Here is a 72,089-nt window from a genome sequence, read left to right on the forward strand (position 1 = left end):
ATTACCATCTCCGCCCTTTCATTCTGGGTGAATGGCTGTGGGTTCCGGGTTCCCAGCTACGCAATAGTGTCAAAATCACCCCATTATTGGAACGATATGGGCAATATGGAAGCCAGGCAAGAAAATTGTGAGAGTTACAACATGGCTCTCTCCGTTGGGACACCTCTGGTCACCAGGGATCCGGGATGCAATCCCGGACCCAGGGAGCTATGACACCTGGTATGACGCGGGACTGGAAAGGGCTGGTCAACTCTGGAGGAATGGCATCTTCATTACTATTCAGGAGCTTCAGGAGGCTCTTGGCATAGGCTTGCTTTCAGTTTTCCTCTACCTTAGACTCAAGGGGGTGATGACAAGGGCGATATGGAAAGATCAGCTACAAAGGGACCTCACCCCGTTTGAGAGAATTCTCGACAACTGTACGACCTCTAGAGGTTTAATTAGTGCAATGTACTCGGCGCTGATTGAGGTCGATATTAGGCCATCCCTCACACTCAAGAACAGATGGGAATCAGATATGGGCAGGCAGATTTCACAAAACTTATGGTTACAAATTTGTAGACGAACGGCAAAATCATCTATATCCTGCCAATACAAATTGCATGCCATCAAGTTGACGTATAGATGGCAATATGATCCGACACGGCTGGCCAAATTGTTGCAGCCCCTGGAAACAACTCTATAGCAGCTTTACTACGGGAAGATAACACAAGGGGTTTTAGTTCATCGGTAATGGGCAAATCAACAGCTGTTCCTGGAGTGGGGAGGATTAAAGGAACATCTGCCTCTTTGGCATCAATGAAATAGAAAGGGTAAATCAGGAGAAACAGAAAGGCACAATGCATAATTGTACATATTTATATCACAAACCAACATATCAATCCCCACCATTTGTGTCATTCTAGTATTGGTTGGGCTTTGTTATTCCGTAAATTCATGCCAGCAGGAAAAACACTTTTACTCTGGCAGCCGCAATAAATCTGGCAACTTTACTATTGCTGCAAGCAGTCGTCTGATTACAGGACCATTCTTAGGATCCTGTAAAAAAGTGTGAATATCAACATCTCTTCTGACAAGAGCAGGATAAGCTTGAAGGATAAACACAAAAACAGCAAGAACACGTCTGTGAGCATCTCCGTTTGTTCACAGCATATATTCATATATAAAACCAAATAGAAAGTCAGTGAGAAACAAGTCTGGAAATTGTTATCATTTCCAATTGTCAAATTCAAATTCTAGATTAGGCATATTTGTGATACATCAACAGCTTTATAAAGTTCAATTTTCAAAAGACTCCTGTGACTCTCGGCACAGGATGCATGCCTGCTATGATATCTATAAGGAGTGTCAAAGGTGAGTCACAGTCCAAGTGCAAATGTGCATTTATCAGTTAATAGCTTTATTGTTCTTCTTCCTCGTCATTGATCGAGTCTGCACATGCAGAAATTCTTCTTCTTGTCCTGCTTCTGGATCGGCAATGGTGGGAGGTACGGTCTCGCCTCTGTACAGTTTAATGTCATTTAAATGAAGCCAAGCTTGCCTGCCTTGAACTTTTACTGCTGATGGTTTTATGTTTTCACGATAAAGGGGTCGTGAAATTGTGGCTCATGCCGCTTACAGGTAACATTTCTGATTAATATTATGTCACCAATAAACAGTTTAGGTGCCGATAATAATTCAGTTGATCCAGTTGCTGAATGGTTTTCGTCTGTGTTCTGAGACCGACCCCCTTGGCGCTTGAGTTGATCTGAAATGAGAGAGATACTAGACGTCATACATGTCAAATATTCATTTAATTGATTTCCTAACATTTTTGCTGTGCTCTGGGCATCATTTCTACTCCTCGATGGAGGTGTAAGAGGTGTTCTCATCCGCCTCCCTGTTACTAGTTTGTGGGAGGGTGAGGAGATGGTCGGAACCAGGCTGATTCCTTAGGGCATACAAAGCTAAGGGCAGGCAAGATAGCCATCCCTTTTTCAGTGACAGTTTTATCTTGGCTTTCCTTTCTTTAAAGAGGCTGTTGAGTCTCTCACATATCCCATTTGCTTGCGTTTGATAAGCAGAAGAAAACGTATGCTTAATGTTCAATAAAAGCCCTATCTGTTCAGCACTTCATACACACCGCATCTTGCAAAGACTTTGCGCACTAAAAACTTAGCTGCGCACATGATGTCATGGTGTATACACGGACCTGCCTTGCTCCACTTAGAGGAGGGACACACCACCACTATCAGATACCTGTATCCACTACACACCTGCAGCATATCAACATAATCGATATGTAAATGCTGAAAAGGACCATTCGGTCAAGGAATTACTCCTCTAATCGTTCTCAGTTTATGCCCAGCGATAAACTTGTGACATACAATGCAGTTTACTACATAAAATGCAACGTGTTCTAACCAATTTGAATAAACCAGTCTCCTGCAATCATTGCTGCAAGACGTTACCTCATTACATGTGTGGGGTAATGCAGCTGTTCAAGCATGATCTTTTATAATGCTACTGGCAACACTGGCTTTCCAGTGCTGTGCTGTCGCCATACTGCTTCTGTGTGGGATAAGGAGCAGCAGCTTCCATTCCATATTCCAAGTGGTGCTCTTCCTTGAATCTCCATTCATTCGGTCATCAGTAGTTTATTAAACGCTTCTTGCACTTTCTCTTTGCCATTTGGTGTATCAAAATTTTGAAATATGTGGCGAATATGCAACCCATTTGGCTTCTACTTCAGATTAATTCTAGCAAGAAATAAAGTATGTTTGCTTAGTGTGATTGTTGCATTTAACAACTGCTATGGCTACTGGGAGTTGCTGAGCTTTAATAAGCATGTCCAATAAAGATGCATGCTGCCCTGGCGTGCCGTCCACACCGAGGTAGCCGACATGCTAGCCCTGCGTGTACGGTTAACATCACATAGACGGAGTCACTTCCTGCCCTTTGTGATTCTCGAGCGCGACAATGAGTGCTACCAATTCTGCTGCATGCACCGGAAAGTGAGACACTAGTCTTGCACTTGCTACAATTTCAAACTCGCCATTTGCTCTATGCCTCACTACAGCTGTGCCAGAATGCCTTTCTCAACTAGTTTGATCAATTTTCAAAGAACCATCAATAAAGAGAATTTCCCCTCCTGGCAATGTGTTCTCTTTTATACATGATATATCATCATAAAATTCAACATAATTCACACACTCATGCACATGGTCACCCTCTGTCACTGGCTCAGCTGTAAACATAGCAGGATTCATTATTTTACACCTGACAATTTCGATCATTGGGTTGGAAATTATAAATTCCTATGCAGAAGCTTTCTGAGATGTCAATGTACCTTTGGGTTTCTCTAAAATGGCAAACAGAGCATGCTCCACAAAAAGGGTCATAGAACAACCCATTACAATACTTGTTGATTTCTCAATTGTGAATGTGGCGGGTGCCAATGACTGTTTGCAAGGGAACTTTCCTTGCATAACAGGATCTAAAATCCCACTGTAATACGCTAGAGGCTTGTACCCCAATGTGGTCCTCTGTGTAAGTACTGCAGTCATGACTGTCCCATTTATACGTGAAAATAAATACAATTCCTCAGCATAATTGGTAATAGCCAAAACAGGAGCTGTACAAATTACTTTTTTGAACTCCACAGATCCCCATTTCCTCAGTCCATTCTATTGTAACCTTGTCCACTTCTGCCTTTCTTTAAAGCCTGTAAAAGGGGTCTTGTTTATGAACTGTAATCAAACACCCAGGCTCTAACATAATTACATAGTCACAAAAACTGGTGCATCTGTTTTACCATGTGCAGTTTTGCGGATTTCATAATGGCCTCAGCCCTTTCATGTGTCACCTTCTTTCCCTCGTGTGAAATCAACAGCCATATGTATAACACCTCTTCTTGGCAATACTGTTATTTTTCCTTAGCCAAATCAAGTCTTGTTTGCACTCATCTTCTGTAGTCTCATCTATGTATTGTATCACCACACTTTTCAAATCAATATTGCCTAGGTTCATTTGTAGAACTCTGTTAAAGATAGATGGAGACTCACAGTACCCTTGGGGCAGCCTTGTGTGTTTCAGGCGATTCCGGCAGAGCATAAATGAAGTAAGTCCTTGTGCAATGGGATTGAGAAAAACAAATTTCTCAAATCAATCACTGTGAAATATCGTGCTTCGACTGGGATACTGCAGAGTATCGTCAGCAGATTAGCAACTAAAGGAAACTCTGCCTCTACAATCTGGTTAGTCGGTCTCATGTCCTATATATATCTCCACGGCCCTCCCTTTGGTTTCTTCATAGGATACACTGCGGTATTGCACGATGATTCTGATGGTACCAGAATACCTTGTTCCATCAGTGCTGAGATGGTCTTGAATATACCCTCATCAGCCTCTCGAGACATGGGGTACTGTCTTGCTTGAGGTAAAATTGCCCATGGCTTCAGCTTTATTTTAACCTCCTCTATACCCTTGAATAAACCTATGTCATAGGGCCCTGTGGTCCAAAGGATGCTTGGCACTTTGTCCACGTTTTCTTCAAAAAATGCTAGACGCTGCCACATTATTGCCATTCTCTGTGGGACTTCCCTTTTCTCTATCCTTATCCAGCATGGAATGCTCATAAAGAACACCACTTTATTTTCTGTTGGGACATCTCTAAACATGTCATCGTCAGTTATGTCAGTTAGTCTGTACCCTTCTTCTATAGCTATCACTGTCCTCCATGGCCTACCCTCATCATCCGTTCCTTCGAGCATTGCCATTTTCATTTGTACTGTGGCTGCTTCTAGCTCTAAAGGGATAGTCTGTCCCCCTCTTCGTTATAGATATCTGTGGTCTAAACAAGAATAGTTCATGTATTCTCACAGACTTCCCCACTAAGCCAGGTAACCATGTTAATAGAATGTTCACGCCATAAAGGAAAACCTCTGGCTCCACTGGAACGCCTCGCCGAGCCACCTGCCCTGCGAACACCACTATAAATTTTCCCACGTTTAAATAGTGTATTCTAAGAGTGGAACACACTCTCCCTTCATCAGTAAAAGAAATAGTCATGTTAAGTTTTGTCATCAAATCTCTTCCCACAATATTAATTGGTGTCTGTCATAAATACAACAATGGAACAGACATGTCAAACTCTACTACAGAGACTGGTACTTCATCAGTAAAAGGAACTCAGCTCGTAGTGCCAGAGAACCCTTGAGCATTCATGGCAATTCCCGACATTGGATATTTTCCCTCTTGTATACATGAACGAGTAGCCCCAGTGTCTGCTAAAAAAGAAAAAAGTTTAGCCTCCTATCGTCACATCGACCATTGGTTCCTCTTGGGGCTCTGGTGTCACAATAGTACTAAATAAAACAAGTCACCCTGTGAGCTATCCTATTGTGGGTGTATGCACACCCCTGTACCTGTGAGAGGATTCCCTTCCACTACAGTGGCACTGTCTCAATAGTTATCCCGTGTTTGCATACTACTGTGTCTGCATGGGGGTGTGTTGTGACTGCCCTTGTGGAGGTTTCATTTGTACCTGCTCTGGTTGTGGTGTCTGTTGCATTTGCGGTGCTTGTGTCTGATACACTGTCTGATCTTGGGCAAACCCTTCCCTAGTTTGTGTGCTGTATGGTGGAGGATAAGCTGTCACCCCTCTTGTGAATTATCCATTCTGTATTTTCCTTTGACTCCCACATAAGCGCGCAATGTGCCCTGTCATCTCACAGGTCCAACATAGAGGGGGACACCGTCTGACTAGTCCCCCTTGGTTAAATCCTCCTTGCACAATTTGATTCTCATTTTGCACATTTTGAACCCCACCTTGATTGCTTTGGAATCCACCCCTATCTCTATATCCCATACCTCTGCTTCATTGCATGAACCCATTACCTCCTTGGTCGATTGGGCACTGATTATTTGCATGCAATGTACACACTGATTTCTGTATCCCCAGCACTTTTCTGCTTGTCAATAGCACCCCTTGTATGGCATATTTTGATAATTTCTTCTGAACTAAGTTAGCTTCCTCAGTTTTCCTAGCCTCATCTTTCTTCTTGTTTTTCTCCTGCAATAGCCAACAGTGATGCACTATCATCAACTGTATCTCAGCCCACGGTTTGGCTTCCATTCCCACCAGTTTCTTCATTTGTCTCTGGCTCAGGCAAACCTTGACAGGCTCTTTCGTTTCAAGAGTCCAATGCTCTTGAATGTCCTGAATGTAAGCTATAGGGTCTTCATCTTCTTTCATTTTACGTGTCATAATTGCACCCATAGCTGATGTGTCAGGATACTGCACCCTGAGAGCCCTCCTCATGTCTGCCCTACAATTAATAAACAGCATTCCATTGTGCGCTGTTTTCTGTGCTGTCACCCTTGAATAGCCTGCTCTCCTCCATATGTCCTCAGCTCTTTCCCCAAGAATATTTGCCAAGAGAACCTTAATGTCTCCAATGGTTAACATAGTTCCTCCTGTCATTTTTTCTAATTTGTGAATCCATTTTCCCGCACCTGATGTGAAACTCAGGAGTTTGCTTCTTAAATTATCCCTGTCCATCTGCAGCCATGGAATATACTGCAGTCTTGCTCCCCGTTTTTTCCAATAAGGGGAATCAGCGTGAACCCTAACCCATAAATGGCTCCCATTGTCTGTCTATCTATGGCAGGCACAGTGGTCCTTGACCATCTCCTCTCTGGTAGTGATCTTAACCTGTTCACATATGGCGGTGATTCTCCCTTCTCACTATATATTTGTCCTCTGGGACGCTCTGAATATGGTATGGGATCGGCCATCCTGTCCTTAGGTAGTTCCAGATACAACCATCTTACTTCCTTGTCCGTCTGCAGGCTGCCCTCGGGGGACACATGCGCCTCTTCCCTTTTCCCCAAGAAAGGGTTCTCTCTCCTTATTTAACATGTCTAGGATAAGGCACTATGTTCGAGGCTGAATGGATTTTCTCCTTCATTTTATAATTGAAATACTAGGGATTTATTTCCCTTCCCTTGGCTTCCCAATTTTCTACTTTCCTTTAATTATTAATATGCCTTATTGTTCCTGTCTCTGATACTTCCTATTTCAAAGTTCTCTTTGTCTAGTGCTACTCTAGATACCCCTGACGTGGTTCCCTTTAATGAAAGGAACTCTTCCATTCTGACCCATCGTATTGATAGACTCGGTTCCATTAGCTCCTTTTGATAGAGGTTAATATAAAGCTCCCGTTGTCTCCTCTAATGTTCTAACTCTTCATCTAATTCCTTTTGTTTTCTTGCCTCCCTTCTGATTCTCTCCTCCTCTTGTCTATTCTCTTCTCTCCCGCTCTCCTTTCTTCCTCTTCTCTTCATCTCTGTATTTTTTTGTCCCTTAATTACTGCACTTTCTACTCTTCTCTCTTCCTTTCTCGTCTGTCCCTGTCTTCTATTGTTCTTTGCCTGTTGTCATGCTTCCTTTGTTCCTCTGCCCATTCTTGCTTTTTCTCTAGCTCCTTCTGATTGACCGGTTCTTGTCACTCCATTCTCTTTCTCTTGTGCTTATCTTCCTTAAATCTCTTTTCTCGTTTCCTGTCTTTTCTATCCTGTTTATCTTGATCTTCTCTTTGCCTTACTTCCTCAATGCTTTTCCCAACTAGCTTGAGTAATATCTGTCCTCCCATTCATTCATTCTGCACAAACGTTATCTTGTCAGCTTTATCTTTCTCTCCTTTCCATATCTTGATCTCTCATTCTATTTCCATTGATACATTAGATTGTTCACTTTTCTCTTCTTTATCTTGTATGATCATAAAGATCTGCTCTTTTCTCTAACTGTCCTCTGGACTATCGTCAATGCTATAAGCGGGCAGTTCGTAAAATAGATTACTATATCCTGCCACGGCCTTCAGGTCGTTTAAAGGCTACAACCCTACATCTTCCATATCAATGCCTTTCACTTCAGGTGACGCAAGGGGAGCCGAAGGCTTGACACCTTCCTCCTTACAATGGCTAAGTATCCACTCCTCAGGTGGCAGATCTTCCCTCTCTTCCTGATACATCTTCCAAAGCTCTAGTATAGCTAACCTTTTCTCCAATGTCTTCCCCATGTATGCAGTGTGCAAGTATGTGGTCATTTTTGCAATACTGCTTTTGACAATGATTCCCCATGCGGCCATGGCATGAACATCTTATCTGACATGCCTTTCACCCATTCTGCACTATACTGTTTGAGCTTGGGCATGTGCTTTGGCAATGTATTACATACATGCATCATAGGAGTTATATCTCCCATTGTGACAAGTCTCAATTGACTGCCAATACTTACTAGACTTCATAAAAATACCTTTACCAAAAAACAACAAATATGAGCGTGCTCCATCAATGCTGCTCAAACCTCTTTCTATACTGGTTTGGTACCAACCACTTCCCTAGATTAACAATATAACTCCTTGACCTTTGTCTCAATTCTTTGACAACTATTAGTATCTCTCTTTGACACTTCAATTCAACACAAATACACAAACAGACTAGTTGACTTTTCACATTAAAAACCTTGGGAATCACCCGTTTTCCTTTTTGCCTCTAATCAATTACTCTATAACAGAGTTTAACTCATCTTCTTATATGAACCTGTTCATACGTAGCCTAGAGATTCCAACTTGATTGTAAGACAAGTTCTTCTGGAACTCCCTTGAGTGAGAACTCGTTAGGCTCCATCTCTATCTTTTCACACAATATTTCCCGTTACTTCCATTACGCTCCTCTCGTTACTTTTAAAATGACCACAACCATGTTCCCTTAGTTTGCCATTCCCCTCAATCTACTCACCATTCGCTCATTTGGCTCGAAGCCTTCGATATCGTCTCCTCCTCCAACCAACCACTTTCACCTTCTGTCTGCAAAGCGCCTGTGGAAACCAGGTAGAGATTTTGTCAAAGAGGGACCCTGTCCACCGTCTCGAATCGTCTTGCAACATTTCTATTAAGCCGCTCTCCACAGGAAACCCTGCATTCTTCCGGCTAAATGGCAGAGGATGTCCAATCGTCCAAAACTCTGGAACTTAACAGGTCGATGGATCATTCGACAGTGCTACCACATGAATATATAGGGGTCATGACGAGTTTGGAGGTAGCCATGGTGCTATTAGCACTATGGCTGCCTCCAAACCTGGGTCTGGTCTGGCTGAATGGGGACTTACCGGGACATTCCGACCTATGCGGACCCGGTAAATCCCCATTCAGTTAACCATTCCCAATTCCCATTGCCCTCATAGGGCTCAATGGGAATGGGGAAGGCGCTAATAACGTGCCCGCGAATTGCGGGCCCATTATTAGCTCCAAGTTCCCTTAACGAGACCCACAGAGAACGTCTGGTCATACAGCCTTAACGCCCAACTCGTAATGACCCCCAAAGTCTGTAATCAGTAACCTGTCATGCATGGATGGGATGCAGAGTAACTCTTACACCAAATAATAGGACCAACTCAGGAAGTTGGCAAAACGTCTCATCCAACTGTTTTAATATCAATTGTCTAAAACAGGGAGTTACAACTGACATCAACCGATGTTCGAACGTGCTCTCAGATTAAATCACATAAAAATACACTTAAGTACTAAGGATTCAACATAATTGACGTGATACTACATGGCGAATAAGAAAAACCTACAGGGGATTGTGGTTGGCTCACAGCGGATATCTAAGTATACTTTCTGTAAGGGAACGGGTTGTGATAGGACATCTGCTATAAGGTGGAAACTTAAGCCTGCCTCTAGTGCAAGTTATCCTCAACACTTATTAGGTACACAGAATACTATTGGCTCTTAAACTATAAGGCCCTTCATTATACGGCCCTCTTAAACTGGTTGGTACTCTCGTGCCATGTCTGGAACATTCAGATCCTTAGAAGCATGTTAGCTCATACACAGGTGTCGGGTCGGGGACATGACTTTTGCTTCCCACCCAATTAGCCCCTCATCTCTCATCTCCCATGCCTTTTGCCATGCAGACTGTCTTTGAACTTGGCCTTGCAGTAGATTCTCTTCTCTTGGGAATAAAAGGAGTATGGCCCCGCACTTATCAAAGTTCTGGTCTGCATGCCCAACTCTTATTTCCATCCTTGCCTCAAGTGACAGGAGACTACAAATCGGGCTCATTTTCTAGCATTTAATTGTCTTGAATTAATAAACTTGACACTCATGGTATTCCTTTTTTGCACCTTAATGAGAGATAATTCAGCTTCTCACATTCACTGTTCTACATGGATAGATAGCCAGTTCTTGGCTGCTTCAGCTTTGATACCAGGCCAAACAGCTTCACCATTGTCTGCGATCTCCAGCTACTTCTTTGCTGCAACACACACAACTCTCCATCCTTCTTTCTCTGTGGGTTTGAACTTACTAAGATTATGACACCGATGTCCAGACACTATATAATGGCGGCACCACCTGCAGTCTATTCACCACATATAGCTAGCTTCTAAGATTACTTAATCTACTTGCATTGCTGCATCCGTTCTGTTATTAAATGACTTGCATTTTCTGCAGTGCTCTTCACACATGCAATCTTCATTTCTGCATAAGGATGTACACTTGATTCCTCATTTCGTCATTAGTTTCTATAAGGTCCATGCATCCTTTTCTTCAGCCACTCTTCTCAGTGCGTCACACTCATCTATTGTGACGTCACCAGCTTCTCTTTCTTTTGTCTTCATATTCCTTTGGGGATCTCTTCCAAGAGATTGTCATCTCTGTGGGGATACATCAGGTAGGGTTTTCTTAGTGAATACCTTTTCTCGAAGGTTCTCTGTGGAATAGTCATAACTTCTGGTGTTAAGCATGGTGCAGTTTCAGGCTTCCAATATACACTCAGTATGGGGGCGTGACTTCCTGCAGAGGCAAATATGGCTGCTCATCTACAAAGGTCTTCAAAGAGGTGATAGATGTCAGAGGAGTGTTTGATATCAGAGCAAGAATTGATGGTAGCTAATTGAAGCCCTCTTTAAAAGATTTCTGAGGGTTGCAGAGGGGTGGGCACCATTGGCGGACTGAGGTGCACTCCTCAGGAAGAGGAGAGAGGGGAATGAGAGAAGGCGGTGTGGAAGGAGAGGCAGGGTTGAAGAGTGAAGGAATACACATGTCAAGAAGGAGAAGGCTAGGCTGACAGTCATGGGCTATGATAGTGTCATTACGATAGACATTAATGTTGCATTTAGAAGATGTGAATTGAGCCACGAGCACTTGACATCTGATGCTGCCAGTAATGGGTCGGAGGAAAAATGGGAGAGGACAGAGAGTATATGGGGGTTCCATAGGTTAGAAGGAACAGCAAAGAGAACGTCAGTGATACTATGTCTGGAGGAAGCATTGATATAGGTGTCTCGATGGGCAGACCAGTGTTGGAACTCAGGAGTGCCTTATTTAGTTTTTTCCTTTAAGACTTTGTGAGAGAGGGATGAAAGGAGATGGAGAAGCAATGAAAAAGATAGGGGAGACAAAGCACACCATGGGGGCAGAGACAAGAGGAGGGGCAGAGGATAGCAGGGGATTGGGTCAGAAGCACTATGCAACAGTAGAATCACACCAGCCGGCCAAGCACACAGAAATCAGTGATCACACTGGAAATACCCAGATTTACAGATCATCAACAAATTGGTAGCCCACCTACATTCGATTTTAGCCAGAAAGCACTCAAAAGCAGTTCACAATGGTGGATGCACATCTAAATTCGATTTTAGCGAGAAAATACTCAAAAGCAGTACACAATGATGGATGCACAGTTGGAAGCACAGCTAAATTTGATTTTAGCCAGAAAGCATTCAAAAGCAGTACAAAAAGTGGATGCACAGTTGGAAGCACACCTACATTCGATTTTATCCAGACAGTACTCAAAAGCAGTACACAATGGTGGATGCACAGATGGAAGCACATCCGAGAATAGAAAAGAGTAATACATAAATTGTTTTCTTTTTTCTTTAGAAGCAGGGCATTAAGCGGGCAGTAAAGAAGCAATCAGAATGATGCACATCACAATGCATAGTACTGTTGGTGCAGAGATGAGAGGTTACAGATTAGGCATGCAGGAAAAGGAGCAGGGAGCAATTTAAGCAGATTTTGGGCCTCATCATGAATTTGACCTCCAGTTGGGTGGAAAGTTTGGAGTTTTACCTTCAGCTTTTTGCTGGAGATAAAATACTCCACTTTCTGACTGCTTTTATGCGCTATCAGTGTGGCGATATTTACACCAGCTCTAATAGCACCTCCCACCCCATTGGGTCCAATGAACCCAATGGGGAATGGAAACTTACCGCTGCATGCTACTTGTGACTAAGTAGTGAAAATGCTATTTGCGCTGGCATTATCCCAGCGCTATTACAATCTGGATACCGCCAAGGCTCTGATAGAGCCCATAGTGTCCAAGGAAGGTGGGTGGACTATTGAGACCCATAATTGCTTACCAGTGCAATTGAAATTAAGATTTTGCCAATGTGAGAGCAAGTCCCGGGAGGATAGCTCAGCGGCAACGTGCGCGCCTTGGAAACAAGACGACACGAAGCAACGCAGGTTCGATCCCCGGCTCCGCGCTTAGAAACCTCTGGGTGTTTAAGCGCATTATAAATACACAACTAAGAGAAAAACAATTACGCAAATACAAACAAACAATTCCTCTAACAGCGCCTCGATGCCCAATTCCTGTAACAGCGCCTCGATGCCTGCGGGCTGTGTGAGCGCTTTAAAAAATGTAAATACAAATAAATACAAGTGGGGCACCAAGGCAGTATGAAACCTTTTGGAGTGTTGCTGAGTAGATGCAGGGAGAGTTTCTTGCTCCAGCTCCAAACAGTGCCAGACAGGGGCCTTAGGTGAGGGTCTTGGATGGTGGGCTGTCTCTCACACCTGCCAGCTTTCCAATTGGCTCATGGAGAGATAATTGAGCCAATCAAGGCAGCCACAGTGGACAATGTTGGTGAGGCACTCGGGTGCCAAGAGAAACTGCAGTGGCAGCGGCCATGACGGAAAACTCAATGACCACAGTAACTGAATACGCCCACAGGGCATCATGCACACTTGGGCTGCAGCAGCGACTGAAATTCAATGGTTGAAGCACACAACTGTGGGCAAGAAGTCAGATCCAGCAAATTAAGCACACAAAAGCGATCTGACTCGGAGCGCTTCAATATTTTTGTTAATTGTAAAGACTAGCCCTTCTGGGCTTACCTCAAGGTGCTGCTGTGTTGTTACAATCATGCTGCCTCTTGGAGTCCAAGAAGGAGGTGTGGGTGGTAGGAGTGAGATAGGTAAAGAATGAGGAATCAGGGCCAGACGGGGGGCCTTAGGTGAGGGCTTTGGATGGTGGGCCAGCTCTTATGCCTGCCAGCTCTCCAATTGGCTCATGGAGAGATAAGTGAGCCAATCATGGCAGCCACAGTGGACAATGTTGGTGAGGCACTCGGGTGCCAAGAGAAACTGCAGTGGCACCGGCCATGACGGAAAACTCAATGACCACAGTAACTGAATGCCCCACAGGGCAACTCGCGCTGTTGGGCTGCAGCAGAAAATGAAATTCAATGGTTGAAGCACACAACTGTGGGCAAGAAGTCAGATCCAGCAAATTAAGCACACTAAAGCGATCCGACTCGGAGCGCTTCAATATTTGTGTAAAATTGTAAAGACTAGCCCTTCTGGGCTTACCTCAAGGTGCTGATGTGTTGTTGCAATAATGCTGCCTCGTGGAGTCCAAGGGAGGAGGTGTAGGTGGTAGGAGTGAGATAGGTAAAGAATGAAGAATCAGGGCTAGACGGGGGCCTTAGGTGAGGGCTTTGGATGGTGGGCCAGCTCTTATGCCTGCCAGCTCTCCAATTGGCTCTTGGAGAGAGCAGTGAGTCAATCACGGCAGCTGCAGTGAAAGATGCCATTGAGGCACTCAGGTGCCTAGAGAAACTGTGGTAGCGGCAGCCATGATGGAAAACTAAATGGCAACAGTAGTTGAAAGCCCCACTTGGCAACACGCGCTGTTGGGCTGCAGCAGAAAATGAAATACTATGGTTGAAGAATACAACGGTGTGTAAGACGTCAGATCCAGCAAATTATACACACAAATAGCAATCCGATTCGGAGCGCTTGAATATTTTTGTTAATTGAAAAAATAGCCCTGGTACGCTTACCTAGCGGATCTGTTGCATCATTGCGATCATGAGTCCAAGTGAGGAGGTGAGCGCCTGCAGGTGTACATAGTAGGAGTGAGATAGGGAAAGAATGAAAAAACAGGGACAGACAGGGGCTTAAGGTGAGGGCCTTGGATGGTCAGCTGAAGTTGTGGATGTCCAGCTTCCTGCTGCAACTTTCCTACCTCAAAAAAATCTCTACCCCACCTCATCATTCCATTCCCATTCTACTATGGAATGATGAACACAGCCTGACACAGCCCTGACACAGCCCTCTCCACTCTCCACTCTGCTATATCTGATACCGTTGATATCCTTGCAGTTGTCATGAGAATCCGCCTGAAGCCCAAAGCCAAATGTAACTCCTGGTATGACTCGGATCTCGTCACCCTTAAACGCAAGTGCAGGGTGGCAGAGAGGAAATGACGTGCTTCATGTTCATCCTCTGACAATCTGGCCTGCCACCTGCTCCAAAGGCAATACCGGCTCTCCGTTCTCACTAAGAAGAGAGCCCTTATCCAAGACCGCATCTCTATGGCATCTAACAATTCGGCCGAACTCTTTAAAATCTGCATGGAGCTGGCCAACCCTGCTGCAGTCTCCACCTCTCCTGTCCCCTCCTAGGCCCTCTGCATGGCACTGGCCTCTCACTTCATTTCAAAAACTCAAGACATCCTGTCCTCACTCTCCTCCTATCACCTCCCCTCCTCTATTCCCTGCTCTCCCTCTGGCCCTTCTGCAGCCACCCTTCCTCCCTCCTTCTCTGTCTTTCCCCTTTTTTCTGCTGACGAGGTTTCGAGACAAGTCCAATCTATGAAAGTCTTGTCAAAACAGGTCCACCCCTGTTCTTCCAAAACTATCAAGGACCACATCGACTCCCTGGCGCCTGCCCTGCTGACTTCTGCAATCACTCCTTCACCTCTGGAGTCTTCCCATCCCCCCTCAAGCACTCCCTTGTGCACCCCCTTCTTAAGAAACCGTCTTCCGACCCCTCCTGCCCAGCTAACTATCTCCCAATCGCTATCACTCCCTTCTTGGGCAAGCTACTGGAGAAACTGGCCATCTCCCAGCTTAATCTCCATGCTGAATCTGTTGGTAGTCTTCATGACCATCAGTCTGGCTTCCGAGCTGCCAGAAGCACGGAAACTGCTCTCCTGAAAATCCGTGAGGACCTGCTCTCAAACCTTGACTCTAACACCCCTTGTGTTCTCATTTTGCTTGACCTCTCTTCTGCCTTTGACACTGTCAATCACACCATCCTGCTCAACCGTCTCCCTGATAACCTGGGTATCACTGGTCAAGCTCTGGCGTGGCTGACCTCCTTCCTCTCCAATCGACCCTCCCAGGTCCAACTGGGTTCCTTCCTCTCTGACATCTTTTTCTCTACCTGTAGTGCCCCCCAGGGATCTAACCTCTCCCCCTGGCTGTTCCACCAGTATCTGGCACTTCTTGCTCACCACATTGCCGCTCTCTGTCCCAACTTTCAGTGCTATGCGGATGATACCCAGCTCACTTTCAGGCTACCCTCGGCCTCCTCTTCCCCTTCCCTCATCTCTGACTGTCTTTCTGCTATCCAGGAATGGTGTGCCGCCAACGACCTCTGCCTTAATGCCAGTAAGACTGAGATTCTACTTATCGGCACACCCACTCCCTCTTTCCCTGCAGCTCTCTGGCCGGCCTCCCTTGGCCCTCTTCCTGCTTCTACCTGCAAGGCAAAAAACCTCTGGGTCATCTTCGACTCCACACTCTCTTTCTCTCCTCACATATCTGATGTCTCTAAGAAGTCACACTACCAGCTACACCTCCTCAGAGGTATCCTTCCTTTCCTCTCCTTCCCCCAGAAGCTCACTGTCTCCAGAGCCCTGGTTCTCTCGAAGCTGGACTACTGTAACAGCCTCTATCTAAATCCTTCTGCCTCTACTCTCCGCCCTTTGCAAATCATCCAGTACAGGACTGCGAGACTTGTCCTTGGCCTCAAGCCCAGGGACCGTATCTCTCCAGGACTGAAATCTATACACTGGCTCCCAGTGGCTGCAAGGATTAAGTTCAAAACCCTCTGCATTGTCCACAAGGCCTTCTGGGGCCTCGGGCCAAAATACCTATAACTCTCTCTTCCTAAATATCTTCCTTCTCGAGCTCTTCGCTCATCCACCTCCAACTACCTCAGGGTCAGCCACTTCTCCAAGCAACGAGCTGGGGATAGATCTCTCTCTGCAGCAGGGGCCTCCCTCTGGACAGCCTTCCTACCTCCCTGAAACTTGAGGAGAACCATCTCTGGTTCCGGAAGCACCTCAAAACCTTCCTCTTTGCCTCTGCTTTCTCTCCCTCTCTCCCCTGCTAAAATCACTGAACCTACACTGAATCTGCAACTGGGCCACTCACCGATCTCGGTCCTTGGCCCAGCCACTCTTCCCTGCACTTCCTACCTGCACTACGGGACTGTCTCTGTATCCTACAGCCCCTTCTCCCGGCACTTAACTTGCACTTGCCACCAGCTGGCCCTATTATGTATCTTGTATTCTACTAACCATGTACTGCACTTTCCCCTCTCCACTTCCCCTTGCACTTTTCCCAGTCCCCCTACCCTTGCACTTGCGCGATCTGAATGACACTGGGCCTAGTACGATCGTTGTCTGTCTCCCCTTGTTCCCCCCCGCCTCGTCGCGCTTTGAAACACTTGTGTATAGGCGCGTTACAAATGCCATATCATATCATATCATAACACACAATTGCAACAAAGTTAGGTGACTCACCAGGGCAACCAAATGGACTCAAGCAGGGTTCACAGACCAACATAGGAAGGTGAACAACAAAACAATGGATTCTATCATTCACCAACAATGGGAATGTTTTTAAATGTTCACACTACATGAATACAAAAAGGGAACTATGTTTCTCATTGTTATCTGTTTGAAGGCAAGCAAATCTAATGGAAGGCAGCCTCTTAGGTCAAAAACACAGCAACATGTGATTAGGAATATAACTGTGAATCGAGAATTTTAAACTTTGTTTGTGCGTTTAAGGTGATACAAAGGGAAAAAGAACATGTGAAAGGACATGGAAATTGTTTTGGAAGGAGGTAATGTAATCGTAAAAACGAAATGCAGCAAAGGCGGCCTAATAAACATTCAACCAGACAACGGTTCAACAAGAGACCAAAATACACACAGATAAAGCACACTTTGAAGAAAAATATAAAAGCTCTCCCACAATCTCTAAAACCCAATTTCGGGGGCTTCCCAATAAAGGAATTCTTCTCCAGCCTAGCAAAGCCCACAAAGAGAAAATTAAAGTGATTTGGATCATTGTTAAGGTCTCCCATATCGGCCCACTGAACACAACCCCATATACCTAAACCCAGAGATCATTCCCACTGAACCTCACAGGAACTGTTCTTTTCCCTGTGCATTTCAGTTTTAGCTGCAGTCAGGGCCATTGTCTTGGGGGAAAGGTGAGGAGGGCATGTTTACCAGCTATATGCCTACACATATATGTAAACCCAATCAGCAAGTTAAAAATAAGGATTAAAGTGGGTGGAGGACAAGATCACCTGGTGAAGGTGTCTAATTTTGTTGCAACCTAAACAAATAGGCAACATTTTACTTTGCATCTTGGCTGCTTAAAGAGAACAGCAGACATAATTGCTCTCCTCTGATGTCAGTTTCTCTGTCAGAGATTAACAGTAGTTTATACATTGAGGACAATTCACTAAACAAAAGTTGAAAACATAAAAGATTGAAAAGGATTTTTGATAAAGAATAACATTTGAAAAGGCACGTAAATTGAGGAAGCCATTCATTGTGTTTGCAGTCGAAAGAATGCATTTCATATTCTCTGCTGAACACAGAGTTCCTTCATTCAGTCTTTCTAAAAGTGTTTTACCCCACATTCAACGCATTGTTTGGTAGAAACTATGGATATGCAGGTTTACGATAGGGAACATTCACTTTATAGGTCACATGAATGACAGCAAATGCCAAGAACAGTTTTGTCACTGCTTGATGGTCATTTAGATTCCCTTAGGCCCACCCCTCCATTATTCAGGACCCTAAGGATCCCACAAAGTGCACTTTCATTTCATGCAAACAGCCTCTATCTTGGAATGCCAGAACAGCTCTTCCAAAAACTTCAACACATCCAAAACACTGCAGCAAGCCTTCTCCTGAGGCTGAACAGAAGAGACCACATCAAACTAGCTCTGAAAAGTCTACATTGGCTTCCAGTAAAAAAAGTAATTACAGTCAAAGTCCTCTGCATTGCACACAGATCATTACATGGACAAGGATCCTAATTCCTCCAGGATAGGTTCAACCGCTACCAACCAGGGAGAGACCTAAGATCAAGCGATACCTCCAAATCGAAGCAAACCAATACAAAAAAAGGAAATTTGGAGGAACCGCATTCTCACATCTAATTGCTAATCTTTGGAACACAATACCAAAGGAAATCAGGATGACAAAAGACCACCCCACCACCAATAAAATGACTGAAAACATGGCTTTTCAGCTCCCAATGACCAGCAAAAAATTGACACTGCCAGCAGTACCAATGGGGACTGAAGGAAAGCCACCAACTACTAACCTCACCACATTTCCAAACCCCTCTGCAGCATACCCACACTTACCTCACATGATCCTCGGATCAGTATAATTCATACTGAAGCACACAACCCACAGATCAACCACAAAACTAAGTGCCACAAATGAACACCCAATCATTGGACGCTACCCATCCAGACACAATAGGCCCAGTGTGCACAATCCAAACACACCTACAAAACAGAAACCTGCTAGACACGGTGTCCAGTCAAAGGGTCGAATTCAAAAGGGACGAATACAATATATTCGACTCAAAAGGACCGAAAAGAAAAATGATCAAATGCCTTTTTTTAAATGTATTAGGTTAAATTTGTGGGTTTTGCCCAAAAAACAGAGGTTTGGGGGGGGGGAGGAAGGGGATTCGATTTATTTATTTTTTTGGTCCTTTTGATTCGAAACAATTGCATTTCGAAACTTTGTATTCGATCCTTTCACCCTAAACCATAAACACCAGTTCCTCCTGGTTCTACATGCCCAACAGAAAAGCACAACCTCTTTCCTACTCCCTCTTCACTCACTAACCTAACCAACCCACTCCCTTACAGAACCATGTAAGTGTCTGTAGGCTATGCCAATGGTAACGTGTGATGCATAAGACAACTTAACATAACATAACATAGTTTGGTTGAAGGGAGCAGTGACTTAAAATGTTTTACACTTTCAATACTGGTGCAATTTGCAAACAGAGAGCATGCCAATGTTTTCCAATTGCAATGTTGTCATATTTATGGCAAAAGGGAATCATTTGTTAAAATGTTTTTGAGTGGCAATAATGGTCTTTTTAGGAACAGTGAACATTATGTTTTATTTATAAATTGGCAATACTGGCATATTTTATGCAGAAAATCTGTTCATGGACATATTTTACAGTCACATGCTGACATAGTTAAAGCAAAGAGAGCATAAACATGTTCCACAATGGCAATGTTGGCAAATGTTTGTATAGACAGTTCTCATAAGTGCTTGTTAGTGGCAGTGCTGGCATATATTTTGGGCATCATGAATCATAACATGTATTTTACATTGGGAATGCTGGCATATATTGTGGGCATGCCAATATGAAAGTGTTTATATGTGTGTTTAGAATTTGTTCTTAATGCGGCACTTCATCTGCAGAACCTATATTCTAACTTGCCTGAGGGGAAGCTCTCACAGTCTGTAGCCGTCACCTGTTAAACAATTTCTGTCAACTAACAGTTAAATTAACATTAGCAAAACAAACTGTTTCTGGAACTAGAAGGCTGGTTGTGTGAATATATACTAATGTGAGAGTGTGCGTGCCTGAGCCACGTGATATACAGAGGGCTTTCTTTGTTTTTCATGATACTCTGCAGAGTTGAGAGGGGTTTCAGTGGGGCTGTCTCTTCACGGTAGGTATTGATGGCATCAGGCTTGGACTGCATTGCCTCCCTTATCAGGTTCACAAATCAGGAACCAACGGTTTCGCCCTGTTTGTCATTTTGTCATGGTTTAAATTTTAGTGGCCTATTAGAAAGCCACATCATAGCGTTGGGGGGGCCTTTCATGCAGCTGGAAAAAAACAATCCAAGGCACCTGTGAGGTGCTCATTATAATGTAGTGAAAATAAAGCAGCAAGGTTGTTTCATAGCTGCAGATCATAAGTGACAGACAGTGAGCTCGTAGCTGAAATACTAAGGGGCCGATTCATGGAACAAACGTGCGCCGAATATCCCAGTGCAACAGGCGCAAGGAGGCGCAAGCGGGAGAAAGCAAGCGCACGCGCACGCGTGCAATTCAAGGAAGGCACTGCGCTACTTTCCCACTGGTTGTGCGCCAAATCCGTGCATGACGCACGCTGGCGCACACGTCTCCAAACAGCGTGCGCTAAGCGCACAGCAAAAGCACACATAGCGCAGCGCACACAACAAAAGTGGGCGGAACAGTGGGCGTAACACGCGGAATGGGGAATAACGCGTGAAAAAGAAGGCGTAACTGGGGAAGTACTGCAGGGAACTACACGGAACGCCCACACGCATGCAAACAACCTGTATTCATGGATTTGAATATGGGAAACCCGCGCACGGCAAAAGACGCGCACAAGCGTCAACGCATCCGCCACACGAAGGCAGGCAGAAGCGTCCCCGCGCACAGCATAAAAGTGCGCGCAAACAACAATCACGTATATACAGCTACGTTGAATGCCCCATTTGTCGCAGCACAGATCGTGGGACACCGCAGGAAGAGGAGAATAGCCAGGGCACGCATTTTTTCACCACGGACAAGCCTTTTTGTGATGCCTGACGATCAGGTCTATGGCAGGTATAGGTTTCCACCCCATATCATCCTAGACCTGGTCAGGGAGTGGGAAGATGACCTAACATCCCCCACCCTCTGCTCCCAAGCATTGAGCCCTTTGGAGAAGGTGCTCAATGTCCTGCATTTTTTGGCCACTGGGTCTTTTCAGAGGACTACTGCCATAGTGGGGGGGTCTCACAGGCCACGGAGTCACGCTGCTTACACCAGGTATTGGCAATCATGACAGCGCGCCCCTCAGTCCGCAGGCACATATACATGCCCAGAACATCCGCAGAAAGGCAGGCCGTTGTCCAGGACTTTTACAGGGTGGCACACTTCCCCAAAGTGCTCGGTGCCATAGATTGCACCCATGTGGCCCTACGTCCACCTAGGGCCACTGAGCACATCTACCGAAACCGCAAGCACTGGCATTCCATCAATGTACAGGTGGTATGCGATGCAAAGGGAATCATCACCTCTGTCTATGCAAACTACCCTGACTCCACCCATGACAGTTTCATATACAGAATGTCCTCCCTGAGCCGGGCCCTGGAAGCTGGGCAGCATAGCGACACATGGCTCCTAGGTGAGTACAAATGCCCGTGCACATGCATGCATGTCACACACACAAATACACAAACCCCAATAATCACAACCATTATCACCTCTCCAGGGGACAGTGCCTACCCTCTGAGCAACCACATCATGATGCCAATCCGGAAACCCCAACACACCACCCCAGGTAAGATACAACCCAGCCCATATTGTAACCAGGGCCATAGTGGAGTGCACATTCGGAGTGCTCAAGTCACGCTTCCGCTCCCTTGACCGCTCTGGCGGGCAGCTACTTTATGCATCCCCAGTAGTGTGCAGGATCATTGTGGCAGCATGTGTCCTGCACAATGTTGCAACACGGCAGGGCATACCGGTGGACATGGTGTTGCCCCCACACCCCCAACCACAGGCACAGGCACTGCCCATGGGAGGGGATAGGGCACGTGGCGAGGAAGCCCGGACCCAGCTTGTGGCCAGATTTTTCACCTAAACTCCCAACCCTGCGGAGTGCACACAGGCCTGGCACATACCAGGTGACAATCAATGATGACAAAGAGACAGTCAACTGTCACAACCTTACCACCCTGAGATTGTTGCCATGGAATTGCCACATTGTGTTCATCCCTAGCTACCTAAACACAAGCAAGCCTGTGTGACCAAAAGGCACACATGCAAGGTGTGAATCACACAGACCTGCAAAACAGGACATGGCTATCACTGGTATGTCACTCAAACCCTCCAAAACCACAACATGACATGGCAAGCAATAGCCATACACCAACACAGTACCAAAATGTACACATTGCCATGTGAAAAATTTAAATGGGCATCAGACAATGATGCCTGACATGGAATCAGATGAAATGACTGACCAACAACCTCCCACCCAAAATAAGTCATACCTAAATGCATTCCAAAAGTTGTATTTTAAACATAACAATGAATGCCTGTCCACATGCACAATGTGCATTGCAAAATCAACACTGAAGCTACTGTTTGCCGTGTCCACCTCCTGCAACACACTGCTCAGCGCACAGCACAGTGAACAGCCATTGTGTGTGATGCACACCCTGAGCATCACATCTAAGCGACAAACTACATAAAAAAAAACAAAATAGGCATGTACAGGATCCACAAATGATCATAGAACATGTACTGCAGGGACACAGTGGGCACCAGAAGGCAAACAGAGTGTACACGTGGACATGGAAGGGTGGTGGTACATGTAGTGGATCATAGTGCGAGTGTGTGGGTCAGTAGGGATATGCACTCAACATATGCATGTGAAATCAAGTGACCATCGGTGTCCTCTACACATCATATGTGAACATTCACCATGCGTATACCCCAGCATGTCAAACCACTACTATGCCCTCACGCCTGAAAGGTAAACACAACACATGCACAGGCATTGATCAGCAGAATACATCATGTAAATAGGAAAGCACAATTACAATTTCAGGGTGCCCATCACACTGCAGGGCAAGGCAACTATCAACAACAAAACACCCCCCTACCTCACAAATCACCACGACCCACAGAACAACTGCATCTGGGTTATTCATCCGACATCCTTGAATTCCACCTGGCCACAGGATCACCCTTCCCCTTTGTCACCATCTCCCACCTTGTGTGTAAAAAGTTGCCAGCACACTCAGAGTCCACCTAGATTTGCAAAAGCACAAAATCCAACAGAACTCAAAGCAGGACAACACAGAAGCCAAGCAAATAGCCTGCACGCAGTAAAACAAACCAGAACAGCCTCCAGTAGATGACTTGAAGTAGCAGTATGCCACAAAGGCCAAGTACTACCACAATGATGTTAACAACCAAGGTAGCACAGTAAAACAATGTCACAACAGGATCTGAACCATGTGTGGCACATAACTTAGAATGATGCACCACAAACGGATGTCTACTGTCACAGCTCCTGTGTACAGGTGCAGGAGTGGCACCAAACAACCACCCCCACCGTGGTCTGGGTGCCTGCAAGGTCTAACTCACACAGGCCTCTGAGACCCTGGTGGGGAAGGAGGGTCAGGATATGCAGTCGGGACAGGCATTGGCATACTGGATAACCGGAATGAGGGTCAGGAGAGGGGAGTAGGATTGACACGGGAAAGTAGGGAATGCACAAACATGTAGTACACACATTAACACATACACAATTAAATCAAACTTGTTCACATGCACATAGCACCAAATTACTCAAATGTAAGTCAAAGTGAAACTTTTCTCTGGGGTGAGTGCTGGCCTCCTGCCTGCGCACTCTCAGGTCCGGTAAGAGGAGCATTTCAATGCTGCAAAGAGAGCCACAGTTAATAATCTGTGCGTGCCCAAAACACACAAACACACTACCAAATATGCCCCAAAAGTAACAAAATACACTACAAACAGACAAACTTGTGTGGATGCTTCATACCCATACGTAACATTACTCCTCTGATGGTTCATACACAGTCAATGCAGTAAGTCAGGCACTGGTGGGTGCATGGCAAATGGAACACCAATGTGTCACGATTCACACAACATGCAATGTTCCCTTTGTAAGCAGACAGACGCATATCGCAAGGTCTGACTTCAGAACAAGTCCTGTACCACCATGACCACAATAAAGTAGCCAGTGCATGTATCAATTTCTACTTGGAAATAAAATGCACTGCACCCGAGGCTGTCCCTTGCTGTCTATCCCTGTGAGCTGCTTCATTCCATGTCTCGGAATGCTACATGGCTAATACAAGTGCCTCAATGGACCATGGTGGACCGGAGGGTATGTGCCACTGCCCGTGCAGGTGCCCCAGACACTTTCACATCAACTAGCCATCAGTCCACTAACACATCTGAGCTGTATTGTGCGCTTCTACACCAATATTTGTCCAAGTTCACCTTCAGTGCTGCTACTAAGCATGCATGTTCAACTGGCCAGGTGGAAGGTTTGCTGTGCATGTATCAATTTCTACTTGGAAATTAAATGCACTGCACCTGAGTCTGTCCCTTGCTGTCTGTCCCTGTGAGCTGCTTCATTCCATGTCTCGGAATGCTACATGGCTAATACAAGTGCCTCAATGGACCATGGTGGACCGGAGGGTATGTGCCACTGCCCCTGCAGGTGCCCCAGACAACTGAGCTGTATTGTGCGCTTCTACATCAATATTTGTCCAAGTTCACCGTCAGTGCTGCTACTAAGCATGCATGTTCAACTGGCCAGGTGGAAGGTTTGCTGTGTTTAGACCCCCCTGTGCTGCTCACCTTGCCTGGAGTCCCTTGAAACACGTCATCGATTTTCAGATGTATGATCGCAATCCCTGCGCCTCTGCTTGCGCACACATGCGCATGCCAGCAGCACCAAACGTGTCATGATTCCAGACGTCCATTGCCCCATGTCTGCTGGCAAAGGTGGTCTTGAGGCTCATCCCCCTGCAGAAAGTGCATGAAACACATCATTAATGCTTAATAGTCATCTGTGTGTGTCTCTTCAGGCATTACATGACTGGACCATGTCAGAGACGTACATCAGAAATCACACCATCAGTCCGTCTTTCACAGCAACAGTGTGGAACACACTATCTACGGCATGATTTGCAACAAGCACATGTTCATTAAAGATAAGAAACTTACTACACAATGCATAGCAATGAATGTACACATGAATCATTAAACACCCCATCTAGCAAAAGAAGAACAGTGGACAATTACACCCCAATCATCCCCACTGGGGGTGTTAACACAAGTTCCACAGAAGCAGACATGCCACAGATATGACAGTCCATTGCCCTTGTGTAATAGGCTGTTACACCGAACCATCCTTGCAAGCCCACGGATAAGGGAAGCAGGAGTGGCATATGTGAGTCAAGGACCCCAAGCAGCAAACACATACACAAGACAAGCTTGACGGGCCCAGCTGGAACAGACAGTGGATGCTTTCAATAGCCACAAAGCACCACACCATCACATGAAAGCACAATAGACTAGCAATTTTAAACTATATTAACTAATTACACTAACCATGAAAAACCTACTTTTCCTATTTAAACTAACTATCAAACAGAAACTTAACTAACTAAACTAAAAGAAAAATCAAAAATGGCCATTACGATCCGGGGGTGAGGCACACAGGAGGGGGGAGGTACAGGGTGCTGCTCAACACCCAAATGCGATGATGCTGAGGAAAAAAAAAACTCCATGGGCTCAACGCCTGCACAGCCCAACCTATGTGGGAGATAGATTGTCGTCCGAGTCTGGCTCTTCCTGGAAAGGAGGACACGGCACAGGAGCATGACCACGCCTAGCCGCAGCTTGCCCCTCGTCGGCAGCAGGTCTGCCGGACGGGTGAGCCTGGTTCTGCGTGGTGATGACATGTAGGTCTGCATGCAGAACCTCCCGTGATACACGTGCTTCCTCTTGCAAGGTAGCACGTGTAACACAGAGTTCCTCCTGCAAGGCCTGGGTTGACAACCGCTGCACCTCCCGGCAAGCATGTAGTTCAGCCGAGATGGTACCATCAAGCTGTGCAAACCTCTCCTCTGCCCGCTCCCTCTGGGACATCAGAAGGACACCCAGAGTGGATCTGAGGGAAGCATGCTCCCCCCTCAGAGCCTTCATGTGTGCCTCTGCGTGAGCAGCAATTGCTTGACGCAGAGATGACATTTCAGCCTGGCGTGCCCTATCTGAGGCTGCCATGCCCAGCCTGAGCGAGTGGGCCTTGGACCGTGCCGCCTTCTGCTGGAGAAGCACCTGCCTAGCAGGGGCGAGCACAGATTGGGCCACACGCTCCATGCTCACAGCAATGTTCTCCATTGCTGCCCCCTGCAGTTCAGAATTGGCAGTCATGTCTTGCTCCCACACAGTATACTGTGGTTGCATGCGGCGACCACGTTGCTGGGCTTGACCCCTGTGGGACCCAAGGACTGGGTGTCCTCGTTGTGTTGGCACCCACCACGGCTGCACGACTACATGCCCCCGTTGACGTGATGTCCCAGGCACATCAGTGACTGGTGTGGAGGGTGACCCTGCGTCCCGATCCACCACGGGTAGAGGTTCCAAGACTGTCTGACCCCTCAGTGCAGGTGTCGCGGACAGAGGAGTGTCCACATCAGAATCACTCACCCCTGACATATGGACCTGATGCTAATCCAACTCGACATGCTCGTCAGAGTGCTCTTCAGGGCTGGACTCATAGGCAGCCAGAGACAAGATGGACTGTAGCACTTGGGGGTTTTTGTGGCCTACCACCCCACTACTCCCACTTGTGCTTGGTTGATGTAGTGACAACAACCCTGTGCCTGGCATGACAACACCATCCTCCGGCTCCATTGCGTCATCATCTGAAAAATAGAGAGAAAAAAGGTCACTACATGTTAGAAGCACACAACACACACACACACCAACAACAAACACATCAGGCAGACATGTGACACACAAAATAGAACCTGGCATGCATGCTGGGTCAACTTGAAATTGCTTCTGTGATTAGACCTGTTGAAAGGTGGCAATTTGCACTGAAGTGGGTCTATGCAGTGCAGCAAATATGTTTGTTACTCACTACCTACATGTACAAGGACTCCATGGTGTGTGTCAGAAAATGTGAAGGCAGTGCAAGGTCAACTTCAGGCATCACGTGCAATGTGCATTCAATGGGTAGCATATCTACAAGCAAAGCACCCCTCCACCCAAGTGCAAAAGCAGGGATGCCTAGCATGGTATCAAAAGGCTGAGCATAGACCTGTGTATTGACAGACAGTGTTGACTAGCATCAACAGCTTCACGTGAGTCAAGTGACAACACTGCAAATGATGATGGGACAGTAAGCAGGACACATGATGAAACCTCTGGAGTCCACCCATGTGTGAAGAAGACACTACACCAGTTGGACAGAGTCATTGGCCATTAAACAGGCTGAGGCCTGTGACCTTCACAGATTGTCAGACCCTAAACATGTGTGCAACGCAGTACTGAGCCACAGTTGACATGGGAATGCAGATGAAATGCCATGCAATTTAGATCATCCTGGACTTGTATTACAGTCTTCATCCAGTCATGGACACATATGGGCATGCGTGGAATGCACATGGAGCATGAATGGGCACTCATGTCTCTGCGGGGCATCTGACCTCTGCACAGTCCAAGTGAGACACCCTGCATCAAGTACTAAGGATGTACTATAAAGGATATGTCTGGCAGATTGGCCGCTGGATGTTAGCATGTACACTGGAGGCATGAACAGGGAAGTACCCAACAGCAATATTGTAGCAGACAAGTGCTAAGGTGGAATTGGGGTGCATAGCAGGGGGTTGAGGGGCAAGGGAGCATGCCTACATTGGGTACCCCCTTGCAGGCAGAGTACACATGCACGTCAGTCATGCTATGCATAGTTCCTGGGCTGAGAGGAAGCTCACCCCACGCTACATGCAGAAGTGCCAGTGAGCTGGAACATGGACCGGAGGGGCAAACTGGTAACCAACATGTGAGTAGAGTGCAAAAGTGGTGATGTGGACAGCCCCCGTCTGCTCCACATGTCCACCATCCAGCAGAGTAGACATGCATCAGGGAAGCATTGCATTACTCACACATCATAACCATGTACATGTGAGATGTAGTGGCAGTCATGCACATCACATCACACAAGTAAAACACACACGTCCTTGACAAACATGCATCAACACTCACTGGACTGTGCATCAAATCCGGCATCTCTCCCACTCCTTCAACCAATTCTGATGGTATGAACTCCGCAACGAGTGACTCTTGTGGAGTGAGGTCTTCCTCCTCCGGTGCAGGCCCACTGCCAGTCACCAGAGTCAAGTTGTAATTTGAGGCACGCTTAGCCTTAGTGCTGCGTTTGAGGTCATTCCAACGCTTTTTGCACTCTTCCGCCGTGCGCACCTCATGGCCGAATGCACTCACATGTTCCGATACTTGCTTCCAGTGGGTATCACGGTGGGCAGCCATAGTCTGACAATTAGCACCCACTAGCATGTCACGGCTGTGGTCCCGCACGTAGTCCACGAGGTAGTCCAGTTCCTGGTTGCAGAAAGGCTTCTTCCTCGACGTGCAGGAGGTTGTGGCTGTGTGTTGGGTCCCAGCCTGTGCTGCAGGTGCAACCTTCCTCCTCTTGGATTGTGGCGCAGACCCTGGCTGGCTAATGCCGCCCTGATCAATATGGCCAGTGGGACCGGTGGTTTGAGCCAAGGGAGTGGCAGGTGGTGGAACGACCAAAGGGCTGACTTGTGTCAGGGTCATTGACCGCGACTGTCCTGGTTGGCAGACTCACAACCGGGGTGTTGATGGCTGCATCTGCCCCTGCACTTGCCAACACCCGGCTGTTCGGGGCAGCAGATGACATTACTGCCCCAAGGACACGTGTCTTGGTCAGGGCAGCCCTGCGTGCTCCTACGGTTTCCCTCCGGGCCTGTTGGAAATCTTCCAAGGGCTCTTCAATTGCCAACTCAGCCTGCGCTGGCAGACCCTGAGCCTGGGTGGTGGTGTCCACAGCTGCACCTGCAGCTACCACTACCCTTGGGCCCGTGGCAGTCGATGAAACGGACTGCTGGGTCACACAGGCGCCAGTGCCGGATGCAGAAGCTGCATCTCCCAGAACCACAGGGGGTGGTGGCATGACTGCACCAACACATGGCACAACATTGTGCTCAAGTGGCGCACCCCTGCCTCTTCCCCCTCTGCGGCCACCCTGGACACCCTGGAGTCCCCCTACTCCCTGGTCACCCCGGCAACGTCGCTGACCATGCCCGCCACGAGGAGTACGCCCAGCTGAGGCGCCCCTCACCTTTGGTGGCCTCCCAACCATGGCACAGATGGAGTAGTGCCGGCACAGATGGAATAGTGCCAATGGGAGGTGTACACCACAATTGACCTGGGCAATTGGGTTGAAGGGGGTGGGATGCATGATGTTAACAGCCCCCCTGCACCTGCAAGGCTGTATGTGACCCCAGTGATGTAGTGACCGGTCACGCTTCGCTCAGGCACCCCAAAACTGCAGTAAAACCATACAAGCAACCCTGCAGCCTACGTGCATGTAATCACCTCCCGCAGTAAGCGGTGGCACCCAGTAACACAAAAAACGCGTATCCGTGGGACATGCAGGCTACTATGACCTCAAAAACGGGTGCGATACACAGGGGCACCCGCAGTGGGAAAAATAGCGTGCGCGACTCACCATCTGACTAGCGTGATGATGAAAAACACTCGTAGCCAATACCCCGCCAAAAGAAGAGATACGTCCTCGATCGCTGTGAAGATGTGATGGCGCGCGAAACAACACGAAGCAGCTACACACGTCGGTCTCCACGAAAGGCACGTACAGCGAACTGCTGGCCCCGTTCTCCTTTAACCCGTGCTGAGGGAAATGCCCACGTGCGTCACGTCACTTACGCGTAGGCCCTTTCCTCGGATTCCACGCATTCACACGCGGACGTGCAGTTTTTCACACGCGCTGAACCACTATGCCCGCGTCACGAGGGAAACGCCCACTCGCGTAACATCAGAAAAGCACTTACGCGATAAGGGTCTTTGGTCCAATGAAAACGCTTACGTGTGCTGACGCGCTTACGCGCTAAGGGTCTTTCCTCCAATTACACGCTGACGTGCAATTTTTTCATGTGCCAAATCACTCCGTATCAAGCTGGCCACGCGAAAACACACAGAAGACCACGCTCCTGCCCAGAAGGCCGAATTACTGCCCCGAGCACGCTCCCACCTGCCATCTGCTGCTGCCTGACTGCCTGCTGCCCACGTGCCCTGCTATTTGGTGCCTGCATGTCAGCCAGGGTTCCAGTTGCTGTGTCCACCTCTGCTGGAACAGAAAACTCCCGACTGGGATACCATCGCTCCACAGCCCAGCCCCAGGACCCAGTTGCCCACCCACGCCTGCCTCGGGGGTCGCCATATCAGGGCAAACACCATCTGAGACCACTGACGACCCCCAGCCAGAGAGGCAGAGGGCCACCAGCTTCAGTGTGAAGGAAGTTGGTGTCCTGGTGGAGCATGTCCTGGGGCATTATAATGCCCTCTTCGGAACATCATGTGCCAACAAGGAAGGACGGGAGAGGATCTGGGACGACGTAGTGGTTGCCATCAACGCGGAGGGGGTGGCAACCCGCGACATCAAGCACGTCAAGAAGCTCTGGGAGGACTTCAGGTCCAGGACCCTCCACAAGGCCCGGCGCCTCGCGGAGGGGGGCTGGGTCAGCATGAGTGACATCCAGATGAGGGTCCTGGAACACGTATGCCCAGCGCTCCACGCCCAGATCCTTCAGAGGAAGACCCGTCTGGAGTTGAGCGGTAAGCGGCCAAGCATTGGTGTGCGAGACAGGGCATGTTGAGTGCTGGTAGTCTGATACTTGCCTGGATGTGTTACATGGGCCATGTATGGATGTGTGTGTGCAGGGACATCATGGTCATGCATGTGAGACCAGTAATGTGCGAACCACATGGTTGGTGCATGAGTTCCAATGCTAGATGGGGAGCTGTATGGCAAATGCACACATGAAAGCATGCTAGTGTCTGTTCTTGCACATGGTGGGGCCGAGAGGGATGGGTGCTGCTGTCATGTACATGTATGGTGCACATGTGTGTGTGTCTGAGAAGTGTGTCTGTGACTTCGATACGCCATGGATTCATGACACATGTCCATGATGATGTGTAGATTCACTCATGCAGTGCGGTCCCCGTTGTATGCATTGTGTCTATCCACTGTGTCTGTGGTGTACAAGGCATGATGCATGACCCTCTGGTGATGTGTGTGCATGGGATCAGTGTGAGCCAGGATCATGTGAGTTTGAAGGCAACATTTTGATTAATAGAGGCCCTTGTACATGGATGCTGATGTTGATTGCAGGCACCATGCCTGTTTATGCATGTGTGTTGCATGCATTCACCCATGTGTTGTGGAGGGACAGAATGGAAGTGACGTTAGACACTGCCACTCATGTGTTATTGCTTCCTGTCTAGGGGAATATTGTACTGTACCCTGATGCTTGTGTTCTATGCCTCCCTCTATGCAGCGTCAAGTGAACAAGAGGGCGGAGATGGCGCTGTGTAGCCAAGCGGCGGGGATGCCTCCACTGGGCGGCTACGCAAGGCCCAGCCACCCTCCCAGGATTTGCCATCATCTGGGAGCGAGGCGGCTGGTGCTGCGTCTGCCACTACGGCTGTGGCGGAAGGGCTGGGTGAGCCCCCACAGGGGCTTGCAATGGCAGAAGACGGTACGGAGACATCCAGGTTGGTGGTCTCCACAGAGGAGGAGGAGCCCGCTACTGAGCCATACATGGGGCCTGGTGGGGTAGTACCACTGGTGCAAGTGGTGCAGTCCAGGGCCAGGAGGCAGCACAGGTCACCGCAGAGGGGCCTGTGCATGTCCCTGTCCTTGACCCTGTGACTGCACCACCATGCACCAGCAGGGAGGCCCCGTCCCAGGCCCATCCGCAGGTAGGGGAGCGTGCCATGTCATCTGCCTCTCCACTACCTGCGGACGAGGGGTCCCATGAATGTATGGGCTCTGTCCTGATTGGTGTCGCGTTGCGTACACGTGACATTCGTGATGACGTGCGTTCTTCCTCGGCAGAGAATGCACACCATCACGAAGAGCAGCGTCGCGACGTGGCACTGTTGGGAGGGGCCCTGGTTGGTGGGTTCCTACATGTGACGCACACTCTGGTGGACCTCTCCTCCTCTGTGGAGACTATGCGCCAGTCGTTCTCCCTGCCCTCTTCCGGCCCAGATTCCACCATGGCCCCCTGTGGACCTGGCCTGACCAACACAGCCAGCTTGGTGGAGATCCCATCCCTGCCAGAGTCCGGAGTTGGCGGTCCAGCAGGGGTGGACACGACAACTGGAGACCACCTGATGGAGGATGTGCAGGCATCATCGGACAGGGCACATGGACAGCAGCAGCAGCAGGAGCAGGCTCTAGGTGGGAGCAATGATGGCTCGGGGACATCGACATCAGGGGGCCAGGCATCGGCCAGAGGGCAGGAGTTGTGTTTAATACATTTTTTTCTTCATACTTCGATGTGTGGTATTATCTCATTGGTTTCATGCATGTCATGATATGGGTTTTCACATTCACTTGCACCCATTGTGTGTGTGTGACAGACATGTGTTCATTTACATACTTGACTTTGGGGTTGTAGCATGTAATTGGATTTTCTATGTGGGTGGATGCAATACTTGGTTGGGTCTTTGGGCTGGGGAGGCTGGCCATAAGGGCCATGATTGAGGATCGTCATGACGTGGGGGCAGGGGTACATGAGTGGGACATGAGTGGGGGCCTGCTGGCAGGTGCCCCGCTATGATGGGGGGTGGGGGTGCAGGGGGACCTGAGTGGGACATGAGTGGGGGCCTGCTGGCAGGTGCCCCACACTGCTGGGGGTGGAGTGCAGGGGGACATGAGTAGGTGATCAGTAGTGCAAGCTGACATGTGGCTTGGCTGGGGGACATGCCCATGCTGGATGGGCTGCCTGTGGGACATGACATGGGGTGTAGGGTAGTCCCCTGTGGTGTGGGCTGCCTGCAGGGGCCATGGAGGGTGTAGAGGGAACACCTGGGAGGACCCACACTGCCAATTCACGTGTAGGACTCCCCGCGCACCCCAGAAATACACGTACTGTGCTCAAATCACGTGTGAGACGTCACGCGAACCCCAGTTATACATGTACCCCACTGTACCCCACTCGCGCAGGGTCATTCGCGTGTGAAACTTCCCGCTCACCCCTGAAATACACGTACCATGCTCAAATCACGTGTGAGACTTCCTGCGCACCCCAGTAATACACATACCCCACTCGCACAGGGCCAATCACGTGTGAAACTTTCCGCGAACCTCCGTAATACACGTACCCTGCTCGCACAGGGCCCTTCGCGTGTTAAACTTCCCGCAAACCCCAGTAATACACGTACCCCACTCGCACAGGGCCAATCGCGTGTGAAACTTCCCGCGAACCCCAGTAATACACGTACCCTACTCGCACAGGGCCCTTTCGTGTGTAAAACTTCCCGCAAACCCCAGTAATACACGTACCCCACTCGCACAAGGCCAATAGCGTGTGAAACTTCCCGCGAACCCCAGTAATACACGTACCCCTCTCGCACAGGGCCAATCGCGTGTGAAACTTCCCGCGAACCCCAATAATACATGTACCCCACTCGCACAGGGCCCTTCGCGTGTAAAACTTCCTGCGAACCCCAGTAGTACACGTACCCCACTCGCACAGGGCCAATCGCGTGTGAAACTTCCCACGAACCCCAGTAATACACGTACCCCACTCGCACAAGGCCAATTGCGTGTGAAACTTCCCATGAACCCCAGTAATACACGTACCCCACTCGCACAGGGCCAATAACATGTGAAATTTCCCGCGCACCCCAGTAATACACACTCCCCACTGCACAGGGCCAATCGCGTGTGAAACTTCCCGCGCACCCCAGTAATACGCGTTCCCCGCTTGCTGTGTGCTGTGTGGCGGCCATGTATACTGGTACAGGGTTAGCGCAGCCCTTTGCGCTGGATTGGGGATTTTGATGGCTTTTCCCTGCGCTAGGGGCGCTCTTGGGGGCGTAACTGGCGCTGCTGCAGGGTCGCTGCGCCACTGTGCGCCACGGCTGGTTTTGGTAGCTAAAATCCATGAATACACTGTGCGCGGAAATGGATTTTAGAGCACGCGGCTGGCGCAGACAATCGCACGCGCACACTGTGCTCCAGCCACTTGCGCCACTTGTGCACTAAATTCTATGAATTACCCCCTAAATGTTCACTGAAAAGGTTTAATCACTTTTGTTTACAGTAGGGCCCAATGTACTGGATAGCCGAGTAAAAAGGCAACAAGATGAAACAAAAAGAAAACATTGCTGGATATTGCAAAAGGCCTGAGGTAGGTGATGGTCTTAGGGTACCAGCAAAGGCAGTCTGGAGCATGCACACTGCAAAGTACACATGTAATTTTCTAAATTAAAGGAGTATGTTGCTGTGTCTTATGGCTGCCAACATGGAGCTGTTCTGAGCCCATTTCACTGAAAAGGTTCAACTGCCCCGATGCCATCCATACATGCAGGAGCGATACACCCAGGTTTTTTTGAGGAGGGTGAATACAGAAGTGATGTTTAATGACTGGTATTGAAATAGATTCCATTTGCAGCTTTAGAGGAGATTTACAGTCACCCCACTAGCATCTATTGTGTCAACATGTTCATGGAAAACTGATTTGGCAGTCCCTATACTGGCAACATTTGTGGCTGCTTGTTCATGAAAGTGATATACAGTCACTATTCTGGCATAGAGTGTGTCTCCAGCTTTCTGAAATGTATTTATAGGGACAGGCACCGGCATGGATAGATTGTGGCCTCAGCATCATAAAAGTGGCATACAGTGGCAATGCTAGCATATGTTGTTGCCACAGGCATCATGAAATGTAAAATACTTTGCATGTACTGTTTATTGATTTATTTATTTATTTATTTATTGGGCATTTGTAAGGTGCTTATACTTCAAAAAATTGTGTTTCAAAGAGCCCCTGCGGCAGACTGAAGAGAACAGGGGCAACAGCAACACAATGGAATATGATAACAATGATGAACAAAATACAATAACGGTCCTACTAGGCCCTGTGAACATTCAGAATGTGCAAGTGCAGAGAGAGAGAGAGAGAAGGGAAACAGGGGAGGGGATAAGTGCTTGATGTTCCACAGAGGGGGTTAGTGCCAGAGAGCCAGTTCGAAAGGCCACTTGGTCACTGTAGGAGATTTTGGCCCTCATTCTGAGTTGGGCGGTAAGGGCTAACGGTCACCGGTAAGGAGACCAGTGCCGTTAAACCCTTAATGCCCAATTCTGAGGTCCCTTAGCGGGACCCGCAAAGAATGTGTGGTCTGACCACACATTCTTTACATTACCCTTTAAGGGAACTTGGAGCTAATAACGGGCCTGCAATTTGCGAGCCCGTTATTAGCGCCTTCCCCCTTCCCATTGAGCCCCATTGGGGCTCAAATGGGAAATGGCATTTGGAATGGGGGCTTACCATGGCTGCCTCCAAACTCGTAATGAGGTCCTTTGTCTTATTGGGGTAACTTCAGGATTTGGCAGTATTTTCTTACCGTAAAAATATTGGCGGTAATTTGGCAGTAAACTAGTCTTACATTTAGAGTGGGTCTGGTATCACACTATTTTAGTGACCATACCTTGTTAGCTTGTATTGGTGGTAATTTTAGTGGTATCTTGCTTTGCTGCATTTTCAGAATTATCTTATTCCTGTGGTATAGTGGTGATCATGTTTTTTTTATACTATAACCCCATTATAAAACAAACCTTTCCTTTCTATTAAAATACCTTCATGTGGTCTGTAGAGAGCCCCAGACTTAGACACTTCAGAGAATCCAATGAGTATATTCAATGCGCCATCTATAGTTTGTGGCTGGTATTACTGGCTTATGTACATCCAGTAACCTATGTGCCAGATTAGGCAATTCTTCCCATCAGCATGCAAGGAAGGAAACACTCATCACACTGCACACAACGTTCTACGTTGTATCTGTCTATTACTGATTTTCTCTTATTTGTTATTTTAGGTACAGTGATAAATTGGTTAATACACTGCTACACTGGTATAAACATCCCCTCTGTACTTCACTCACAGAAATGATTCACAGATGCATAAATGACACTAAAGTCTCAGTTGTGTTTTTTTATATATATTTTGTATTACATGCTATTTACAAGCCATCACATCTTACCATGTGTTATTTACAGCATCATCTGTAATATAAAAGAACAAAACAGAACAAGCAGGTATTTTGCAAACATGAATTAATATTCCCACACTTTGAATATATAGAGCAAAATACACATATAATATCCCTAACCTCTCTACACTGCAATACATTTTAGCCATATGCGTACGGCATACAATCTGTTCCTCACTTAGCACTTCTTACCAAGGCCAGAATTCTTTGAAGTCCCTGCACGACCTCGCTGTGTTTCGCAATCCAGTCTCAGTGCGAAGCTTACCCGCATGTGTGTGGGGAGCACCAACTGATTAGATTCACAGTCAGCGCGCGACCCTTTTTGAGACAACATCGCCTGTCTGTCTCCTGAACCCAGCATGAACTGCCGCCTCTCCTCATTTCTCTTCCTTAGGAAAACTTTGACTCAGCCCTTTATTGAAGTGGCTTGTCTGCCTACAATTTCTACCAATTAAGGTAAAAAGAATGTGACCTGTGCCTGCCTTCGTTTTCAAAACAATAAAAGCTTCATGTCCAGAGTAACTGTTTCGTTTTGCTTCCTGCATCTTGCATATTTTCTGTTCTCCAGAAGCTGAAGAAACTGCTAGTGTTCATTTCCTCATGGAAAAATGAATTTTTAAACAGTGCGCCGAAAACATGGATTTTACCTCATTGTCTATATAAGACTGCATTATCATGTTAGAAATTAGTACTTTAGTACTGTTAGTAATGATAATCAGTTATGTATTACCATGTAGCCTTCACACATGAAGCATCCAATATAAATGGTGCACCTAATTATTTTAACCTGGCAGCACACTATTTTTTTTCTATGTGTGCTTTGAATGCCTGCAGTTTCAACTTGGGCCTGGCTGTTTACGATAGCAATAACGCTATATATTATATACAGGAAAAAATGCTATATACTATATGCTGCCACAAATGCTGCCTACTAGATGCTGGCAATAAGAATGCTATATACTAGATGCTGGCAATAAAAATGCTATATATATCCTTACATATACCCTCCTTTTCCCGACAATTTTGGCTAACCAAATCCACAATTGGAGGAAACCCAAATTGTTCTTCTTTCTTTTTCCATCATATATATCACAAATTGAAATAATAGCAACTCAATAAAATGAACGTTGAAATGTTTCATAATAAACCACTGCTTAATCATAACAAAATTAAAACAGATCCCAAACGGGCTCATAAGTCCTCACAGAAATATTGTACACGTTTCTTTCCAACCGAAGTGTCCATGTATGTTTGAATATCTTTATAATCATATTCTTTATATAGTTGTGAAATAAACATGTTAGTTATGACAACAAAATAATAAAATAAAATAAATAAATAAAACAAATAAATAACATAACTAATTAAAACAATTAAATAAAATAATAAAGTTGTGAGACTCCATCACCCTCACTTCCCGTCACATAGGATATTATGCTCCACCCGCAATGCTGCAGAATTAAGTTCAATTCACTACAGTTCCATTAATGACGTTCATCAACTTTATGATCGCACCTGAGGTGTCCTGATCATAAACTTTTCATCATCTGGTTCATTCAGTGAAATTCTTTCATCCTGGTGCTCTTGGGTGCTTTTCCATAGAAATCATCTCTTTAGGCATTCCAGTCGCTTTGTCTTCACCTCCATACTTTGGTTCAGAGGCTTTATTTGGGCTTCATCCCGTGGACTCCAGGACTCCATCATCTCTCGCGTCCTCCAGTCCTGCATCCTCTGACCCCAATCAATGTTAGTTATTTTCTAAATTAAATAGAAAAGGGACAGATTAAGTACATAGCACAATACCAATTTCACCCTTTCTAACACTTTGCCAAAAAAACAAATGTAGTTCAAAACATTCCGATTGACTCTTCCGATATCTACAACTAAGCACATGTTAGAGAGAAAACAATAATATACATATAACATCATTATACATCAAAAACAAATTATGTAGAACATTTCAGCATTATACCATAGTAAGTCAACCTGATTCAGCACCTTCTATCAATTTTTATCACCACACCTTTCTCTAATGTGGTATTTGCATCTGCATTTATCTCCACAATAAATATTATATCTATTTTTTTTCATGGCGTGGGACACTATGAAAATAGTCCCAGCACCTTTCTCTCCATGTACTCAGGGCACTTAATCTGTCTCTACTTGCTCAAGCCTCCTGATTTCATGTTTGAGGTGACAAGGTTTCATTTGGTTAACATGAACAAATTGTTCTGTCACCATTTCACCCTCTGTCTTTAATATCTTGTAAACTACTGGGGGCACCTTATCCACTATCTGAAATGGCCCTTGCCAGGCCGCAAGACATTTTGAGTTTTTATGTCTACCTTTTCCAAAATGGAACATATATACCTGATCTCCTACATTATACTCTTTCACAGATGTCTTTTTTATCATAATATGACTTTACACTATCAGCAGCTCTTTACAAATTTCCCTGCACAAATGCAAATGCATGTTGTAAATGCTTACTCAGTTCTTCCACATATTCCTGAATTGTAGATGCGCTCACAAGAGTCTGCTCATGGGTCCTGTATAATAAATGTTGTGGCAGTACCATTTTCCTTCCTGTTAACACCTCATGAGGACTGATACCTGTTTCTTTAGCAGGAGTCGATCTGATTGCCATCAATACCAGAGGTAATCGTAAATCCCAACTGGAACCTGCCTCCGCTACAAACTTCTTTAATATCTCCCCAACAGATCTGTTGCAACGTTCAATATTTCCAGAAGAGGTGGGCCCGTATGCAATATGCAGTTTCCTTTTTACCCCTAGTATCTGCCACACCTTGCTCATTAAGGTGCTCGTGAAATGACTTCCTCTGTCTGACTCTATTCTTTGTTGTAACGCAAATCCTGAAAATATATGATTTACCAGCAACGTAGCTGCTGCTTGCGCACTACAATCTGGTGCAGGAATACACTCTGCCCATTTCAACATCAAACAAACCACAGTCAAAAGGTAACAGTTTCCCCTACTCCACCTCTTTACAGGCCCTAAATAGCCAATTTGTAAATCTGACCATGGAAGAGTTAAATCTCTTTCCATCAGTGAAGCTCTAAGCATTGCTGAAGCAGGTTTAAATTGTGCACATACCAGGCACCCCCTGGTGTATAATTCCATATCTTGGGACATATGTTGCCAGTAAGCATAATCTTTCAGTATTTCTAAAGTCTTTTGTGAACCCCTGTGTCCTGCAGTTATTGCACCATGTACATGGTGTAGCATTAGCCCTCTGAACGAAAGGGGTGCCACCCACTGTATCTGTCCTCTTATGAATTCCCTGATCATAAGTCCATCCTGTAGTCTAATCTATTTTTTAATTCAATAATAACACCCTCAACTCTTCTTTTCCTGTACAATCATTTTCAGTTAAAGGATTTTGTTCGGGATCCATCAAATAATTATAATATATCCCCAATATTGGATCATGTTTTTGCACCTTAATGAGATCTTGATCTGTTGTATCATAACTCCATTGCACTACTGGTTGTTCTACCTCTTTTGGCACTTTAGAAAGTGTAACTGCATCTATTTGCATTTCACCAATTAAGTGTTCAGTGGGTAACAACTCTCCCATAACAGCCCCAATCTTAGCTAATTGATCTGCTTTATCATTTCCCTCCTTATCTTCTCCTGGAGTTTTCAAATGTCCATGAATTTTCCTCCAGTATACTGTTAAATCATTTTCTGACACTAATTTGTCTATAGCTTGTATCATTTTCCCCTGCTTGATGGCCTTTTTATTATATGTGATCATGCCTCTTGATTTCCAGCCAGGCAAATATTCTATAAAGCTATTTTGTGCATAATCAGAATAAGTCACCAGGACAATTTCACTGAATTTGTTATCAACTGCAGTAGTAATCGCTTTATAAATGGCTGTTAACTCTGCTACCTGGCTACTCCTAGCCCCAATTCTCATTCCTATACTAGGAATATCTTCTTCATCTCAACCAGACATTTCCTATCCCTGACACCAACTGTTTATTGCTGTCATTTTCAATGTGAAAGGCACATCTGTCAACATATACAGTTGGTAAATTCTTGCATGTATTTTCATCAAATGCTTTGTGTGGTGACTGTTCAACTCCTGCAAACTAGACTCCAGCTCTACTTCATCTGATACACATTCAGCTGCACAGTCATGTAAATCTACCAACCCTTGAGCAATTTGGCTCTTTTTATTCTGGACATGTTTCATTTCTACAGAAATAATTCTGGACTGTGCTATATTGCCTGATCTAATCCTTTTACTCTTTAAAAACTGCAATGGTTGATGATTTGTCTTAATGATTACATTTTCCTCTTAGACAATGGGACGAAAATGTTGCAATGCCCACACAGTGGTCAGAAGAGCCTTTTCACATCCATTGAATTTAATTTCAACCTGAGAAAATGCCTTACTTTATTTTATTTTATTGTATTTATTTAATATACACACAGCTGTCAAGCTTTGTATAAACAACATTGATACATGTAAAAACAATACAATCCCAAATTTTACAAATTTAATCAATGCATACCTAAAACTCTTATTTTACACAAATATACATTTTTCATCATTACGCTAAACATTTTAAAATCTCAACAATTCTCAGATAAAATGTTACCATAAAATACATAAGGTTAAGATCATCACCTTACATGAATGCATTCCATATTTCGTCTAAAATATACATATTGATCTGGTTGTTATATGATTTAAAACACTTAATTTTCAACTTTTCTAGGCTTTCACAGCACATCAGCAAGTGATATAGGGATTAAATGGTTGAACATTCACACAATCTACAGTCGTCTACATCTCTCAATACCTGTCCATGACCCTTTTGTCTTGAGTGCCTCAGAGAGGTTGAACTTCATTAAAAGATATGATCTAAAAAGGTAAGGACTAGGAAACGCTTTAATGTATTTAGGTGGTAGCTTTCGAATCGCATAGTATTGACAAAAATGTCCACTATAAGCTTTAGATGCTATGGAAACTAAATGGCACTCATTACAATATGATGCAATTTTTCTCTTAATCCACCACCTAAAGGAACTTACAGGAACATTATTAGATGTTGAAACAAAGCCTATTTTCCAATTCTCAAACATGGTCTTTATTGTGTCCAATGAGTCACACTTATGAATTTTCATAAAGGCATGAATGTGAGCTACCACAATTGTGCCATTATCTAAATGCATCAAATTAGCGTAACTTATCACAGACCGATGTAAATATTCTGATTTAATATATTTCATATTGAATTCTAGGTAGAGATATTCAATTGATGTATTGGGAGGGAGTTGCATCAGCTGTTTTTAAAATTAAGGCATTTAAAATTAATGCCTCAAGTTTAACTAAGCAAGATAAAAATCTATATCCCCATACCTCAATTACATACATTAACATTGCACATACCTTTGCGGTATACATCAGTAAAACTTTTCTTATGGCACCTCAGCCATTGACGATATTGCTTCTTAATACATTTTACTTTACTAGAAATGAGTGTTACATGTGTACCAGGCATTGCTTTACATACCACAGTAGCTTTTTCACTTTGCATTCTTTTTTATCGCCTTACAAATGGTTTTATCGTAGACTTTATATTGCCCTTTATTGGATCATTCCAATGCTGACGTATATGTACATGTCACAGTCACTTCCTGTTGTATTGTTTCCATCATCTCTGAAAAGTGGTTGATTAACCTATGCCCATCATTATTTATTAATGAACACCTTTCAGATATACATTTTGCGAGCTCACTTTCTGCAACTATATTAGCATGTGACAAGTTATTAGTATGCCAGTGAATTCTATTATTACCATCATTAACAAACAAATATCCAAATATGTGTTATTCCAGCATAGTCGTATACACAATGGGAAATGGTCACTTTCCCCACGATTGACCAAACCCATGTCTTCAATAAAGTCAATGCCCTTATTATTAACAAACGCATAGTCTAAGACTGAGGCAGCATTTCCAAACAACCCTCGTAGCTGCCATGACTTCGTCACTAGGCACGTTACCATTTGCAATTGTTAACCCATGGATGACTAACATACAATGACATAATTTCCACTACCTGTTATTTTCCGTTTTGTTAGGGGAAGATTTATTAAATACGGTTGTCAAGTCGTTACGTATATAATTCGCTATCTTGGCATTAAAATCGTCCACTAGTATTATCGGTAATTTAAAACTATATTTCATAAGAATTATGTTAACGACTTTTATGTTTATCTTTGTTTGCGACATATTTGGAGCATCGTAGATGTTAATTACAATAACTTCATCCTTTAAATGGACTAGTTTAGTCACCAGAATATTAGCTGAAGATTCACCTAGCATTTCTACAACCCATGGCAGTTTGACAGTGGTCAATAGTCCACCTTTAGGCCGCCCTAATTTCCCTTGATAGGCTGTAATATGTCCATCAAACAGTACTTTGTCTTTAAGCCAGGTTACTTGCAGTGTTACTATAGTAAAACTGTCAAGCAGAGATACTAACCCTACGAAAAGGTGGCTATAACCCCTAGTATTCCATGACATAAATGAGTCAGATCAACTAGATTTCTCCTGAAAGTGCTGTTTAAATGCTATTGGAAGCCATTGGTAATAACCAGTTTCACAGATGGCTAATGGATCTGTTACCATGTTAGTGTTAGCTTGTCCTACAGGAGACACCTTCTTCACCTTCATAATGGAGGTCTGTATTTCACTGCTTAACATTGGTAGCAGTGTGTATGATTCTTTATTCAATATAGATACACGATTGGGAATAACCTTTATATTTTTAAGCATAACACTATTTAGAGATTTTTCAGTAATGCGCTTTATAGATATTAGTGATATTGTAACAATACTACTATTATAGCCCATGCACAAAATCTTCACCTCAAAGCGCATAACATAGTTTAAGATTTGCTGTTGAAACATATGTTTGATATGTAAACACCTAGCTGTTCAATTTGATCTTCCAATTTTATGTCACAGGACTAATACACCTCAATGCTATTATGCAATGGAATAGATTTAATATGGCTGCTCTATTCAATGGCATTATATCTTTTTCCTGCAGGATCAACTGTAATTGTAGTGCCTTCGCCATAATGTTGCCATCTTGTGACTTACTAACACCTGGATTCACGCCCATGTGAATGTCATTGGTCATCACTATATCAGTGTGAGATTTTAGTTTCCAGATGTCTCTAAGGGTACTTTGTTTGTGATTGTGAGCCTCTAAATGAACCAATTTCGGCACAGTAGCTCCAATCACTGGTTGTGACAATGGTGTTGCATTTACTCCTTGGGGTAGATAATATCTTGTGCCGCATGATCAATGGCTGTGATATCTAAAGCTACCACCTCACATAGTGGTGCCTCCAACTGAGAATCAGATATAACGGCTCCAATATTATGATTTGAGCTTTTCGTTATATTTTCTTTTCCTTTTTTATTTTTTCTTAATATAATTGTATTGCCATACATAAACGCATGATTACATTTAGATTTCATTTTAAGCCTACTATTCCTCACATATCTATGTTTTCTATTATGCATATCATTAAGTTGCAATGTTTCTAAACCAGATGTACTTGTTCCACATTCACATAATACTTTCCAACAGGTATTCATGCTTTTATATATAATAAGTGCTTGTATGCCCATTTTCGTCTCTAATCTTGCACATTTTGCCACAAGGTCAGTCAATAGATTCTCAAAATAATTAAACATCATATCAGAAATCATACTAAATTCCCCCATGCTTTCATTTTTACACTCACTCGGATCATAAATAGCTTTTGTCAGGGGAAATACTATAGCTTCTGGCTGGTATGAAGCTACTGGTTGCTGTAGGCCCCAAAGAAATACCCATCTTTCAAGCCACTAGAGATACCAGGAACAAAGCCTGCCCCAGATAACTCTACGGGAGTCATGACATCAATTGCCAGAGGTGATTTTTTCATGCATCCTAGTGGGGTTGAATACTCACAAAATGAAGCTGCCAAGTCCTGACCTAAAATACAGCTCCATCATCTTCTAGTTCACTTACCGGAAGATCTAACTTAGAATTTAAATGCTGCCCATCCACAGTATTAGAACATATTTGAGCTTTTGTATATTTAACGTTCCCTGTATGGGTTTGCAGAGCATATAATGCAGCATCTGCAGATATACCATCTATTGCATACTGGACATATGGTTGCACTAGGTAGAACCTATGCCTTACTCGCATAAGCAATAGTTTTGTGGTTCAAATCATGTTTTTTAGATAACACTGCTGACATACGCTGCTCAGTGAGTCCTAGTTCTATAAAGAAATCTCTGTTCCTTATGGGGTATTGCTCCTTTTCCCATTTCCATGGCGTATTCAACTTCAATAATGTAGTCAATGGTTGAGTGATCTCAGCATAATTTTCAATAAATGTCCTGTTATATCCCGTCATTCCCAATAAGCTTTTAACTTTTCACACTACTAGGATCTTTCAGTTTCTGTATGGCCTCTACCTTTTCCTTTTGTGGATTTAGCCCATGTTCAGTTACCTCATGGACTAGGAAGTTCACCTTTTTTTTGCACCATTGGGCCTTCTGTAAAGATACTTTGGCATTCGCTTTTTGCAATTGGTCGAGTGCATGTCTAATTTCATTAAAGTGACTTTTTAAGTTTTCATTTTTTATCAGGACATCATCTACATAAACTATGGTTCCTCTTTCCACTGCATCTGGCATAGACTTTCTCAAAAACATGCCAGATTCACTCCCACTATTTATATACCCGAATAGTGTGCTAGCTCAAGCGTATTGCGTTTTATCAAATGAAAATGCATATACATTCAGAATGTCCTCTGCCAGTGGCACACGCCAATATCTAGATTTAAGATCTAATGTGGTAAACAACACCTTCCACCCATGCACTTGAGCAAGGCCTTGATAAATGAATGGCAGTGGCCATCTAGACACGGGCACTCTTTTATTTAACTCCCTCAGGTCTGCACACAGACGCCATTGACCATTTGGCTTTAACACTCCCAAAATAGGAGTATTGGAGGTACTATGAATGGGCCTGATATTTCCCCTAGACTCCAAGTTTTTAATTATCTCTGCCAATGACTCCAAGCATGCCAATGGCAATCAGTATTGGCACACAAATACTGGATTTGTACCACACCCCTCCGGTAATGTGGCAACATGTAAATTAGTTAGCCCGCAATCACATGCATCTTTGGCAAAAACTTCTTTAAATTCCATAAATATTTTTCTCAATTTATTCTTATCCTCTTCGCTATCACATGCATCTGCTAACAGAATCTGCTCCTCTACCATTTTTTAAAATTCTGGGAAATCCTCCAGTGGAGGAACCTCTGTGCTTTCTTCCAACTGTGTGGCTGTATCTCTGTTCAACACTGCCACTTTTAAATATGTTGGCACATCAGCTTCCATTTCAATGTCCTGATATTCTATTTCATTTTCATTTAAGTCAAATACTATACAATTCTCTTGGTGACAGCACACTGTCTCATTGGAATCATAAGGGTACACAGATTGAATTTTGAAGATCCCTTTGGGTTGAGAATCCAGATACTCTGGCAACACACTCTGTGCATCTACATTTCTCTCAGGGTTATTTCCAATCAGCAGGTTATTGAAATCTGAAGTATAATGTGATTTTTGTATGGCCATTCCTAATAAGGAATTCTCTTCTAAATGAATATCCTGACATCCTTTATTATCCACCACGATTTTAACGAACCCCTCCCCAATTACTATCAGTGGGGTATATTCATAATCCAGCCCTTGCTGTTTCATGGATTCATTCAAGCACAAACATGCTTCAGAATCCTTAATTTGCTGTCCATTCTTGCACTTTTGTGTTATAGCAACTTGCTTGGTGAATGCAGGGATAGTAATATCCTTCTTCACCTGTAATTCAATTGCATATGGGACCAATTGTGCACAATGATAAGCCTTTCTCTTATCTTCAAATTCGGGCACAGTCCTGCCTAGTTGGGACCAGATTTTTTGGTTAAGGAAATCTAACACCATGCACATTCTGTGCATGATGTCATTGCCCAGATAAAAATAATTTTGTGTTCCACTTACTATCCACACATTGTAGTAGATGGTTTTTTGTCCAATATTAATCTTCAGCATGAACCTTCCTGCAATTCGATTTTCAAAATCTGGCTTGTCCAAACCAGAGATATATTGGTTTTTAATTCTAAATTTCGGGATCTCCTCCCTTTCCATTCTTCTCTGCAGTAGTTTCTCATTAATAAAACTCCTTTCCTGTTCAAGCGCCAAAGTGTATTTTTTATCATTTTAGAATGGCCATTTATACCAATGTGAATCCATGGCTGCTCATCTTCCATGTGTATTTCAGCAAGGGTGGTTATGTGTTTTTCTGTGTCTGCTCTAGGAACGGTGTTCTGTTTGCACTTCTTCTCTTTTAAATAGAAGCGCAATGTGTGTTCACCTATTTCAGTTTGCCATTTCTTCCTAGGGTCCAAATAAATCTGCATAGATTGTTTTTCTTTTTCACTTCGCATTTTGTCCTGACACATCAAAATGACAGTGACACTAGGCACACAGCTATTCTGTAGGTACACTTCCACTGCATCATTTGATTTGGCAACAGTATGTCATTCATTTACACTGCTGTTTTGTGACTTTATTTTCTTAGGCCTTAATGTTTTTTTTTGTTAAAAACCACAGGACTCCATTTACCCCATCAATGAGAGGAGACAATCTTTTCAAGCAATCTGTTCTCATCAAGAATGGAATTTCACAAATAGATGTGATCAATACTTCCTGTTTCATTCTGTGTTTTCCTATCTTTATGTCAACATCGGTGACACCCTCGATAGGCACCTCCTCCCCATTAATGTTATGTACTGGGCCTTCACTCTGCCTCACTTTGATCTGATTCTTTGGAGATCTCCCTTCATTGATACTTTTTTACCAATTCTTTGGACATTATTGTGGCTTGTGCGCCTGTGCCAATCATTGCAAATGTATTGCACTTCTCTTCCACAGTAATGGGAGCATATCTGTCTTCAACTTCTAATACTCACAATGAGTGTGAATTCTTACTGATTTTAGGATTCACCTTTCTCAAACCCTTTTCACTTTTGGCTAAGCACATCGGTAAATGAAATGACATCTTTCCCTCCTTTCTGTCCATTTACATTTGAGAAACCTTACTCATCTCCCCATATTCAGAGGTCATTTGGAGTATGGCCACTGTTCGCCCTTACATCCAGGGATCATCAGAGTTCACACTGCAATTCTCCAACTGAATATGCGTATAAACTTCACTTGATAACTTGCTATTTTCCAATTCTGGGCATTTGTGGGTATTTGGCATGGTACCAATCTTTTTAACTGCCTTAAAAATCTGTGGTTCAAAGAACTCTTCAGGTGAATGATCTGTATCCCCCTTTTTAGAACTTGCTCTTCCTGCTTGTATTTTATTAACATCTTGATTGTCTAGGGAGTGCGTTTTAACATCCACACTTACTCCCTGATCAATTATTTTACCCATGCTTGAGCTGTTTTTCTTAAATCTTTCTCTTTGTTCTTTTGGAATTTCATGTTTTTCTCATTCTCCTTTTTCATTTGCACAAATTTCCAATGTTCGGTTTAACTCCAGGTTAAACCAAACTTCTTTTTTAGATGTACTTGCAATTTCTGCCTCATGTTCATTTGCCGGTATTTTCGTTTTTAAATCATTAAGCATCTCAGAGTCATTATACAAAACCAGATCAGGGAAATCTGTCTTTTTATCATCCCAGGTGTCATGAATATTTAGGGGGTAATTCATGGATTATTTGCACCGAAAAAAAACTGGATTTGTGCGCCATTCTGCCCGCAAATCCCCATTTGTTAAACAGGGATTTGGGGGCAGAATGGCGCACAAATCCCGTTTTTTTCGGCGCAAATAATCCATGAATTACCTCCCAAGTCACTTATTATCAGAAGCCACCCAGTCACTACTACGGCCTTCTGCCCCCTCCTTTGATGACTGTTTTTGGGCCGTACAGAGCTTTCCTATTTGTTCAGCCAACATTTTCACTTGGGCCTCGAGACACTGGAATCTTTCCATCTCTCTAGAATCTTCTCTCTGCAGCCTATGCCGATATTGGTTATTCTCCTCCTGGTTAAATCTATTCTGATATCTCTCAGGAGAGTGATTCCTATTGGAGTTGTTTCTGAACTCTTGATTCATGTGGGGAAGAGAGCAGGGTGTACCTATCCTTTGGTTGTAGTCCCCTGGTGGCGGTGATTGATTGTATTGACGTGGGGCATAATTCATATTCTGGCCCCATGTCCTGTCTCTCATTTTGTGAGTATTGTCCCCTATGCTGATTCCCATTTTCAGTAAATTGATCCACATACCGGGGTCTATCCTGGTTACCATATATCATGGTGTTGGGGTCAAATCTGCTCTGTTTCCTCAATGTCTGGTAGAGACCATTACTTCTTTGATCCTGATTTTGTCTCGGATTATTGTTCATTCCTGACATATCAGGCCGATATCATTCCCGGGTCCTGTCTCCTAAGTACGTAGGGCTAATGTAGCTCTCCCTATTACTAGGATCATGTGACTGAAACATCGGTGCAGAGGGCAGCAACCTCTCTGGATTACCCCTCTGTTTGGGTGTTACATTATTTTTGCCTGGATTTTGAGTGGACTCAACTGACATTTTAGCTGACCTGATCTCCACTACTGTTGCAGAGGATTCTTTAGATTCTGGTCTGGTATCTCTCATTTTATCACTCTCTCTACCCTGACAATAGAGCACTTTGTATTGTTTTGTACTTTGGTGCACAATCCACTCAAGGGACTTTTCACGATCAAATTCGTGGACTAAGTGTGATCTAATGTCTTTCTGAAACCCATAGAAATAGGCAGTTTTAAACTCATTGGAATTGGGATCAAAAGATACATCAAAACGAGAAAAAACTCTTTTTAAGTCTTGCAAAAATTGTCGACGGGATGTATTTGGCCCAGCTGTAATCATGTATGCAACATTCTTTGCCTCCTGTAATGACTGGAATGGAGAAAAATGACATCTAATCTCTTTTTTAAACTCTGCCCATGTCATGTTTTGCTGTTAATGTAATCATCTGATGATACTGGCTGTGGGAGTGTCCAGAGTTAAGTGAAAGTATTGTCTATGTTGCTCCTTAGGTATATGGAGGGCTTTACATATATCGTGCACCACTTCTAAGTGGTCTTCTATACAGCACTCCCTTCCTTTTTTGAACGGATTGATTAGGGCCTTGATTGATTTCATTATCTTGATAGGGCTACTTGGCGCTATGTTTGGGATTGCACTACTTTGTGGTTCAACCCTTGTCTCAGGTGTATGGGATTGGTGGTGACCCCCAATGGGTGTGTCAAATCCCCCAAAGGTGCTGCAACCAAGCTCAGACACCGGCACAGTCACTGGAGCACTATCTCCCCGTGTAGAGATGGAATTCACCTCAATTCCATTGAATGTGGTGCCCTGTCGTTTATCCTGGAACCTGAAAGTGCATATTTGCTGTTCCAAATCCTTGCACTTTTTAAGGAGCCAATCTGCCTCCTTACGCAAGTAATTGTTTTCATCACCCATCTTATTAATCACATTTTGCATATTTCTCATTTGCGTTTGGCATTCATTAAACTCTTTGTCTCTCTTGTCTCTTTCTTGAAATATTTTAGCTATCTCTTGTTCAGCATTTTGAAGATCACCTTCTTTCTCGAAATGCTCATTTTGTATAATTTGCATTTCCAAAATAACCTCATCTTTATCTTGTCTAATATGATCTACCAATCCTTTCAAGTGTTTTCATTCTTGCTCACTATCCTCAAACTGTTTCTTCCTTAGGGAAAATTGATTGTCGAGTTCTTTACACTTTGACTGCATGTCCTTTTGACATACCTCCAGTTCTGCTCTTAACTTTTCCTCCCATTCACTAGCTCCAACTAGTTCAACTTTTAGTCTGCTAATTAGCTTGGCATCATTTTCTTGCATTTGTAGGGACCTATTTAAAATTAACCATGTTTTGGAACATAGCCATATCATGCAATCTTTCTCTGCATGTTTATCAGCAGCATTTAACAATCTCAGAAGACAGACCTGAATTATGCTACCTTCTGCAAAAATGTTGTCCAATGGTTCTTTCTGCACTTCCCCATAGATACGGTCATGCCACTATGTGGTGTTATTTGATGACCAGGTTCCATGTGCATAATATTTTGCCTCCAGATATTGTACCAACTCTGGGAATGAGGCCTCCATTTGAGACATTCTGAGATTCTCTTCCGGTGTCACACTGCTCTTATAAAATGAGTTCCCTTTAATACACGTATGTTAGTGTGGAACACATTTGCCATGGCCAGGACATGCTCTAAAGTCACGTTCCCGGCCAACGCACCATTATTTGTAGGAGATTTTGTCTTATTGGGGTAAATTCGGGATTTGGTGGTATTTTCTTACCGTAACAATATTGGCAGTAATTTGGAGGTAAACTAGTCTTACATTTAGAGTGGGTCTGGTATCACACTATTCTAGTGACCATACATTGTTAGCTTGTATTGGTGGTAATTTTAGTTGTATCTTGCTTTGAAGTATTTTCAGAATTATCTTATTCCTGTGGTATAGTGGTGAGCATGTTTTTTATAATATAACCCCATTATAAAAAAAAAACCTTTCCTTTCTATTAGAATACCTTCTAGTTGTCTGTAGAGAGCCCCAGACTTAGACACTTCAGAGAACCCAATGAGTTTATTCAGTGTGCTACCTATAGTTTGTGGCTGGTATTACTGGTTTATGTACATCCAGTAGCCTATGTGCCAGATTAGGCAATCCTTCCCATCAGCATGCAAGGAAGGAAACACTCATCACACAGCACACAACTTTCTACTTTGTATGTGTCTATTACTGATTTTCTCTTATTTGTTATTTTAAGTACAGTGATGAATTGGTAAATACACTGCTGCACTGGTATAATCCTCCCCTCTGTACTTCACTCACATAAATGATTCACAGATGCATGAATGACACTAAAGTCTCAGTTGTGTTTTTTCTCTCTCTCTCTCTCTCTCTCTCTCTCTCTCTCTATATATATATATATATATATATATATATATATATATATATTACATGGCCACGGTAGTGGCCATGTAGTTATGGTTAAGTTGCTATTTCCATAGGAAGAACACTTTTTGGGCGGCTTATAACTTTGCTCCCCCTGGACGAATCCTCACCAAACTTTGCAAAAAAAGTATATGGCCCACTCTGAATTTCTTTGCAAAGTTTGGTGAGGATTTGTGCAGGGGGGGAAAAGTTATAGGGGGGGTCCCAAAATTTCTGTTTTTCCCATAGACTGAATGGTAAAAAAATGTTGCTCGCGCCTACAGCCCAAACCGCTGGATGGATTTTCACCAAATTTGGACCAGGAGCAGCAGCTTGGTCCCGAAAGCGTGCTTTTGCAAATTTGGTGAAAATCCGTCCAGTAGTTTTTTTAAAATGACCAAAAAGTAGGGCAAAAAAAATTAGTGATATCTGTGTTCGGTCCGCGGACGGACTTCCCTGTTCGCTCCGCGGACAGGACGGTGATTGGGCCAGCAGCTTGCGTGATGTCCGCGGACATCTGATGTGCTCTCTCATTGGATGCGGTGAAAGCGTGCAGTGCGTCTGGCTTCAGAGACGCCCGCCATCTTTCTTTCCTGCATGAGAGGCTTTGTCAGGTCAGCAGGAGCGTGTCTGCCTCCTGTTCCTCCCACCCCCGCTCATGCCCCGTGTCTGCCCCACTCCCCGCTCATGCCCCGTGTGTCCTTTCTGTCCCCCCCACCCCTGCTCATGCCCCGTGTGTCCTTCCTGTCCACCCACCCCCGCTCATGCTCCGTGTGTCCCCTGTTCCTCCAGCCCCCCCGCTCACGCTATCGCACACGGTGGCCAGCGGAGGGCCGAGGAGCGGGATCTGCTGCACGAACTCATGTCCCTGCGGCATGTCCGTGATTTTGTTTGTTCCCCCACCCCCTGCTCATGCCCCGTGTGTCTCTCTCCCTCCCCCACCCCCCGCTCATGCCTCGTGTGTCTCTCTCCCTCCCCCCACCCCCCACTCATGCCCCGTGTGTCTCTCTCCCTCCCCCCCATCCCCGCTCATGCCCCATGTGTCTCTCTCCCTCCCCCCACCCCTGCTCATGCCCCATGTGTTTCTCTCCCTCCCCCCCACCCCCGCTCATGCCCTGTGTGTGTCTATCCCTCACCCCCACCCCCGCTCATGCCCCGTGTGTCTCTCTCCCTCCTGCCCACCCCGCTCACCCCCGCTCATGCCCCGTGTGTCTCTAGCCCTCCCACCCACCCCCCGCTCATGCCCCGTGTGTCTCTAGCCCTCCCACCCACCCCCCGCTCATGCCCTGTGTGTCTCTAGCCCTCCCACCCACCCCCCGCTCATGCCGCGTGTATTTCTCTCCCTCCCCTCCACTCCCCGCTCATGCCCCATGTGTGTCTCTCCCTCCCCCCACCCCCTGCTCATGCCCCGGGTGTCTCTCCACGGACCCCCTACTCATGCCCCGTGTGTCTCTAGAACTCCCACCCACCCCCGCTCATGCCCCTAGCCCTCCCACCCACCCCACGCTCATGCCCCATGTGTCTCTCCCCTCCCACCCACCCCCTGCTCATGCCCCGTGTGTCTCTAGCCCTCCCACCCACCCCCCGCTCATGCCCCGTGTGTCTCTCACCTCCCACCCACCCCCTGCTCATGCCCCTTTTGTCTCTCCCCTCCCACCCACCCACCCCCTGCTCATGCCCCGTGTGTCTCTCCCCTAACACCAACCCCCTGCTCATGCCCCGTGTGTCTCTATCCCTCCCACCCACCCCCCGCTCATGCCCCGTTTGTCTCTATCCCTCCCACCCACCCCCCGCTCATGCCCCGTTTGTCTCTATCCCTCCCACCCGCCCCCCGCTCATGCCCCGTGTGTCTCTATCCCTCCCACCCACCCCCGCTCATGCCCCGTGTGTCTCTATCCCTCACACCCACCCCTCGCTCATGCCCCGTGTGTCTCTATCCCACCCACCCCCCGCTCATGCCCCGTGTGTCTCTATCCCTCCCACCCACCCCCCGCTCATGCCCCGTGTGTCTCTATCCCTCCCACCCACCCCCCGCTCATGCCCTGTGTGTCTCTATCCCTCCCCCAAACCCCCTTGCTCATGCCCTGTGTGTCTCTATCCCTCCCGCCCACCCCCGCTCATGCCCCGTGCGTCTCTATCCCTCCCGCCCACCCCCGCTCATGCCCCGTGTGTCTATCCCCTCCCGCCCCCCCGCTCATGCTCTGTGTGTCTATCCCCTCCCGCCCACCTCCCGCTCATGCCCCGTGTGTCTATCCCCTCCAGGCCACCCCCCGCTCAGGCCCCGTGTGTCTCTCTGCTGTTGCCTCCCACCCCCCCCTCATGCTCCGTGTCTCCCTGCTGTTGCCCCCCACCCCCTGCTCATGCCCCGTGTCTCTCTCTCCTGTTACCCCCCACCCCCCTCTCACGCCCCATGTCTCTCTCCTGTTAACCCCCACCCCCCTATCATGCCCCGTGTCTCTCTCCTGTTACCCCCCAAAGCCTCTCATGCCCCGTGTCTCTCTCCTGTTGCCCCCCACCCCTCGATCATGCCCCGTGTCTCCCTGCTGTTTTCCCCCACCCCTCTCTCATGCCCCGTGTCTCTCTCCTGTTATCCCCACCCCCCTCTCATGCCCTGTGTCTCTCTCCTGTTAGCCCCCACCCCCCTCTCATGCCCCGTGTCTCCCTCCTGTTGCCCCTCACCCCCCGGTCATGCCCCGTGTCTCCCTACTGTTGCCCCACACCCCCCAGTCATGCCCCGTGTCTCTCTGCTGTTACCCCCCACACCCCTCTCATGCCCCGTGTCTGCCTCGTGTTCCCCCCACCCCACGCTCATGCCCCGTGTCTCCCTGCTGTTGCCCCCCGCTCATGCCCCGTGTCTCTCTCCTGTTACCCCCACACCCCGCTCATGCCCCGTGTCTCTCTCCTGTTGCCCCCTACCCCCCGGTCATGCCCCGTGTCTCTCTTCTGTTACCCCCACCCCCGCTCATGCCCCGTGTCTCCCTGCTGTTTGCCCCCCACCGCCCGCTCATGCCCCGTGTCTCTCTCCTGTTGCCCCCACCCCCGCTCATGCCCCGTGTCTCTCGCCTGTTGCCCCCCACCCCCCGGTCATGTCCCGTTTCTCCCTTCAGTTGCCCCCCACCCCCCGGTCATGTCCCGTGTCTCCCTGCTGTTGAAATCATGCCCCACTCTCATGTCCCGTGTCTCTATCCTGTTACCCCACTGCCAACCCCTCTCATGCCCGTGTCTCCCTGCTGTTGCCCCCCACCCCCTGCTCATGCCCCGTGTCTGTCTCCTGTTACCCCCACCCCCTGCTCATGCCCCATGTGTCTCTCCCCTCCCACCCACCCCCTGCTCATGCCCCGTGTGTCTCTCCACTCCCACCCACCCCCTGCTCATGCCCTGTGTGTCTCTCCCCTCCCACCCACCCCCTGCTCATGTCCCGTGTGTCTCTCCCCTCACACCCACCCCTTGCTCATGCCCCGTGTGTCTCTATCCCAGCTCATGCCCGTGTGTCTCTATCCCTCCCACCCACCCCCGCTCATGCCCCGTGTGTCTCTATCCCTCCCACCCACCAACCGCTCATGCCCCGTGTGTCTCTCCCCTCCCACCCACCCCCCGCTCATGCCCTGTGTGTCTCTCCCCTCCCACCCACTCCCCGCTCATGCCCCGTGTGTCTCTCCCCTCCCACCCACCCCCTGCTCATGCCCCGTGTGTCTCTCCCCTCCCACCCACCCCCCCGCTCATGCCCCATGTGTCTCTCCCCTCCCCCCCACCCCCCGCTCATGCCCCGTGTGTCTCTCCTCTCCCCCCACCCCCTGCTCATGCCCCGTGTCTCTCTCCTGTTAACCCCCACCCCCCTCTCATGCCCTGTGTCTCTCTCCTGTTACCACCTACCGCCTCTCATGCCCCGTGTCTCTCTCCTGTTGCCCCCCACCCCCGATCATGCCCCGTGTCTCCCTGCTGTTTTCCCCCACCCCTCTCTCATGCCCCGTGTCTCTCTCCTGTTATCCCCACCCCCCTCTCATGCCCTGTGTCTCTCTCCTGTTACCCCCACCCCCTCTCATGCCCCATGTCTCTCTCCTGTTGCCCCTCACCCCCCGGTCATGCCCTGTGTCTCCCTTCTGTTGCCCCCCACCCCCCCAGTCATGCCCCATGTCTCTCTGCTGTTGCCCCCCAGCCCCCGGTCATGCCCCGTGTCTCTCTCCTGTTACCCCCACCCCCTTCTCATGCCCCGTGTCTCCCTCGTGTTCCCCCACCCCGCACTGATGCCCTGTGTCTCCCTGCTGTTGCCTCCTGCTCATGCCCCGTGTCTCTCTCCTGTTACCCCCACCCCCCCGCTCATGCCCCGTGTCTCTCTCCTGTTGCCCCCCACCCCGGTCATGCCCCTTGTCTCCCTCCTGTTGCCCCCACCCCCTGCTCATGCCCCGTGTCTCTCTCCTGTTGCCCCCACCCCCCGCTCATGCCCTGTGTCTCTCACCTGTTGCCCCCCACCCCCCGGTCATGTCCCGTGTCTCCCTTCTGTTGCCCCTCACCCCCCAGTCACGTCCCGTGCCTCCCTGCTGTTGCCCTCCCACCCCCCTCTCATGCCCGTGTCTCTCTCCTGTTACCCCTCACCCCCCTCTCATGCCCCGTGTCTCCCTGCTGTTGCCCCCCACCCCCCGCTCATGCCCCGTGTCTGTCTCCTGTTACCCCCACCCCCTGCTCATGCCCCATCTGTCTCTCCCCTCCCACCCACCCCCTGCTCATGCCCCTTGTGTCTCTCCCCTCCCATCCACCCCCTGCTCATGGCCCGTGTGTCTCTCCCCTCCCACCCACCCCCTGCTCATGCCCCGTGTGTCTCTCCCCTCCCACCCACCCCTGCTCATGCCCCGTGTGTCTCTATCCCTCCCACCCACCCCCCGCTCATGCCCCGTGTGTCTCCATCCCTCCCACCCACCCCCGCTCATTCCCCGTGTGTCTCTATCCCTCCCACCCACCGCCCGCTCATGCCCCGTGTGTCTCTCCCCTACCACCCACCCCCCGCTCATGCCCTGTGTGTCTCTCCCCTCCCACCCACTCCCCGCTTATGCCCCGTGTGTCTCTCCCCTCCCACCCACCCCCTGCTCATGCCCCGTGTGTCTCTCCACTCCCACCCACCCCCTGCTCATGCCCCGTGTGTCTCTCCCCTCCCACCCACCCCCTGCTCATACCCCGTGTGTCTCTCCCCTCCCATCCACCCCTTGCTCATGCCCCGTGTGTCTCTATCCCTCCCACCCACCCCCCGCTCATGCCCCGTGTGTCTCTATCCATCCCACCCACCCCCGCTCATGCCCCGTGTGTCTCTATCCCTCCCACCCACCCCCCGCTCATGCCCCGTGTGTCTCTCCCCTCCCACCCACCTCCTGCTCATGCCCTGTGTGTCTCTCCCCTCCCACCCACTCCCCGCTCATGCCCCGTGTGTCTCTCCCCTCCCACCCACCCCCTGCTCATGCCCCGTGTGTCTCTCCCCTCCCACCCACCCCCCCGCTCATGCCCCATGTGTCTCTCCCCTCCCCCCACCCCCCGCTCATGCCCCATGTGTCTCTCCCCTCCCCCCACCCCCTGCTCATGCCCCGTGTCTCTCTCCTGTTAACCCCCACCCCCCTCTCATGCCCCGTGTCTCTCTCCTGTTACCCCCCACCGCCTCTCATGCCCCGTGTCTCTCTCCTGTTGCCCCCCACCCCCCGATCATGCCCCGTGTCTCCCTGCTGTTTTCCCCCACCCCTCTCTCATGCCCTGTGTCTCTCTCCTGTTATCCCCACCCCCCTCTCATGCCCTGTGTCTCTCTCCTGTTACCCCCACCCCCCTCTCATGCCCCGTGTCTCTCTCCTGTTGCCCCTCACCCCCCGGTCATGCCCTGTGTCTCCCTTCTGTTGCCCCCCACCCCCCCAGTCATGCCCCGTGTCTCTCTCCTGTTACCCCACACCCCCTCTCATGCCCCGTGTTTCTCTCCTGTTGCCCCCCACCCCCCGATCATGCCCCGTGTCTCCCTTCTGTTTCCCCCCACCCCCCGCTCATGCCCCGTGTCTCTCTCCTGTTACCCCCACCCCCCTCTCATGCCCCGTGTCTCTCTCCTGTTACCCCCCACCCCCCTCTCATGCCCCGTGTCTCCCTCGTGTTCCCCCCACCCCCGCTGATGCCCCGTGTCTCCCTGCTGTTGCCCCCCACCCCCCGCTCATGCCCCGTGTTTCTCTCCTGTTCCCCCCACCCCCTGCTCATGCCCCATCTGTCTCTCCCCTCCCACCCACCCCCTGCTCATGCCCCTTGTGTCTCTCCCCTCCCATCCACCCCCTGCTCATGGCCCGTGTGTCTCTCCCCTCCCACCCACCCCCTGCTCATGCCCCGTGTGTCTCTCCCCTCCCACCCACCCCTGCTCATGCCCCGTGTGTCTCTATCCCTCCCACCCACCCCCCGCTCATGCCCCGTGTGTCTCCATCCCTCCCACCCACCCCCGCTCATTCCCCGTGTGTCTCTATCCCTCCCACCCACCCCCCGCTCATGCCCCGTGTGTCTCTCCCCTACCACCCACCCCCCGCTCATGCCCTGTGTGTCTCTCCCCTCCCACCCACTCCCCGCTTATGCCCCGTGTGTCTCTCCCCTCCCACCCACCCCCTGCTCATGCCCCGTGTGTCTCTCCACTCCCACCCACCCCCTGCTCATGCCCCGTGTGTCTCTCCCCTCCCACCCACCCCCTGCTCATACCCCGTGTGTCTCTCCCCTCCCATCCACCCCTTGCTCATGCCCCGTGTGTCTCTATCCCTCCCACCCACCCCCCGCTCATGCCCCGTGTGTCTCTATCCATCCCACCCACCCCCGCTCATGCCCCGTGTGTCTCTATCCCTCCCACCCACCCCCCGCTCATGCCCCGTGTGTCTCTCCCCTCCCACCCACCTCCTGCTCATGCCCTGTGTGTCTCTCCCCTCCCACCCACTCCCCGCTCATGCCCCGTGTGTCTCTCCCCTCCCACCCACCCCCTGCTCATGCCCCGTGTGTCTCTCCCCTCCCACCCACCCCCCCGCTCATGCCCCATGTGTCTCTCCCCTCCCCCCACCCCCCGCTCATGCCCCATGTGTCTCTCCCCTCCCCCCACCCCCTGCTCATGCCCCGTGTCTCTCTCCTGTTAACCCCCACCCCCCTCTCATGCCCCGTGTCTCTCTCCTGTTACCCCCCACCGCCTCTCATGCCCCGTGTCTCTCTCCTGTTGCCCCCCACCCCCCGATCATGCCCCGTGTCTCCCTGCTGTTTTCCCCCACCCCTCTCTCATGCCCCGTGTCTCTCTCCTGTTATCCCCACCCCCCTCTCATGCCCTGTGTCTCTCTCCTGTTACCCCCACCCCCCTCTCATGCCCCGTGTCTCTCTCCTGTTGCCCCTCACCCCCCGGTCATGCCCTGTGTCTCCCTTCTGTTGCCCCCCACCCCCCCCAGTCATGCCCCGTGTCTCTCTCCTGTTACCCCACACCCCCTCTCATGCCCCGTGTTTCTCTCCTGTTGCCCCCCACCCCCCGATCATGCCCCGTGTCTCCCTTCTGTTTCCCCCCACCCCCCGCTCATGCCCCGTGTCTCTCTCCTGTTACCCCCACCCCCCTCTCATGCCCCGTGTCTCTCTCCTGTTACCCCCCACCCCTCTCTCATGCCCCGTGTCTCCCTCGTGTTCCCCCCACCCCCGCTCATGCCCCGTGTCTCCCTGCTGTTGCCCCCCACCCCCCGCTCATGCCCCGTGTCTCTCTCCTGTTCCCCGCACCCCCTGCTCATGCCCCATCTGTCTCTCCCCTCCCACCCACCCCCTGCTCATGCCCCTTGTGTCTCTCCCCTCCCATCCACCCCCTGCTCATGGCCCGTGTGTCTCTCCCCTCCCACCCACCCCCTGCTCATGCCCCGTGTGTCTCTCCCCTCCCACCCACCCCTGCTCATGCCCCGTGTGTCTCTATCCCTCCCACCCACCCCCCGCTCATGCCCCGTGTGTCTCCATCCCTCCCACCCACCCCTGCTCATTCCCCGTGTGTCTCTATCCCTCCCACCCACCCCCCACTCATGCCCCGTGTGTCTCTCCCCTACCACCCACCCCCCGTTCATGCCCTGTGTGTCTCTCCCCTCCCACCCACTCCCCGCTTATGCCCTGTGTGTCTCTCACCTCCCACCCACCCCCTGCTCATGCCCCGTGTGTCTCTCCACTCCCACCCACCCCCTGCTCATTCCCCGTGTGTCTCTCCCCTCCCACCCACCCCCTGCTCATACCCCGTGTGTCTCTCCCCTCCCATCCACCCCTTGCTCATGCCCCGTGTGTCTCTATCCCTCCCAACCACCCCCCGCTCATGCCCCGTGTGTCTCTATCCATCCCACCCACCCCCGCTCATGCCCCGTGTGTCTCTATCCCTCCCACCCACCCCCCGCTCATGCCCCGTGTGTCTCTCCCCTCCCACCCACCTCCTGCTCATGCCCTGTGTGTCTCTCCCCTCCCACCCACTCCCCGCTCATGCCCCGTGTGTCTCTCCCCTCCCACCCACCCCCTGCTCATGCCCCGTGTGTCTCTATCCCTCCCAACCACCCCCCGCTCATGCCCCGTGTGTCTGTATCCATCCCACCCACCCCCGCTCATGCCCCGTGTGTCTCTATCCATCCCACCCACCCCCGCTCATTCCCCGTGTGTCTCTATCCCTCCCACCCACCCCCCGCTCATGCCCCGTGTGTCTCTCCCCTACCACCCACCCCCCGCTCATGCCCTGTGTGTCTCTCCCCTCCCACCCACTCCCCGCTTATGCCCCGTGTGTCTCTATCCATCCCACCCACCCCCGCTCATGCCCCGTGTGTCTCTATCCCTCCCACCCACCCCCCGCTCATGCCCCGTGTGTCTCTCCCCTCCCACCCACCTCCTGCTCATGCCCTGTGTGTCTCTCCCCTCCCACCCACTCCCCGCTCATGCCCCGTGTGTCTCTCCCCTCCCACCCACCCCCTGCTCATGCCCCGTGTGTCTCTCCCCTCCCACCCACCCCCCCGCTCATGCCCCATGTGTCTCTCCCCTCCCCCCCACCCCCTGCTCATGCCCCGTGTCTCTCTCCTGTTAACCCCCACCCCCCTCTCATGCCCCGTGTCTCTCTCCTGTTACCCCCACCGCCTCTCATGCCCCGTGTCTCTCTCCTCTTGCCCCCCACCCCCCGATCATGCCCCGTGTCTCCCTGCTGTTTTCCCCCACCCCTCTCTCATGCCCAGTGTCTCTCTCCTGTTATCCCCACCCCCCTCTCATGCCCTGTGTCTCTCTCCTGTTACCCCCCACCCCCCTCTCATGCCCCGTGTCTCTCTCCTGTTGCCCCTCACCCCCCGGTCATGCCCTGTGTCTCCCTTCTGTTGCCCCCCACCCCCCCAGTCATGCCCCGTGTCTCTCTCCTGTTACCCCACACCCCCTCTCATGCCCCGTGTTTCTCTCCTGTTGCCCCCCACCCCCCGATCATGCCCCGTGTCTCCCTTCTGTTTCCCCCCACCCCCCGCTCATGCCCCGTGTCTCTCTCCTGTCACCCCCACCCCCCTCTCATGCCCCGTGTCTCTCTCCTGTTACCCCCCACCCCCCTCTCATGCCCCGTGTCTCCCTCGTGTTCCCCCCACCCCCGCTCATGCCCCGTGTCTCCTTGCTGTTGCCCCCCACCCCCCGCTCATGCCCCGTGTCTCTCTCCTGTTGCCCCCAACCCCCGCTCATGCCCTGTTGTGTTCTCTTTATACACCCCGCCTTCCCTTTCCATGGTGGCCATCTTGGTAAAAGATTTTCCTTCCTGCATCGTCCCGGTTTGGGAAGAAAAATCTTTTTTTTACCACCTGGGGTTCCCACTTTGAGGACCTAAAATGCTAGTGGTCTTCATCTATTGTCATCAGTGATGTCATCAATGACATTTGTGATTTCATCTTTGATGTCGTGGGTGTTAGTCTTAGCAGTGCACGGTGGTGGCGCGAGTTATAGTTGCTTAGCTTACCATAACTGGCGAATTTCAAGGGTTTTTCGGTTTTACTTGGAACCATAACGTCCCTTTAACAAAGTTGTTTCACTGAATATATATATATATATATATATATATATATATATATATATATATATATATATATATATATATATATATATATATATATTCAGTGAAAAAACTTTGTTAAAGGGACGTTATGGTTAAGTTGCGCTACTAAAAACCTATGAAATTCAGTGAAAAAACTTTGTCATAGGGACGTTATGGTTCCAAGTAAAACCGAAAAACCCTTGAAATTCGCCAGTTATGGTAAGCTAAGCAACCATAACTCGCGCCACCACCGTGCACTGCTAAGACTAACACCCAGGACATCAAAGATGACATCACAAATGTCATTGATGACATCACTGATGACATCACATGTGTATGTACTTTTCATGAAATATGTGTGCAAGGGATTCTTATTATAATGTTGCGAAACAAGTGTCAAGGATCATTGCAGTAAATATCATACCCTAATTAGTGCATTGAACGATGCATTGATATAAATAGCATTCTATTATGGGGTTCTATCTAGTACACTAAGTTACTCATACAGAAACATAACAATGTGTGCAGCGTACAGACTAAGGTACAGACTAAGGTATAATATTCGTAATGTTAATATGTTGAATAATTAAATGATAATTGTTTTCTTAATAGATTTTTGTGTCCTGTGAAATATGTAATACGTAGCTAATAAAACACATGTATTACATAATTGCATTACTATAGACAAAACACAAAGACACAAGAACACATACCAATATGGGTATATACAGGGAAAGTGAAGTTAACAAAAAAGCACAAGTAGTAGCAGAAACAATTCATAACTTAACTGATTATTTTCATGCAAATACATGATTGCTCTGTTTCAAAGCTTCTATTTACCCTATGTATATGTATCACTTGATGTGATTGGACCCACAGGGAAAGTACAGCCATAAAAAAAAAACAACAGAACTATCAGAAAGTACTCATAAGTCTATTGAATATCTTTATGCACAAAAAGGATTGCTGTCTTTCAAGCTTGTGTCTTCCCGTATGTATATGTTTCATATGATGTGACTGGACTCTAAGGGAATTACTGTAAGAACCTACTTGAAGGATACGTCTACAAATAAAATAACATTTTTAGTTTCTGACTGTTACTGAAGAAAACCATGTGACCTAGATATGTCAGCAAAAGAAAAAGAGTGAGCCAGACATGTGATGTCATCAGTGATGTCATCAATGACATTTGTGATGTCATCTTTGATGTCCTGGGTGTTAGTCTTAGCAGTGCACAGTGGTGGCGCGAGTTTTGGTTGCTTAGCTTACCACAACTGGCGAATTTCAAGGGTTTTTCGGTTTTACTTGGAACTATAACGTCCCTTTGACAAAGTTTTTTCACTGAATTTCATAGGTTTTTAGTAGCGCAACTTAACCATAACGTCCCTTTAACAAAGTTTTTTCACTGAATTTCATAGGTTTTTAGTAGCGCAACTTAACCATAACGTCCCTTTAACAAAGTTTTTTCATTGAATTTCATAGGTTTTTATTAGTGCAACTTAACCATAACGTCCCTGTAACATTTTATTTTTACTAAATTTTAAAGGTTTTTATTAGTGCAACGTCACCATAACATCCTTTTCAATAGATGAAGACCACTAACATCTTATGTCCTCAAAGTGGGAACGCCGGGTGGTAAAAAAAACAAAAAGATTTTCCTTCCTAGCGTCCCGGTGTAGGAAGGAAAATCGTTACCAAGATGGCCCCCATGGAAAGGGAAGGCGGGGTGTATAAAGAACACAACAGGGCATGAGTGGGGGGTGGGGGGGAACAGGGGAGACACATGGGCATGAGCGGGGGGTGAGAGGGAACAGGGTACAAACGGGGCATGAGCAGGGGGTGGGGGGAAAAGGAAGGAAACACGGGGGCATGAGCGGTGGTGGGGGGAACACAAGAGAGACACGGGGCATGAGCAGCGGGTGGGGAGGAACATGAGGGAGACACGGGTATGAGCGGGGTGGGAGGAACACGAGTGAGACAAGGGGCATGAGCGGGGGGTACAGGGCACACATGGGCATGAGCAGGGGTGGGGGGAAAGGAGAGAGACAAGGGGCATGAACAGTGGGTGGGGGAACACGAGGGAGACACGGGGCATGAGCGGGGTGTGGGGGTAACACGAAGGAAACACAGGGCATGAGCGGGGGTGGGGGGAACACGAGGGAGACACGGGGCATGAGCGGGGGTGGGGGGCAACAGGAGACAGATACGGGGCATGAGCGGGGGGTGTTGCCAACAGGAGAGAAACACGGGGCATGAGCGGGGGGGTGGGGAGAACAGGAGACAGACACGGGGCATGAGCGGGAGGGTGGGGAGAACAGGAGACAGACACGGGGCATGAGCGGAGGATGGGGTCAATAGGAGACAGACACGGGGCATGAGCGGGGGGTGGGGGGCAACAGAAGAGAGACACGGGACATGAGCGCGGAGTGGGGGGGTACAGGAGACAGACACGGGACATGGGTGGGGGCAACAGGAGACAGACACGGGGCATGAGGGGGGTGGGGGGAACAGAAGACAGACACGGGGCATGAGCGGGGGAGTGGGGGGCAACAGGAGAGAGACACGAGGCATGAGTGGGGATGGGGTGGTACAGGAGACAGACACGGGGCATGAGCAGGGGGTGGGGGGCAACAGGAGAGAGACACGGGGCATGAGCGGGGGGGTGGGGGGTACAGGAGACAGACACGGGGCATGAGCAGGGGGTGGGGGCAACAGGAGAGAGACACGGGGCATGAGCGGGGGGGTGGGGGGAACAGGAGACAGATATGGGACATGAGCGGGGGTGGGGGGAAAGGAGAGAGACAAGGGGCATGAACAGGGGGTGGGGGAACACGAGGGAGACACGGGGCATGAGCGGGGTGTGGGGGTAACACGAGGGAAACACAGAGCATGAGCGGGGGGTGGGGGAACACGAGGGAGACATGGGGCATGAGCAGGGGGGTTGGGGGTACTGGGGACAGACACGGGGCATGAGCGGGGGGTGGGGGGGCAACAGGAGAGAGACACGGGACATGAGCGGGTGGGGGGAACAGGAGACAGACACGGGGCATGAGTGGGGGGGCAACAGGAGACAGACACGGGCATGAGCGGGGGGTGGGGGGGAAACAGGAGACAGACACGGGGCATGAGCGGGGGGTGGGGGCCAACAGGAGACAGACACAGGGCATGAGCGGGGGGTGGGGGGCAACAGGAGAGAGACACGGGGCATGAGCAGGGGTGGGGGGAACAGGAGACAGACACGGGGCATGAGCGGGGAGTGGGGGGAACAACAGAGAAAGACACGGGGCATGAGCGGGGGGTGGGGAAACAGGAGACAGACACGGGGCATGAGCGAGGGGGTGGGGGGAAACAGGAGACAGACACGGGGCATGAGCGGGGGTGGGGGGCAACAGGAGACAGACACGGGGCATGAGCAGGGGTGGGGGCAACAGGAGACAGACACGAGGCATGAGCGGGGGGTGTGGGAGAACAGGAGACAGACACGGAGCATGAGCGGGGGTGCGGAGAACAGGAGACAGACACGGAGCATGAGCGGGGGGTGCGGAGAACAGGGGACAGACACGGGGCATGAGCGGGGGGTGGGGGGCAACAGGAGACAGACACGGGGCATGGGCCGGGGGTGGCGGGCAAAAGGAGAGAGACACGGGACAAGAGCGGATGGGGGGAACAGGAGACAGACACGGGGCATGAGCAGGGGGGCAACAGGAGACAGACACGGGGCATGAGTGGGGGGTGGGGGGATTACAGGAGACATACATGGGGCATGAGCGGGGGGTGGGGGGCAACAGGAGAGAGAAACAGGGCATGAGCGGGGGGTGGGGGAAACAGGAGACAGACACAGGGCATGAGCGGGGGGTGGGGGGAACAACAGAGACAGACACGGGGCATGAGCGGGGGGTGAGGGGCAACAGGAGACAGACATGGGGCATGAGCGGGGGGCAACAGGAGACAGACACGGGACATGAGCGGGGGGTGGGGGGCAACAGGAGACAGACGCGGGGCATGAGCGAGGGGTAGGGGGCAACAGAAGACAGACACGGGGCATGAGCGGGGCATGGGGGGGAACAGGAGACAGACACGGAGCATCAGCGGGGGGTGTGGAGAACAGGAAACAGACACGGGGCATGAGCGGGGGGTGGGGGGCAACAGGAGACAGACACGGGGCATGAGCGGGGGGTGGGGGAACAGGAGACAGACACGGGGCATGAGTGAGGGGTGGGGGGAACAGGAGACAGACACGGGGCATGAGCGGGGGTGGGGGGCAACAGGAGACAGAAACGGGGCATGAGCGGGGGGTGGGGCAACAGGAGACAGACACGGGGCATGAGCGGTCGGTGGGGGGGAACAGGAGACAGACACGGAGCATGAGCGGGGGTGCGGAGAACAGGAGACAGACACGGGGCATGAGCGGGGGGTGGGGGGCAACAGGAGACAGACACGGGGCATGAGCAGGGGGTGGGGGGAACAGGAGACAGGCACGGGGCATAAGCGGGGGGTGGGGGGAACAACAGAGACAGACACGGGGCATGAGCGGGGGGTGGGGGGCAACAGGAAACAGACACGGGGCATGAGCAGGGGGTGGGGGGCAACAGGAGACAGACACGGGGCATGAGCGGGGGGTGGGGGGCAACTGGAGACAGACACGGGGCATGAGCGAGGGGTAGGGGCAACAGGAGACAGACACGGGGCATGAGCAGGGGGGCAACAGGAGACAGACACGGGACATGAGCGGGGGGCAACAGGAGACAGACGCGGGACATGAGCGAGGGGTGGGGGGCAACAGGAGACAGACACGGGGCAGGAGCGGGGCGTGGGGGGAACAGAAGACAGACACGGAGCATCAGCGGGGGGTGTGGAGAACAGGAGACAGACACGGGGCATGAGCGGGGGTCGGGGGCAACACGAGACAGACACGGGGCATGAGCGGGGGGTGGGGGAACAGGAGACAGACACGGGGCATGAGCGGGGGGTGGGGAGAACAGGAGACAGACACGGGGCATGAGCGGGGGGTGGGGGGAACAGGAGACAGACACAGAACATGAGCGGAGGTGCGGAGAACAGGAGACAGACACGGGGCATGAGTGGGGGGTAGGGGGCAATAGGAGACAGACACGGGGCATGAGCCGGGGTGGGGGGCAACAGGAGAGACACGGGGCATGAGCAGGGGGTGGGGGGCAACAGGTGAGACATGGGGCATGAGCGGGGGGTGGGGGGAACAGGAGACAGACACAGGGCATGAGCGAGGGGTGGGGGGAACAGGAGACAGATACAGGACATGAGCGGGGGGTGGGGGGCAACAGGAGACAGACACGGGGCATGAGCGGGGGTGGGGGGCACAGGAGACAGACACGGGGCATGAGCGGGGGGTGGGGGGGAGCAGGACACAGACACGGAGCATGAGCGGGGGTGCGGAGAACAGGAGACAGACACGGGGCATGAGCGGGGGGTGGGGGACAACAGGAGACAGACACGGGGCATGAGCGGGGGGTGGGGGGCAACAGGAGAGACACGGGGCATGAGCGGGGGGTGGGGGCAACAGGAGAGACACAGGGCATGAGCAGGGGGTGGGGGGAACAGGAGACAGACATGGGGCATGAGCGAGGGGTGGGGGAACAGGAGACAGACACAGGGCATGAGCGGGGGGTACAGGAGACAGACACGGGGCATGAGCAGGGTTGGGGGGCAACAGGAGAGAGACACGGGGCATGAGCAGGGGGTGGGGGGGAACAGGAGAGACACGGGGCATGAGCAGGGGGTGGGGGAACAGGAGACAGACACGGGGCATGAGCGAGGGGTGGGGGGAACAGGAGACAGACACGGGCATGAGTGGGGGAGTGGGGGGCAACCGGAGAGAGACACGGGGCATGAGCAGGGGGTACAGGAGACAGACACGGGGCATGAGCAGGGGTTGGGGGGGCAACAGGAGACAGACACAGGGCATGAGCGGGCGGTGGGGGGGAACAGGAGACAGACACGGAGCATTAGCGGGGGGTGCGGAGAACAGGAGACAGACACAGGGCATGAGCGGGGGGTGGGGGGCAACAGGAGACAGACACGGGGCATGAGCGGGGGTGGGGGGAACAACAGAGACAGACACAGGGCATGAGCGGGGGGTGGGGGGCAACAGGAGACAGACATGGGGCATGAGCGGGGGGTAGGGGGCAACAGGTGACAGACACGGGACATGAGCGGGGGTGGGGGGCAACAGGAGACAGACACGGGGCATGAGCTAGGGGTGGGGGGCAACAGGAGACAGACACGGGGCATGAGCGGGGGGTGGGGGGGAACAGGAGACAGACACGGAGCATGAGCGGGGGTGTGGAGAACAGGAGACAGACACGGGGCATGAGCCGGGGGTGGGGGGCAACAGGAGAGACACGGGGCATGAACGGGGGGTGGGGGGAACAACAGAGACAGACACGGGGCATGAGCGGGGGGTGGGGGGCAACAGGAAACAGACACGGGGCATGAGCAGGGGGTGGGGGGCAACAGGAGACAGACACGGGGCATGAGCGGGGGGTGGGGGGCAACTGGAGACAGACACGGGGCATGAGCAAGGGGTAGGGGCAACAGGAGACAGACACGGGGCATGAGCAGGGGGGCAACAGGAGACAGACACGGGACATGAGCGGGGGGCAACAGGAGACAGACGCGGGACATGAGCGAGGGGTGGGGGGCAACAGGAGACAGACACGGGGCTTGAGCGGGGCGTGGGGAGGAACAGAAGACAGACACGGAGCATCAGCGGGGGGTGTGGAGAACAGGAGACAGACACGGGGCATGAGCGGGGGTGGGGAGCAACAGGAGACAGACACGGGGCATGAGCGGGGGGTGGGGGAACAGGAGACAGACACGGGGCATGAGCGGGGGTGCGGAGAACAGGAGACAGACACGGGGCATGAGCGGGGGGTGGGGGGAACAGGAGACAGACACGGAACATGAGCGGGGGTGCGGAGAACAGGAGACAGACACGGGGCATGAGTGGGTGGGTAGGGGGCAATAGGAGACAGACACGGGGCATGACCCGGGGTGGGGGGCAACAGGAGAGACACGGGGCATGAGCAGGGGGTGGGGGGCAACAGTTGAGACATGGGGCATGAGCGGGGGGTGGGGGGAACAGGAGACAGACACAGGGCATGAGCGAGGGGTGGGGGGAACAGGAGACAGACACAGGACATGAGCGGGGGGTGGGGGGCAACAGGAGACAGACACGGGGCATGAGCGGGGGGTGGGGGGCACAGGAGACAGACACGGGGCATGAGCAGGGGGTGGGGGGGAACAGGACACAGACACGGAGCATGAGCGGGGGTGCGGAGAACAGGAGACAGACACGGGGCATGAGCGGGGGGTGGGGGACAACAGGAGACAGACACGGGGCATGAGCGGGGGGTGGGGGGCAACAGGAGAGACACGGGGCATGAGCGGGGGGTGGGGGGCAACAGGAGAGACACGGGGCATGAGCAGGGGGTGGGGGGAACAGGAGACAGACACGGGGCATGAGCGAGGGGTGGGGGAACAGGAGACAGACACAGGGCATGAGCGGGGGGTACAGGAGACAGACACGGGGCATGAGCAGGGTTGGGGGGCAACAGGAGAGAGACACGGGGCATGAGCAGGGGGTGGGGGGGAACAGGAGAGACACGGGGCATGAGCAGGGGGTGGGGGGAACAGGAGACAGACACGGGGCATGAGTGAGGGGTGGGGGGAACAGGAGACAGACACGGGGCATGAGTGGGGGAGTGGGGGGCAACAGGAGAGAGACACGGGGCATGAGCAGGGGGTACAGGAGACAGACACGGGGCATGAGCAGGGGTTGGGGGGCAACAGGAGACAGACACAGGGCATGAGCGGGCGGTGGGGGGGAACAGGAGACAGACACGGAGCATTAGCGGGGGGTGCGGAGAACAGGAGACAGACACGGGGCATGAGCGGGGGTGGGGGGAACAACAGAGACAGACACAGGGCATGAGCGGGGGGTGGGGGGCAACAGGAGACAGACATGGGGCATGAGCGGGGGGTAGGGGGCAACAGGAGACAGACACGGGATATGAGCGGGGGTGGGGGGCAACAGGAGACAGACACGGGGCATGAGCGGGGGGTGGGGGGGAACAGGAGACAGACACGGAGCATGAGCGGGGGTGTGGAGAACAGGAGACAGACACGGGGCATGAGCAGGGGGTAGGTGGCAACAGGAGACAGACACGGGGCATGAGCCGGGGGTGGGGGGCAACAGGAGAGACACGGGGCATGAACGGGGGTGGGGGGCAACAGGAGAGACATGGGGCATGAGCGGGGGTGGGGGGCAACAGGAGACAGACACGGGGCATGAGCGGGGGTGGGGGGCAACAGGAGACAGACACGGGGCATGAGCGGGGGGTGGGGGGCAACAGGAGACAGACACGGGGCATGAGCAGGGGGTGGGGGGGAACAGGAGACAGACACGGAGCATGAGCGGGGGGAGCGGAGAACAGGAGACAGACACGGGGCATGAGCGGGGGGTGGGGGGCAACAGGAGACAGACACGGGGCATGAGCGGGGGGTGAAGAGTCAACAGGAGAGACACGGGGCATGAGCGGGGAGTGGGGGGCAACAGGAGAGACACGGGCCATGAGCGGGGGGTGGGGAGAACAGGAGACAGACACGGGGCATGAGCGAGTGGTGGGGGGAACAAGAGACAGACACGGGGCATGATCGGGGGTGGGGGGAACAACAAACACAGGCCATGAGCGGGGGGTGGGGAGAACAGACACGGGGCATGAGCAGGTGGGGTGGGGGGCAACAGGAGCTAGACACGGGGTATGAGCAGTGGGTGGGGGGAACAGGAGACAGACACAGGGCATGAGCGGGGGGAAAAGAAGACAGACACAGGGCATGAGCAGGGGTGGGGGAAGGGGAGAGAGACACACAGGGCATGAGCGGGGGTGGGGGGAGGGAGAGAGACACACGGGGCATGAGCGGGGGGTGGGCAGGAGGGAGAGAGAGAGACACACGGGGCATGAGCGGGGGGTGGGCGGGAGGGAAAGAGAGACATACGGAGCATGAGCGGGGGGTGGGCGGGAGGGAGAGAGAGAGACACACGGGGCATTAGCGGGGGTGGGGGGAGGGAGGGAGAGAGACACACTGGGCATGAGCGGGGGAGGGAGAGAGACACACAGCGCATCAGCGGAGGGTGGGGGGAGGGAGAGAGACACGGGGCATGAGCAGGGAGTGCGGGGGAGGTTGAGAGACACACGGGGCATGAGTGGGGGGTGGGGGGAGGGAGAGAGACACACGGGGCATGAGGGGGAGGGACACACGGGACATGAGCGGGGGGTGGGCGGGAGGGGGAAAGACACACGGGGCAAGAGCGGGGGTGGGCGGGAGGGGGAAAGACACAGGGAATGAGCGGGGTTGGCAGGAGGGGGAAAGACACACGGGGCATGAGCGGGGGTGGAGGGGAGGGAGAGAGACACACGGGGCATGAGCGGGGGGTGGGCGGTAGGTGGAGAGACACAGGGGGCATGAGCGGGGGGTTGGCGGGAGGGGGAAAGACACACGGGGCATGAGCGGGGGTGGAGGGAAGGGGAGAGAGACACATGGGGCATGAGCGGGGGTGGGCAGGAGGGGAAGAGACACACGGGGCATGAGCGTGGTTGGGGGGGATGGAGAGAGACACATGTAGAGATGAGCGGGGCACGAGCGGGGCACGAGCGGGGCATGAGCGGGGCATGAGCGGGGGTAGAGACGAGCGGGGCACGAGCGGGGCACGAGCGGGGCATGAGCGGGGGGTGGGCGAGAGGGAGAAAGACACACGGACATGAGCGGGGCTGGGCGGGAGGGAGAAAGACACACGGACATGAGCGGGAGGGAGAAAGACACACGGACATGAGCGGGGGGTGGGTGGGAGGGAGAAAGACACACAGACATGAGCGGGGGTGGGCGGGAGGGAGAAATACACACGGACATGAGCGGGGGGTGGGAGGAACAGGAGACAGACACGGGCATGAGCGGGGGTGGGGGACTAACTGTGCAGGCGGGATACAAAGCCTCTCATGCGAGGAACAAAGATGGCTGGCGTCTCTGAAGCCAGACGCACTGCACGCTTTCACGCATCCAATGAGAGAGCACGTCAGATGTCCGCAGACATCACGCAAGCTGCTTGCCCAATCACCGTCCTGTCCACGGAGCGAACAGGGAAGTGTGTCCGCAAAGCGAACACAGATATCACTAATTTTTTTCACTTACATTTTTGTATTTTTTTAAAAAACTCCTGGACAGATTTACACCAAATAAAGCAAAGCACGCTTTCGGGACCAAGCCGCCGCTCCTGCCGTAAATTTGGTGTAAATCCGTCCAGCGGTTTGGGCTGTAGGCGTGAGCAAAGTTTTTTCACATTATGTCTATGGGAAAAAAAAAAGTTTTGGGACCCCCCCTATAACTTTGCCCCCCCTGGACGAATCCTCACCAAACTCTGGTGAGGATTCGTCCAGGGAGAGCGAAGTTATAAACCGTCCAAAAAGTGCTCTTCCTATGGAAACAACAACTTAACCATAACTACATGGCCACTACTGTGGCCATGTAGTATATATATATATATATTGTATTACATGCTATTTACAAGCCATCAAATCTTATCATGTGTTATTTACAGCATCATCTGCAATATAAAAGA

Source organism: Ambystoma mexicanum, chromosome 1p (genome assembly GCF_040938575.1).
Source record: "Ambystoma mexicanum isolate Mex_15411 chromosome 1p, UKY_AmexF1_1, whole genome shotgun sequence".
NCBI classification, from domain to species: domain Eukaryota; kingdom Metazoa; phylum Chordata; class Amphibia; order Caudata; family Ambystomatidae; genus Ambystoma; species Ambystoma mexicanum.